We start from the raw sequence: 57,677 nt of genomic DNA on the forward strand, positions 1-57,677 counted from the left end.
CCCACTCGGTTGGGGCCTGCAAAGCCGATCAGACCTGTCATAAACAGGTCTGACAGGGTTGCACCACCTCAGCCAGGTCTGGCCTTGCTAACCAACCAAGCAGGATTCGACTGATCTGCTGGCCAACGACCACTGTCAAACTATGACAGGCCAGCCGAGCACACCTCGCCTGGGCTGCCATTGAGCCCAGTAACATCAAATAAAAAGAAAACAACATAGCATGCCAATAGGAATCTGCAGAAAAGTTTTTAAACATGAACATAAAAATTCTTTTTTCTTTTAAATATGCTTAGATTGAATCAAGCTACAATCATCCCCATAAAGATTGGTACGAGAGTATGCATATCCAGCTTGCACAGGTATATGCTTATTCACGAAATTAATAACCCACATATACAGATTTTTTTTTCAGTAACACATGCTACTATATGCCCTTTTTATATTCTCATGAGCATAAACCTTCAAATACATGTAACATGCATATGCAATAACAAATGTCAAAACATGAACATGCTATCAACACCAAAAATATTCAGATTTACCAAAATTTATAAGATAATCAATGATGGAAATCGATGACATCATAACACCAACACATAATAGGCCATTTTAGCATAAAATAAATTTTGTTTTACCCTAAACCAAACATACACAGAAATTTCTTCTTGAAAAGTGAATACCATAAACAAACAAATCCATGGAATATACATTCATATCATGATCGAAATCAAGTATGCAGATTTACGATCAAATTTACATGAACATTGCAGAATCATGTTTAAGAATGCATGCACATCACGGGTTCTATTGCATGCTTTCATGCATCTAGTATGAAAAACAATTTTCATCAAAAGTAAGCTTTAAAAGACCACTTGTACAATAATAAAAAAATTGTTTTAACATAAAACAAATATATACAATTTTTTTTAAAATAATGAAAAGAATAAAAAATACGTCCATGGAGGAAGATCCATGGATCACCCTCCATGTATTTTTGAGAAAACATCCACATAAACACTTTTTTCATAGATTCTCATTGAATTATTGCATGGAAATCTAGTCTATATCAATTTCTCAATTGATTCAAGAAAGAAAACTCATATCGTGATAAAAAAATAAAGAAAAACAATGGTGAAAGTTGAAAAACATGGGTAAATGGTTGGAGATGGCCCAAACTCCTTCTCTTCTTCCTCCTTTTTCCTCTCTTTTCCTCACTTTCTCTCTCCTCCTTTTTTTTCTTCTCTTTCTCTTTTCTCTCTCTTTTTGTAGTCTTTTTATAGGTCACATAGGGGAGGTCGCCTCTCCTTCTCCCGCCCCTTCTAGATGGGCTTGCGAGGGGCCTCTACTTCATTTGAGACTCTTCTCTCCCTTGGTTTTCCGAAAATCTTGGACTCTATAGTTGACTTTTCAAAAGAAAAAATTCTAGAGGACTCTAAGTCTCTCAAACCTTCTTAGAGTCTTCATAATTTCAATAAAGACTCTATCTAGGAGTCCTAAACAAAAATAAAAATTAAAATTAAATTTTAAAATTAATTAATTATTAATTAATTATTAATTAATTATTAATTAATTAATAATTAATTAATTATTTTTGAAATTCCAAAAATAGATTAATCACTTTAGTAGTCTTCTTAACTCTAGCTAACTTTAATTTAAAACTTTAAACTGAATTTAAATCTAGACTTTCATTGGACATGGATTTGGATCTAAATCCAAAATCCAAATCCATATCTAATATGAAATTGGATTATGATCTAGATCAAATCTAGATTAATATGGGTCTTGGATAAGGTCTAAATCCATATTAATTTGAATCATAAGCATTGGATCCAATTCAATCCAACTTTGGATCCAGTTTGACAAATTGCTCTTTTTTTTTAAATATGATTTCTAGACCAACCGAAACTCGAATGCAGAAAAGTAAAATATTTTTGCACTCAGAATTTCAAAACGCATCCAACGATATATAACTTGAATACAAATTTCAATTTTTGCCTAAAAATAACTCAAATTTTGCTTGAATTTAAAAGTCAAAAATTAAACTTTTTCTCACATTTTAAGTGGCTCGTTTAGACCTAGTTGATGAGACTTGGCCAAGCCCAGACTCAAAAGCATCAGTCTAATATTGAGGTTTAAACAATTTTTCTCCCAGACTTGGCCAAATTTTTGAAAAAAAATGAAAATGACTAAGTATGAAAATACATGATATTACAGTATCTGTGTTTATTATTTACCTCATTTGTCAGTTGAGTTAGATGGGGAAAATCTACTTGCTAATCTGGTTGTGCTTGATATGAGGACATTTGATGTTATTCTGGGTATGGATTGGCTCTACGAGCACTATACTGTTATCCATTATCGTGAAGGCGCAATGGTTTTATCATAACCTGATTGTCCCAAGATTGCTTATCGTGTGTTTAGACCTTCTTTGGGACGTCGTGTTGTTTCATCTCTGAAGGCTCAAAGGTATGTGAGCAGAGGAGATATTGCTTTTCTTGTGTGTTTGACTTCTGAGGAGCCTAAGGTCATATCTTTAGAGGAGTTGGAGGTAGTGTGTGACTATTCTGATGTTTTTTTTTAATGAATTATCAAGACTTCCTCCACTTTGTGATGTTGAGTTTGGTATTGACCTTTTGTTGGGGACTGTTGTAGTCTCCAAGACTTCGTATCATATGGCGCCAGCTGAGTTAGAGAAGCTGAAGAAGCAACTCTAAGGGCTTTTAGAGTGCGGATTTATTCAATCGAGTGTGTCACCTTGGGGAGCATTTGTTCTCTTCGTAAAGAAGAAGGATAGATCTATGAAGTTATGCATCGATTATCGAATGCTTAACTAGGTCACTATTAAGAACGAATATTCATTGCCCTGTGTCGAAGACCTCTTCGATCAGTTGCAAAAGGCAAAGGTAAAGATTACTTTATAACTGTGTTTATGATTATAGTGTTGTTTGTTTGTGTGATTGTGGTGGTAATATATGTGTTGCTTGTGCTTTTGTGTAGGTCTTCTCAAAGATTGATTTGATATCTAGGTATCATCAGTTGTGAATTAAGGCAGAGGATATATCTAAGACTGTGTTTCGCACTCATTGCGGACATTATGAGTTCGTGGTGATGCCATTTGGACTCACAAATGCTCCAGCCGCGTTTATGGATATGATGGATCATATTTTTCAACCATTCCTGGATTATTTTTTATCATGTTTATTGATGACATCTTGATCTATTCAGAGAATGAGATCCAGCATCAAAAGCATCTACATGTTTTTTGGAGATTGTTAGGGAGTATCAACTCTATGCTAAGTTCTCCAAATGCGAGTTTTGGCTCAGACAATTCTCCTTCCTTGGCCATGTGATTTTCGCATATGGCATGGCCATGGACCCCGCCAAAATTGAGGGAATGTTAGATTGACAACAACCGCAAAATATTTAAGATATTAGGAGTTTTCTTGGTCTAGCGGGTTATTATCGATGCTTTATTAAGGATTTCTCTTGTATTGCTTTGTTGATGATGAAACTTCTAAGGAAGGGAGTCAAGTTCGAGTGATCAGATAAGTGTAAAGAGAGCTTCTAGATGCTTAAGCAAAAACTCACTTCAGCTTTAGTTTTGTCTTTGCCATCAGGTAGTGGTTAGTTTTGTCTTGATTATCTAAGTTAAGATACAAATAAGAATTAAAATAATAATTTCATTTCTATTCCTCAGAAAATGCATCAAAAAATCTTGGGTGTTACAAAGATCAGCTTAATCCGATGAGCAGTTTGAGAGAAATATCCTCTGGAAGATAGATTATATGATTGTTCCTGTCTGTAAATCATGTTTCTATTTCGATTTTGAAACTAAAAAATGGCAACCCTAGAGGGGTTTTCGGTTTTGATTCAAAAAACGAAAGTTATAAGCATATGTCTCAACTTTCTGACTATAAAAATGTTGTTTTTTTATATTGTGTCAGAGAGATACATATATGATAATAGAGATTATTCTACAAAAAATATGTGAATATGTGAATTTTCTCCTAAATATGCAAATTTTGTCTATAATATATGCAATTTTCTTTTAAATATGTGAATTTTCTCTTAAATGTGAATTTTTTTTCTTACATATATGTGAATTTTCTTCTAAACATGTAAATTTATTTCTAAATATGCAATTTTCTCTAGAACTGAAAACCCCTCTAGGGTTTTCATTTTTTTGTTTCAAAACCAAAATAGAAACATACTCTGCAAACTAGAATAAACGAATTGTCTATCTTCCAAAGGATATTTCTCTCCAGCCACTCATCAGATCAAGGTGATCTTGGTGGCTTTGGAAAGCTAACACCATAATTTGTCTCTGTCATTTTTATTATTGTTTTGAATTTTAGTGCAGGTGGCCAAAACTAGCATAGAATAATCAGGGTTAGTGCAACCATGCATGTTTATCTCTTGTTTTAGGAACATTGTCATGGTTGTATTTTAGCCCTCATTCATCATTTTCTCAACAAAGCAAGTGTCCTTGAAATGGTCTTTATGTCTACTTTGTTTGTTTTTTTTGTGTTTTTTCAAAATCCTTCATTTTCTGAGTTGAAAATCAATGACAAAGTTTGTCACAAATCTTGGATCCAATATTTAGGCACATATTTGAGATAAAATTCAATATGCAAAGGTTTAAATGATCATTTTAATGTTGGACATTTGTGGTTTTGGACATCAGGAGAATTTTAAAAAATTATAGGGTTTTCGAAAAACACATCATTTTTGTTATACAGTATAATCATTTTCCGAATTTGAAAATGAAACCAAATCTCTAGGAATAACGATGAAATCCCAAACTATCACATTTGATGGTTTAATTAGGTCAACATTGACCTTGACAAAATGTCAAAGTCTTACCAAAATATTAATAATAAATTAATTAAAACCTAGCATAGGTTCCACATAGCTGAGACTCGGTTTAAAAATAAAGTTTGACACTAGTTGTTATAAGATCACTTAATCAATTTAAAGAGTTTACTCATGAAAAAATGCTCAAAACCCAATGGTTACCTCTCTTACCACCATTCGAATTTGACGAGTAAAGCAAATTCTCATCTTATCCAAATTTCATCAATATATATAGGAAACCCCGTATGTTCAAGGGTTTTCCTTCGCGACGTAACGCCATGCATTTTTTTTTTTTTTGAAAAAACGAGAAGTAACAGCAGTTTTGAACTGCTTCTAATTCTCTGTCTTCTGCCCAGAGATTTAGGTGGTCAAGACTGCTGCTAAAAATCATGAGCGCACAAAAAAATGACAAAGTGTTGCCGTTTGATCTTGCGCAATGAACGGCAACGCTTATGTGTTTGATGATACGGGTTAATATATATAGGAAATGAGCCTGGAGTGGAGTTCACCTTTTTAACTGAATAACCGCCCATCTACCATACATGCTTCACCAATGGCGGCCCTCCGTCTCTTAAGGGTCGACTAATAAAAGAACAAGTACTTGATAAATTTGAGGAAGAGTTTGCAAGTTAAATGGAACGAGGGCACCTTAATTATTGAAAAAGAAAAAGAAATCATTTTTTACTGTCAAGTGTTTAATCGATGAAAGGCATCTACGACTTAGTTTAAAGTTCAGCAAGATCTCTTTTATGCTCTTAGTGACTGCATCAGTGCTCCCTTGTCCTCGAGGATTAGTTTTTTAGGTGTAGAGATCTATTGGTAAGCCGCTTTCCTAGCCTATGACTTTTTATGCTAGTTTTAAGATGACGAGCGTTTGTGTTAGAACCATGGTCAGCAATACGTCAAACGGCAAAATTCGTTGAATAGCAGATACATGATATGAAAAGTTAAGCACTAAAAAATATGGATGAAAAAAAATGAACAACAAAATCATATACATCGTAATTAAATTTTATTTTATTAAACACGCTCAGAGAAAAGGGCATTCATGAGATTTCCCCTTGAATATTAATTTAGGTATAGGAATTACACGATCCAAACATAAAATTCATTGTGATCCAAACCGAGATCCGATCTGAATCCATAATTGAACTTTTTATTTCTAATCTTTTTTTAAAATAAACTTTTTCAAGTTCTAAATGTTTCTTTTAAGAACCCAAGTTTTTTTGCCTTTTTTTGTTTTGAAAAACAATTCCAATTGCGTTTTTCATTTTCAAAATTTTACTAAAAGAAGTGTTTTAAACAGAGATTTGCTAAGGTTAGAATCACTGGGCTACTGCAAGAATTTGCCCACGGTGAAAAAATAATTTGGACTCTCCGGAAGTCTCTTTACGTTTAGTTCATTGGGAGTTTTTTCTGTTATTTTCTTTCTTGTCCTGCCCTGTCCAGAAGGTAGGCAATGCCGCGGTGAAGTGCATGGACAGCTTTTCTTTCTTCTTTTTTTGAGGACAAGGCTTTTTATCTTCTCTCATGTCTTGTCGTTACGTCTGATTGTGACGCAAATGCCTGTCCCTTGGAAAACTTGGGTCATGTCCCCAAAAACTACCAACAGCCGCAGCATATCTGCGTAAGCTTCCGCAAAAAATTGTACATGTACGGTCCCTTGCCATGCCAAAAGGAAACGGCAGCTCACAAGTGCAGGTTCAGGTGCTGTGGCACCAAATAATGGAGGCATGAACATGCACAGGGACCATACCAAGCAAATTGTATTTACACAGAAACGTTTTGTAACGAAAAGTCATTCACGTACAGATAAAACAATTGATATTGATCTTCAAATCTCAAGTGACCATTGCAGGAGAGACTCAAATTTCTCGTTCCTGAGGGCTACTTTGGGGCTCAGTATTCAAAGAACCCAGTCTGAATTTCTGAATCAACCCGAGTAAACAGCTCCATGGCAACGCCAATGGAATCAAGGGAGAACACCTCTGAACCTTTCGGGAACTTTACGATGGAAAGGCCTCATTGGCTCCCCCCAGTGCTGCCAAAATGGCTCTTTTTAACTGTTCTGCCTTGAACCAAACTTACGCCTTCTGCCTAACCCAGCAAGATTGAGGCAAAAATTTCTCCCATGGTTTTCTCAGACATTTCATTTTCAGCATACAGCTCCATTCCAGATTCAAGCACTGCTGCATCCATGATCAATTTACGTTTGGCAATCCCGAAGATGTTCTCGTCAACCGTGCCTTTGGTCACAAGCCTGCAAAACTTATCAAAACTCATTAGAAACAGCCACCTTGCATTATTACGGACTGGGTTGTTCCAGTCACTTTCCTGTGCCAGAATTTTTTACAGTATCTACTTGTTTTTTTATCTCCTCAAGATTCTTAGGTACCTGTACACAGTCACAGGCTTTATCTGGCCAATGCGATGGCAGCGATCCTCAGCTTGCCGATCCATTTGTGGGTTGAAATCCATGTCATGTATAATTACAGTGTCTGCTCCTGTCAAGTTCAGTCCCTGCCCTCCTGCTCTTGTTGATAGTAAACACGCAAAAATGGAAGTATCATTGTTGAATGTGTCCACTATAGTCTGCCTTTCTGTCACCTGAGTACTGTCATCAAAGGCACAAGAGTGAACTGACAAGCAGCATCAAAGGCGTCCACCAAACATAATGCTTGCAAAACCATGAGAGAGAGAGAGAGATGATATTATAAAAATATGTTTATGAACCATGATCATACAACCTGCCATCAAGACGGCTATAGGTCACTCCTATGACATCCAAGGCCCACTCCAAAATATCAAGCATTGTAGTCCATTGGCTGAATATTAGGACGCGATGACCAGATTTCTTAAGTGAAGGTAAAAGTTCTGCCAATGCCTGCAATCAGAAGGGCGAGGTAAAAACAAGTTTATCGAAACCCAAAAGGATCAAGCAAATAGCATCAGAATCAAATGGAATAACTACAAACCAGAGTTTTAAAGCCTCAAAACTCTTAGTTGATACAGCATTGTAACAGAACCAGTATTAGTTGAATACGATCATGTATGAATTCAAGCAACCCAAACAAGTAATAGCACTGAAATCATAAGGATTCGGAACTCTAAGTCCAAGACTTCAAGTTTAGTAGACTACTTCAATTAATCTAATACTTTACCCACTTAACTTTAAATAATTCAACTAAAAGCTTGGGTCATTAAAAAATTGTTGGCCACGATGAAATCTTTAGATGGGCAAAGTAGACAAACCTGACATTTAGCAGAACCCAAAACGTGTTTCTCTTTAAGGGTGCCACTGGCATCATTGCCTCCATAAGAAACTAAAAGCTGCAATAAGATAAACACAACCAGGATATGAACAGGGAAAGGCACAATACAAATAATCCAGTAAAAGCATCCCTTGGAAGAATCATTTAAATTGACTCTGTCCATTGAAGGCCAGGAAAAGCCACCAGAAGCATATGATAGTTTGCACAAAAAATAGATATTTTCAATATTTACAGAAAATATTGATATTAAAATTGTTTACATGTATTTGATGGCACCCTTATACTGGGATTTCAGCATCGTGCTTATGTCATGAACACTTGACTAAGTATCCACACACACACACACACACACACACACATATATATATATATATATATATATATATATATAAGCTGTTAGTTCTAAGTTCTAACTAATGATTTTGTTTCAGTCATCATGAACATGATTCTTCTTAGTCGGCGTGTCATTGGATCGGGTTCACTTTTATTAAAGTTGTTTTAGTTTAAATCTAAAAGTCTGAAGCAGCGTTTTTATTTTTGGTTGAGGTTTTAAAAAAAAACCTTAACTGGTTATGATTTTTAAACATAACTTAGCAAGAAATTTACATGTGTGGGAGTTAACTAATGCTGTCCAGATTTATTTCAATGTGTTGTATTAATTAAACCTGTGATTTTTCTGCTTGATCTGCGTGTTCAGGCATCAAGGTTTGATCCTTGGAAGTATGTGTGCTGTGTGCACACAGGCAAAAAAAAAAATATACATAGAAACAGGTTCGTGGTGTGTGCTGTGCACACCCATGTGAACCAGGTTTGTGGTGTGTGCTGCACACACCCACGTGAACCAGTGCAGTGAAAGCTGTGTTTGGTAAGTGTTTAACGGTGTGTATTTTTTAATCTGATTGTATATATTAATCATAGCATGAACCTGTTTTGCAATCTGCAGAAATAGAAATGAGCATTAAACCGTGTTAGTTGCAAACAGTTTCAATGCAGAGCTGAACCTAAAACAGGTTCAGATCACTCTTGGAATGAAAAAGTATTTTCAGTTAGTTCTTTACTGTTTCTTTTTACTGTGTAAAATTTTTAATGAGCATGTAAAACTGTTTGCTACTGCATATGCCTAGAACCCATCAGGTTCAAGTTCTTGAATTCTCTTGAATCTTCAGATCTGGATGGGATCTCTGAATCCGAAATATATATACATATATATCAGTCGACATATATGTATATACATACATATGCCAACCAGAATATATATATATATATATATATATATATATGCACGATTTCGAACAAGGCATATACATAAATCTGTTTGCACTTGGGCAGGGCACGCACCTAGATCTGGTTTTCAGATGTGCATATTGACACCTAGATCTGATTTTCAGATGTGCACATTGACGCACCTAGATCTGATTTTCAGATATGCACACTTACGTACATAGATCTGAATTTCAGAGGTATACAGTCACTCACTTATGAATTGATTTTCAGTTTGTACACACACACTTAAAACTGGGTTTTTTTAGAGCATTGAACAAGAACAAAACTGATTATGTTATTCGTGTTGTTCCGAATGTTCAATTCTTTTTTGGAACCACAAAATCAGTTGGCCATAGATAATTAGATATATCTGAATTCTGAACCGAATGATTGTTGTCACTTGGTTTGTGAGGATGCTTAACTAAACCTGATTCTAAATGAAAGTTGGGCATATTTTAAAAATTGGATTTCCCTGGCATGTCATAAAATTCTAATTTTCATGCATGTAAAAGGAATCTGGTTGGCATTCAAGTTGGAATCTGAATATTTTTAGTTGCTTGAAACACTGACATGCTTGGTTCAATGTGCATTCGCTATGGATACGCATTGATGTGATATTGTGAACTCCAACTTAAATATATTTGTGTGAACCGTGTTTACTGAAATTTGCCTAGTCAGTCAAAGCGTAAGTAAAACACCTAGGCTTTGCAATTCCTATCTGGGCACCTTAAAAGGTACCAATTTTGCTGATTAGGCACTGACTAAGACGTCTAGTCGGCAAATAAGCTTCCCCCTAGGTACGAGGGCATTTTAGTCATTTATTATTCTTATATAATCTGTTATTTTATTGTATATATATAATTATAAATGTGCATGTTTTTGTGATTTGTTCTGTGAAATGATGAAAACATGCTTAGTTATATATATATATATATATATATGAGAACTCAACATATTAGGCCCTCTTTTCTTGTTCTGCCCTGTTACGCCCCATAGTTTGAAGTGTTTTATGGTATATATGAACTGTTAGATGTGTTTAGCATGCTTGATTTAGTGGGAATTGACTCTTGGATCATGTTTTTTTGATGAAAAACATATTTTTTATGAGCCAGGAAAAATTGATGCCTTCATAGCCATTGATTTTTTATCACCGGAAAAAACTATATACAGGTCAGATTCCGGTGATCCAAAAGCCAATTCCCACTAAACAAAACCTATAGATCACATATGCGGTCTTATATGTGAGAAAAATAGTGCAAACTATGATTTTTGAAGGGGCCTAACAGGGCAGAACGAGCGTATTATATATATATATATATATATATATATATGATCACACATAATTTCATACACTTTCATGCATAATTATGTGCGATAAACACTTAAAAATGCTTGTCTTCTAAGGATTTTATTGATTTTTATCAAATCGTAATTTGAGCAAATTTGAGTCCGCTTTTAGCTTTTTTGTAGAATTGAATAGATTGTTAGAAAATTAAGTCTTTTGAAATATTTGCAAAATCCTTGGACTTTTTCTGAAATTTTTCTGACAAAACCTAATTAACCTTAACTTCTAACTATAAATAGCTATTTTAGAGAAGAGGGGGATGTTTTTTCCCTCTTGAAATCTGTGCCTCTACTTCTTCTTCTTCTTCTTCTTCTTCCTCTTCTTTCACTTGTTTTCTTCTCAACCAGTTGCCTACCATATTCTTCCTTCTTCTTATTCACTCTTTCCTCTAAACCTCATCATCACCGGTTTTTTTCTTGCCCCCATCGTCAGAGAGAGAGAGAGTGGAGTGCGTGCGATTACAATGAAGAAGCCATCTTCTTTTTCTCAACCCCTCCGTCAGAGACGGACCATAAGGTATGTTTCTTCTCCCCTATCTTTGTAGTTTTAGTTTTAGTTTTTGCATGGCATATATCATATCATTGGTTGTAGTTTCGCTTGATCATTGCATATTCATCGCATCTAGATTAGTTTATTTTTATTCCACCATCTGAAAATATAAATAGAAAAATATATATAATAGTGTAGTTTAATCAGTTATCTCGATTTGTGTGCTAGTAGGTAAGCATATTCTTTTATTAGTTCTTTAGTTTGATTCATGTTAGTTGTTGTTTTTCTTAGATGTAATTAGTTTACTTTCATAAATTAGTTCAACTAGATTTAGTTTAGATTCAATAATATTAACCAATTAGGATTTTGCTTTGTTTTTTGTTAATTTATGATTTGCGATAATTAGATTTAATCATTCCTGAATGTTTTCATTTATAAGTTTTTTTATTTATATATTTAACCATGTCTTTCAATGCTTTCAGCATGTTAGATTAGTTAGTTTAGCTTTAATTAATTTGAATTAGTTATTTCATTATAGTAGAAATTGGTAGATAGAAATAGTTAATTAGTTTATTTATATTTTTTTATTTATTCAGCCAAGTAGTTAGAATTATTTATTGTTTTCAACAATCAGTTAAGTATATTTCCAATTCCAGAATTTTTATTTTGTGTACTTAGATTACACTTTTATTGTTAATTAATTAAGTATCATTTTTAGGTAGAAATCATTTTAGCCAATTTAGGTACTGGTAATTTTCTTTTAATTAGTTAATTTTAGTTTAACGTTAATTTTTTTGTTAGTAATTAAATTAGTATAGGTTCAGTTTGATGTTATTAGAACCGTTAGAAATTAATTAGTTAATGTAATTTAGGTAAGTCACATTAGCCGATTGTTATTATTTGCGTTTATGTCAATTATCGACTTTTGTTAGATAGAAGTAGTTTGTCATTTGCTTTATTATTCAGTTAATTAAAATTCCTGTGTAAATTTGGTTAGTATAGTTTTTTATGTTAGTTGATTTCATTCTTGTTAGTTAGTTGACTTCTTTTATCATTTAGTGTTTTAAGTTGTAATTTAGTTCATGAATTAGTTCTTGTTTGTTAATAGTTAGTTTTACTATTTTGTCTTTTAGTGTAGTGGTTAGTTACATGTTATGAGTATTTCATGTTAGTTTATTTCATGTTTTTATGATTTTTGGCTGAAACTATCATTAAATTTCTGTGAGTTTTTGTACTTTGTTTTGTATTTTGTCTTTTTATTCTTACAGAAAAGCGTTCAAACGTGAGGTGAGCCCTTAAAAGTATCCCTGAAAAGCCCTCTGAGATCCCCTCAAAAGCCCTTCAGAGAGCCCCTCAAGAAGCCCTTCTACAAAAAGACTAAAAACCAATGATGAAGAAACAAAAAAGGGAAGCAGTGAAGATAAAAATGGACTACAAGCTCGAGCACTGAAGACATTTTCTTTTATTTTTAGATTAAGATTTATTTTATTCTATTTATTGAATTCATTGGGTCTGTAATAAAACTGTCGCGACTTGAATAAGGAGCACCCGAGCTGAGGCAGACGAGACGAGACGAGAGGAGAGGAGAGGAGAGGAGAGGAGAGAGAGAGAGATCGGCTAAGAGAACTCGTTAATCTGATTAGGGGTAATCTCTATGTTTAAATAGAGAGAGGCCAATGTAAAATTTTACACACAAGTCCCTCATTAAACACTAAATATCAAATAACCTCTAGTTTAAGAAAACTTAAACTTAAAACCTCTTAATCTCAACACTCTCCCTCAAGCTGGAGCATAGATATCAATCATGCTCAGCTTGTCACAACATTTTGAGAAATTTGGTCTAGCAAGAGGCTTTGTAAACATATCTGCAACTTGGTCCTCCGACTTTAAATATTTGGTAGTGATATGACCAGCTTGAACCATATCTCTTACATAGTGGCAATCAACCTCAATGTGATTTGTTCTCTCATGAAAGACAGGATTGTTCGCTATATATGTGGCAGCCTTGTTATCACACATCATGGTCATAGGAGAGGAAACCTTCACCTGAAGATCATGAAGAACAGTACAAACCCACATTAATTCAATAGTTTTTTGGGCCATAGCCCTATATTCTGATTCTGCACTCGACCTAGAAACCACATTTTGCTTCTTACTTCTCCATGAAATTAAGTTGTCTCCCAAAAACACACAGAATCCTGTGGTAGATTTTATATCCACTACAGATCCTGCATAGTCAGCATCAGAGTAGGCCACTATCTCCAGAGTTCCACCTTTCCTGAATAATAACCCTTTTCCAGGAGAAGAATTTAAATACCTGAGAATCATTATAGCTGCATTCCAGTGCACCTCAGTTGGTTTGTCCATAAATTGGCTATCTTTGTTTACTGCTAAAGCAATATCCGGCCTGGTCACAGTTACATAAATTAGCTTCCCTACTAGTGAGCGATAGCTTTTGCTATCAATCAGTTTTGACCCTTCTTCAAACAACTGAACTTTATGATCCATGAGAATATTTGTTGGTTTAGCTCCCAACATTCCAGTTTCCTTTAATAAGTCAAGAACATACTTCCGTTGAGACAAAATCATCCCTTCACGGCTCCTGGCAACTTCTATACCCAGAAAATATCTAAGTGAACCAAGGTCTTTTGTAACAAAGTGTTTTTTAAGATGAGCCTTTGTGGCTTCAATATCTTTCACATCATCTCCTGTAAGAATGATGTCATCCACATATACCACCATAACAACTATTCCTGAGTTAGTTTTCTTGATAAATAGTGTATGATCTGTCGCTGACCTATTAAAGCCAAAGTGTGACATCACTTCAAACAACTTTTGAAACCATGCACGCGGACTTTGTTTCAAGCCATAAATCACCTTTCTCAATCTACACACCTTCTGACACTCTTCCTCAACCTCAAATCCTGGAGGTTGTTGCATGTAAACTGTCTCAGATAGATCCCCATATAGAAATGCATTTTTCACATCTAATTGACACAAGCTCCAACCATAATGAACAGCTACTGAGAGAACAAGACGAATGATGCCCATCCGTGCAACAGGAGAAAAGGTTTCAAAGAAATCAATACCATAAGTCTGAGTATACCCTTTTGCTACTAATCTGGCCTTATACCTTTCAATAGAACCATTTGATTTGTACTTTATTGTATATACCCATTTGGGTCCAACAATGTCAACATCCACTGGGGAATCAACTAGATCCCATGTATGCTGAGACAATAAAGCATCCATTTCTTCTTGCATAGCCAGCTTCCACCGGTTATCTAGCTCTGTCTATTGATAGTTCGGAGGAATAGTTTCAGCAGATAAGGCTGAAATAAAAGTTTTCATCTGATTTCCAATTCTGACATCGAAGACAAAATGAGATATGGGATATAAGGTACATTGTCGTGTCCCCTTTCGTAGAGCGATATGCCTCTTATCATCATCATAAAGATCACTATTGTCAGTAGTACTTACCTCAGGAGAAGAAGAGGATGAAGGCACTTGCGGAGGTGGAGCTCTATGCACATATACCAATGGAGGATTATTAAATCGTGAAGAGGATGAAGTTTGGTCCGGTAATAAGGGAACAGATTCCAAAGGAAAAGGAGGTATAGGTAATGGAAAAGACTCAGCCGGACCAACCTGCAGCGGGGAACCGGTACTAGAGTAATATGGAATGGATTCCAAGAAAGATACATCCGCACTGACATACTCTCGGCGAGAAATAGGATCATAACATCGATATCCCTTTTGATTTTTTGGATAACCTATAAATATGCATTTTGTAGCTTGAGCAGCTAATTTATCACGGTCAGGGCCAAGTTTATGTACAAAACAAACACATCCAAATATTTTTGGTGAGAAAGAGAAGAATGGGGCATTAGGTTTTAGGATATTTAATGGAATTTGATCACACACAGAAGATGAAAGCATGCGGTTGATCAGATAACAAGCAGTGATAATCGCATCACCCCAATATAACGCAGGAACATTGGATTGAATCATAAGGGTCCGGGCAACATCAAGCAGGTGCCGGTGTTTTCGCTCAGCCACCCCATTTTGTTGAGATGAATAGGCACAGGTAGTTTGGGGTTGAATGCCATGATCTTGGTAAAATTGTAACAGAACTTTTGATTTAAACTCAAGAGCATTATCAGTGCGAAGAATCTTGACAATAGATTCAAACTGAGTTTTTATTTCAAGAATTAAGGATTTGATAATACTTGGAACTTCAAATCGTTCTTTTTACCCATAACAACTTAGAAAAATCATCAACAGTAACAAGATAATATCAGCACTAAGTCCTAGTAGGAATCTTACTAGGACCACATACATCTACATGAAGAAATTCAAAAACTTTATGACTAGACTGACTCTGACTCGAAGGGAACGAACTTCGATGATGCTTGCCCAACTGACATGCTTCACACTGAAATGATGTAGTAGAAGGAATTTGAGGAAAGACATAACAAAGTTTTGACAATGAAGGATGACCAAGACGACGATGCCACCGAACAGGACTGGATGAGTGTTCCACTGCAGCATAAACATTACCCATTGGATGATGTAAGTAGTAGAACTCCATTTTCTTCATAGCCTCCACCAATCTTCTTCCCCGTCAGCAAATCCTGAAAATGACAACCCATCGGATCAAATATCACTCTAAAGTTTAGTTCTTTTATAAGGCAACTAACAGAGAGTAAACTTTGAGAAAAATTGGGAGCATGAAGAACATTTTTCAACTGTAAGGTGGAGGATATAGAAATATTTCTCTGACCATCAACTGGTGAGGAACTCCCATCGGCTAATGAGACTCCTCGATGAACAATAATATCCTTTAGATCTGAAAAGACAAGCGAATTTCCACACAAATGTTTGGATGCACCTGAGTCAATAATCCACTTACTATCATTCAGATGAAGATTATTCCCTGTTGAGTAGGCCCGGCTACAGGAGAGGTGGAACTCGAAGGGCAAAGAGCTATCAGCTCATCATATTCTGCTCGACTGAGGGTGATACTGTCACTTGCAGAGGTATTATCATGTACATTTGTTGCCTCTAGTGTAGTAACATTTGCTTTTGGAGCATATGACTTTGATGAAGAAGAGGTTGGCCAACCATGCTTATCCCAGCAACGATCTTCTAAATGTTCAGATTTTCCACAGAATGTACATTGAAGTTTTCCTCTGCCTCTCATACCTCTCCCACGACCTCATCCTCTGATATTCTAAATACTTGCACGCCCATAACCAGATGAGACAGCTAGAGCAGATAACTGAGACACAGGATGAGATTGTGGAAGAGAGATCGCAAGTCTAATCAAACGATTGTATGCATCAGCAAGAGTAGGTACATCTGATCCTGTCAACATTTGGACTTTTGCAACAGAGAATTCTGAAGATAAACCTGTAAGAAACCGAGCAACCATAGTCTATTCTTGATGATCCTTTTGCTTCGAACAACAAAGAGGCATGTGAGCATTGAGTCTTTCAAACGCAGCTTTGACGGAGGCATAGTACTGGACCAAGGTCTGATCTCCCTACTGCAAATTATATATCTCCTGTTCGACTTGCAGGATACGACTCACATTAGTCTCTTGTGAGTACGTATCTCGAAGATTGTCCCACATCTGTTTGGTTGTATTATAGTAAATTAAACCATCTGCAATATGGGGTTCAACACTATTCATGATCCATGACATAACGATGTCATTATCTTCGTCCCAAGTAACGTATTTTCCCACCTTTTCATTGGGTTCATCTTCCAACAAAATATGTTTTCTACGATGTCCAGATACCGACATCATAAAAGTTCTGGACCACCTGGCATAGTTAGTTTCATTCAACCTTACAGAAGAACAATACGAGAAGGGATTTGCAAAAGCCTTATACTCCCCAATATGTTCAATTTTGGAATCACATTTCTAAGTTTCACCCATACTGAATATTTGATGCTATTGCAGCTGCCACAAAAAATCAGATTCACTCACTTGAACAGCGTGTTTTATAATCACACATCAGTCAAGTCCACGACTACACAAAGTTTGCCACACCAGAAATAAAATTCACGACATGCTACAATTGACACAGAAAGTAGCGTGTTTCACAATCATGCATCAGCCAATACCACGTCTGCACCTGACTATTCAGCCCACGTCAGATACAATTGGTAAAACAAGTCAGAAATATAGATCTGAGAAAGCCAGAACAGCGTCCAACATGACGACTTGTTCATGGTCAGATTTTAGCACCTGTACTCAACACATAAATCCCACGACAGTAGATAAAAGCTTCCCACAAAAAAAAAACTTTCCACAAAGCAGGGAATCACGCCTGCTGCTTCCACGACACAAAAAAAATAATATTAACATGTTGCTTCCACGGCACACATGTTACGGCTGCTAAAAAAAATTCACAAAAAACAGGAATCACGACTGTTGCTTCCACGACACAGAAATGACAAAAAAAACTAATTAACAGGTTGCTACTATTGCACATAAATCACGCCTGGGCCTGAGAAGAAAAAAACCTTCCACGACACATAAAAGCATGCCTGCTCTTCCGTAACTCCCAACCGCAATCGATCTGTAGATCTGATTACAGATTTGTGTCATGACGTGAGTCAGACATCAGATCTGTGATCAGATCTATGCAATTAGAAAAAAAAAACCCACACCTGTTTACGATTTGGTGTAGAACAATCACGTTTTCAGGATCCCGAGATTCATGGCTTTGATACCATGTCGCAACTTGAATAAGGAGCACCCAAGCCGAGGCAGACAAGACGAGAGGAGAGGAGAGAGAGAGAGAGAGAGATCGGCTGAGAGAACTCGTTAATCTGATTAGGGCTAATCTCTATGTTTAAATAGAGAGAGGCCAATGTAAAATTTTACACACAAGTCCCTCATTAAACACTAAATATCAAATAACCTCTAGTTTAAGAAAACTTAAACTTAAAACCTCTTAATCTCAACAAAAACCATTTATTATTTTTTTGTAAGCCCTCCGTAGAGGGAGGCACTCATTCTTTTATTTAGTTAATTAATTTTTATTTTCAAGGCAACAAAAGTAGTTCTGTGTGGGGTACAAAAGTACTTATCCCGTTCCTTGAGTTTGACTCAGACTTCACCACTAGTGTGAACCGGTTTTTTATGATTTGATGCACGGTTTGCATAAACGTTTTTACTGAAAATATATCTCAAAAATACTCTATTGAAAAAGATGCATCATCAATATATATGTGTGTGTGTGTGTTTTACTTTGCTTTTGGGATTTTTTCTGCAAAACATTGAAAGCATGCACAGTTAATATTAATTGATTATGTTTTTTTATATATGTGTGTTACTTTGTTTCATATGTATATATATGGTATTTATATATGTTATGTGTTATTGTGCTTTTGTGAAAGGCTGAAAGCATATTTTGTTGATTATATTGAATATGTTATAAATAATTGTATATATATATATATTGGTTATGTTTATTAATATATTTTGTGAAAGCATGTGTAATTTTGTACTTGTGTAATGAAATTGAAAACATCTTATTAGTAAAAGAATTAAACATATTTTTATGTATATTTTGTATACTTTTTTATATTTTAATTGGAGTACTGACTAGTCCGACTAATCCCGCCTAGTCATCGATTAATCTTTTTAGGGGTCGACCGACTAGGCACCGCCTAGGGCTTTTGACTACATAGTTCTCTTCCAATGAAAAGCTAACTTTAAGAACAATCATGTGCTTTAAGTATGCTTAGTCAGAGTTCAACCTACTAATTAATACAATGGTCTAGTTTTCACATATTGTAAATCAAGCAAAAATATTTGGTGAATTTGATGGTTTAAAAGCAGACAGCAGCATGGTCTAGTATACAAAATATAACCAAAGCATGAAGAGAAGTAGCATACAAGAGCGCACAAATTGAAAGCAAACAGCATCATGATCTTATATATAAGATATCGCTAGAATCATGCATGCAATCAGTCATGGGAGAAAAATATATTTTCACAAATCAAAAGACCATGCTTTGAGAGAAAATGGTAATATGTTCTACTAGTTGATATACCCAAAAGAATGCAACAAGCATGAATGTTTGTATATGTATGTGTGCTGACACACCAGACAACAATTGAGGGATAAAACAAAATTCAAACAAGTAAATCACCTTGTGAATGGCAAAATCATTGTAATTTTTGAGCTCTGAAATTACTCTCTCTAATGTGCATTCAAATCCAAATGCACCCCTTGGATGAAAGATTCGAGCTAAACTAACAACATCATTCTCACTAAAGATCCGCCTTACCAACAATGGGTGGTTTGCAATCTGTGAAAAAAATGAAGTGCTTAGAGCCATATCTCCATAGAATTTTAACAAAATGCTCTGATCACAAACGCAGCTTTCCATGAGATTTTAATAAATTGTTGCAAACACTAGCAGCACCTTCCTGAACTGTGTAAAATAGTTGGAAACTTGACGGCGTGGTAGAAAACTAATGACTTTTTGTTCTGCAGCAGCAGAATTCTTTGTAGCACGAGCTTCACAAGCTGCACGATATTCATTAATTGATTCCCTATAAGCAGTATCCTGTTCTGGTTCCATGGTTACATATTCGACCTGCAAAAAGATTTCTGGCATCATAAAAAAAAAGAATAAGCAAGAACAAAACCAAGATAGACAATTCATTGTCCCCGAATGGCATTCACTTAGCAAAAATATGGTTTAAGGTAGTCATATATACCCTCTGTATTTTGGGGACAAGTTGCTGCATGACATCTGATTTCAATCGTCTCAAGACAAAGGGTGCCAACATGGATTTTATGCGCACAATCATATCTTTATCTTCTGCATTCAATAACTTTTTCAAATCTGCATCTCCAGTCTCAAAAATGTCAGGCATCATGAACTCTAGCAAGGACCACAATTCCTGCAGTAAAATATTAAAAAAATCATTAATACAAAACAATTATGAACTGATGTGCCACAAAGAAGAAGCATGAGGGCCTATGATGGCATGTCTATAGTTATGGTGCCTAGAAATCCATATAAAAATCAGTACTTAGGAAGCTTAATTAGAAATATATGCTATCTAGAATAGTATAGGAGTTTTGATGTCAGAAAATGTGAACGTGTTTCTGCATGAATGTGTACAAATATGTGCTTGATTTGTTTATTTATTTTCTTGTTCGAGAAAATCATGTCACATGGCCAAGAGATTGAAACAAAAGCTTCATATGTAGCCTTTTTCCCTGTCCCAGTTGTTCACACAATGTGCAAAGCTTGGTTTAACTCTGACTTAAAAGTGTTGTCCAAAACTTGTGAAGTTGCAAGAGAATTCAACAATGATAATGAAAGTTCATCAACTCCTTAAAGACTTTAATTTCTCAGAGACAAGTTGGCTAAGAAAGTTTGATGACAAACCGGACTGGGTTGAAGAAGAATCCATGATTACGAGATACGTGAATATGAAGTAGAAAATACTCTAAGAAAGGAGCAATTGAATGGCTAATCAAACGTCGAAATAAGGTGATTGTTTAGATTCAGTCCAAAAGTGAATTGGTTACAACTGAATTCGGATCTGCAATTGCAATAAATCTGCTGTCCCTTTTTTTTTTTTGAACAGAGATCAGATCAGGTGAATATTCAAATTATCACTTCAATATTCATGAGTCAAGCCACCTGAACATGCCGTGTTCGATTAGCATTAATAGGCTTTAAAAAAAAATCGTTATACCACGATCACGATAAAATCGTGTTTTCAGATTGATTGATCAAAGATCAGTTTTCAGATGAGAGAATAAGAAAACAGATTCTAAGATGAAAGATCACGAGTTTTTCTTGGAATATAGTAGTGATTCAAGAAGGCGGGTTCTAGGAAACATGTGTTTCAAGAAAGTGTTTCAAGATGAGAACACGACAAATCTTCTAAGCCTGTGAGCAGCCTTTTTTTTTAAAGAAAAAGACGTGTTTCAGATGAAAACACGAAAGCACTTTCAAGAAAAGATGGAGACGAGAAGAAGAAATCTTATTTTGGGAGATAATACGATAACACAGATTTCAAAAGAGAAGAAAAACCAAGAAATAGTGAGGGAAGGATATTTCCTTACTGAAATCAGATATTCTCTATGGTCATACCTTTTGGAAGCAATACCGAGCCCTAGATCCAACCTTGCTCTTATACCATGTTAGATCTTGAGTTTTCACCTGACCTGATCTGCAATAGGAGAAAAAGGTGAGAAGAAAAAGGTAGAAGAAGAAGAAGACACTGAGGTAGAGGAAGAAGACGTTGAGACGTTTTGGGCTGCACAGGTTCGCGTTTTTCATAACGTACGTGACCTGATTCTTCATATTTATATATTAGGTTACAAAGCAATTTGATTATGGACATAACTGTCCTACAACAAACATAATATTACAAGAGTGTCCCAGTAAACACGTCAATCACTCAAATCCCAGTTTGGGTCTGGATCAAACCCAAACTAGTCCAGCCCATTTCACGACACTTAATAAAAATGACCATAAAGTCGTTGGGGCTCCAATGGTCATAAATATGACCGATGGAGGGCTCTCAACGACTCTATTGGGAGCCCCTCCTCTCCTTTGTACTCTGTAAATAAGGACCCTTGTCCCCATTTGTTTCTATGCTTTTCTCCAAGCATTCTTATTAATAAAAGGATATATTTTTTATGTTTTTGTGTTCCTATTTGACTCTTTATAGCCATTATATCCCCTTTGTGCTTGTGTAGTGCCTTAGTGCTCTTGTATTGTCCCTTAGTAGGACTTGTGTATGTGCTTGTGCACTTTGTTTTTATACTTCCACATACTTCATTACATATTTCTACTAAATCTACCTAATTCTAGTTATCGTACTAGCATTTTATAATATATCTAGTGCTTGCATTCAATGCTTCTTGGATTCTTGAGCTCTTTTTTTTCTTCCATGGAAAAAGGCAATGTGTAAAGAGCTAACCAACTTGGGTTGATGTTCAGCAGATTTAATTAGGCTCAAGCAAATTCTGAGATGGGCTCCCAATAGGGTCAGGTGAAAACTCAAGATCTAACATGGTATAAGAGCAAGGTTGGATCTAGGGCTCGGTATTGCTTCCAAAAGGTATGACCATAGAGAATATCTGATTTCAGTAAGGAAATATCCTTCCCTCACTATTTCTTGGTTTTTCTTCTCTTTTGAAATCTGTGTTATCGTATTATCTCCCAAAATACGATTTCTTCTTCTCGTCTCCATCTTTTCTTGAAAGTGCTTTCGTGTTTTCATCTGAAACACGTCTTTTTCTTTAAAAAAAAAGGCTGCTCACAGGCTTAGAAGATTTGTCGTGTTCTCATCTTGAAACACTTTCTTGAAACACATGTTTCCTAGAACCCGCCTTCTTGAATCACTACTATATTCCAAGAAAAACTCGTGATCTTTCATCTTAGAATCTGTTTTCTTATTCTCTCATCTGAAAACTGATCTTTGATCAATCAATCTGAAAACACGATTTTATCGTGATCGTGGTATAACGATTTTTTTTAAAGCCTATTAATGCTAATCGAACACGGCATGTTCAGGTGGCTTGACTCATGAATATTGAAGTGATAATTTGAATATTCACCTGATCTGATCTCTGTTCAAAAAAAAAAAGGGACAGCAGATTTATTGCAATTGCAGATCCGAATTCAGTTGTAACCAATTCACTTTTGGACTGAATCTAAACAATCACCTTATTTCGACGTTTTATTAGCCATTCAATTGCTCCTTTCTTAGAGTATTTTCTACTTCATATTCACGTATCTCGTAATCATGGATTCTTCTTCAACCCAGTCCGGTTTGTCATCAAACTTCCTTAGCCAACTTGTCTCTGAGAAATTAAATAATTCAAATTTCCTGACTTAGAAGAGACAGATGGTTCCTTTTATCAGGAGCCAAAGATCTCTTTGGTCATATGGCTGGATCAATTTCAGCCCCACCAAAGTTCATTGCAAAGGAAGAAACAGACGCACAAGGGGATGCATCTACTAAGCTTGTTCGAAACTTGGATTATGTCTCTTGGATGAAAAAAGATCAGGCATTAATTGCCTACATCACATCTACCTTGTCTCAGGAAGTACTAGTTGTTATTCCCGACGACTGCACAGCGATGGAATTGTGGGACAGGTTGAAATAGACATACTCTCAGATATCCGAAGCCAAAGTTTTGTTTCTCAAGCGTGAATTCCAGCTTCTCAAGAAAGGCAGCATGTCTATCATGGAATATTTGAATAAGGTGAAGACTAATACAGATCAACTTGCCATTATTGGATGTGAAATGTCGAACAAAGATAAAGTACAACAAACATTGAATGGTTTGGGCCCAAATTATCATGTATTGGTGACATCATTGTTGTGCTTGCCCATGCTTCCTACATTTGAGGACCTCAGGGCAAAATTTCTACAATACGGAATGTAGTTGAAAGGCATTGCTGAAGATTCTGGTGCTCAATCTGATTTCCAAGATGTTTTAGCTACTGGGTTCTCCTATGGTCGTCGTCGTGGAGGAAATAGCTTCGAAGGAGGAAGAGGTCGTGGTAGATTTGCAGGTTCAGGTTTGCTTCTCACACCCAATATGCCGTTCAACTCCAATGCAAAGAACCAAAATCAAAGAGTTGTCCCAACATGTTACCTGTGCAATAAAAAGGGACATATTAAGGCAAATTGTTGGTTTAATCCTCAAAATAAAGGAAAGTTGCAAAACACTAAGAGCAAGAAGGAAGATAATGTTACCAAAACTGATGGGGAGGTGAAACAACTTTTGCTGATAGCATTGTCTGGGTTGCACTTGAAGCAGAATGATCAAGGGTTATGGTATGTTGATTCAGGAGCAGCGACCCATGTTACGGGGGATGTTGATAAGCTCTCAAGCTCGGTTCCTTACATTGGTAAAAATAGTATTGTTACTGGAGATAGATCTCACCATCATATTTCTCACATTTGTGATGCAATCATTCATTTGTCAAAATCATCTCTCAGTTTGTCAAATGTCATTCATGCTCCTAACATAAAAAAGAACATTATTTTTTTGTCCAAACTTGTTGATGATACACATTCTTATGTTGAATTCACTCCCTCTTCTTTGTGTGTCAAGGATCTTCAAACGAGGGAGACATTCGCTGAAAGAGAACGAAAAGGAAATATGTATATCTTCAAGGAAGATCCATTTGCGCATACAAGTTCCGTCTTGAAGCCCTTATTGAAGTCTAAGTCCTTTCAGTCTGAGTTATCTTTGTCCAGTCCTGAGTCAGTTTTTAGCCTTTCTAAATGTAATAAGCCAAGTCTTTGGCATGACCGTCTTAGTCACTGTAGTTATTCCTTTCCTGAGAAACTTGTATCAAGTAAATTAATTCCTAAATCAAGTTTAACTCTTGAGGAAAATAATAAAAAGTGTTCCAGTTGTCAAATGCGTAAGAGTCATGTTCTTCCTTTTAATTCTATAAATAAAAGAGCTCCAAGACCTTTTGAAATTGTTTATTCAGATGTTTAGGGTCTTGCACCCGTCTGTTCTTATTCTAGCAGCAGATATCATCTCATCTTTATTGACAGTTATTCTCGTTATACTTGAAAATTCTTTATGAAGCATAAGTCTGAAACTTTTCATATATTTCGCAACTTTCATGCCTTTGTTCAAAACCATTTCTCTACCAATATTCTACATTTTCACTGTGATGGAGGTGGTGAGTATATATCGAAGGATTTTATTGATTTTCTCCAAAGTAATGGAATAAAGTGTATAGTGTTTTGTCCACATACGCCACAACAAAATGAGATTGCTGAAAAAAAGCATAGGCATATTGTTGAAACGGCCATGAGCATGATGCATGATAGCAATCTTCCCATTAGTTTGTGGACAGAAGCATTCCATTAGGCAGTCTATATTATAAATCGCCTGCCCATGACAGTTTTACAAAATAGTTCACCATATTTTTCTCTTTTCGGCATTCAGCCTGATTATGATGTTCTGCGTGTGTTTGGATGCACTTGCTATGTTCATATTGATGATTCTCTTAGGAATAAATTCCAACCAAAGGCTTCCAAGTGTAGGTTCGTGGGATATGCAGATGATTACAAAGGGTATTGGTGCTATGATCTTATGCCTAAGCGTGTTAAAATTTTCAGGAATGTTGTGTTTGATGAGAATAATTTTGGAAATGTATTGTTTAATACATGTCAAAGAATTCCCAGAGAAGAAGTTTATCATATATGGATGAATGGAGAATTATTTGCAAGTGTTTATGGTGATTGCTCATCTCAGTATACTCAGGAAACACAGTCGGATGACCAAGATGACATCGACTCAGGCCAAGCGGGATTACCACAATCCGATGATCAGGTCGGTGGAGCTTCATATGCTGAAGAAGAGGCAGACCCACAATCTCATCCTATTGATAAATTTAAAGGGTATGTGTATGTGCGAAGAGAAAAAGGCACTCCCCATGTTCCTCACATTAAACCAGATACTTATGTGCCTGTTGGAAACTTGAGGAGTTCAAATAGAATCCGACATCCTATTGACAGGTGGGTCAGCTACAACAATTTTTCTATAGATCAACTCTTTTTATCTCAGGTTGATAAGCATGATGAACCTGTGGGTTTCATCAAGCCGTGAAATCAAACAAATGGATCGATGCCAAGAATAAAGAAGTGGAAATGTTTCATGAATGTCAGACATGGAAAATTGTTTCCAGACCTCCTAACAAAAATGTTGTTGATTCTAAGTGGGTTTATAAAATTAAGTACAAACCCGATGGCTGTAAAATTGTGTATTTTAGTATTTAGTCATTTTATAATTTTATCAAAAATTTGGCTAAGTCTGGGAGAAAAATCGTTCGAGACTCGATTTTTAGACTGAAATCTTTGAGTCTGGGCTTGACCCAGGTCTTATCGACAAGGTCGAGGCAAGCCAAACAAAACGTGAGAAAAAGTTTTAGTTTTGACCTTTAAATTCAAGCAAAATTTGAGAAATTCGGGTTATTTTCAGGCAAAAATCGTAATTTGGTGTTCGTGTAATATATCGTTGGATGCGTCTCGAAATTCTGAGCGCAATGATATTTTAGTTTTCTGAATTTGAGTCCCGGTTTGCCCAAAAATCGCATTTTTCTAAAAATTGAGCAGTTTGTCAAAATGGATCCGAAGTTGGATCGAATTGGATCCAAGGCCTAAGATCCGAATTTTTATAGATTTTGGTCTGTGGTCATTGCAAATAAATTTTCTTTTATTCTTTTTTAGGGGAATAAAGAGAAAAACTCTAGCAAGGTCTCACTTGACCTTTTGAAAAAGATATTTTGAAATTACTCGACTCCATTTTGAAATTTGCGAGAAAATGGGGAAACGGGATTCGCTCGTCGGTACGAGATTCAACCATTCCTGGCGCCTTTACCAGGGGTAATCGAACCAAAGATCAAATTTATGCCTTTGCTTTGCCTAAATTTGTCTAACAAATTATTCTAAGTCCTAAAATGCAGATTGAATCATGCTTGTGCTATGATTTTGAATTTTGAAAATGTGTATACCTTTTGGAAATGTTTCAGAAATTTGAATTTTTTAAGTGATTCTGAAATGGATTTGAAAATATCTTTTTAGAAATGACTTTGAAACTCGAAAATCGATTTTGAATTGAGAAATTGGACTTTGAAATGAACTTGAATTGAAAAGCTTTTGAAATTGAAAAACTTTGAAATTGAATTCAAAGTTAAGTTTTGAAATTTGAATTGATTTGAAATAGAAGATCGAAATTTGAATTTTAAGTTTGGTTTTTGAATTGCGAATTGAATTCAGAAATCGAACTTGGAATTATTTGAAGTTTGAAAATCAGAATGAAATTGAACTTGAGGTTTGATTTGAAATTGAATTTGGAATTTAAAATGGAAATTAAAAATCAGAATTTGGAATTGAAATTGGAAATTAAGATTGAACTTTGAATTAAAATTGAAGATTGAAAATTGAAAATGTTATTGAGTTTGAAAATTAATTTGAAAATTAGAAATTGAAATTTTGGAAATGAAATTGGAATTTAAAATTGGAAATTCAAAGTGAAATTTGAATTTTAGTTTGAAATAAAAATCAAGAATTGAAATGAAATTAAGAATTGAAATTTTGAGAAATAGAAAATTAAAGATTGATATTTGAAAATGAAATTCAAATTTTAGAATTTGGAATTTGAATAAAATAGGAAATTGAAATTGATATTTGAATTTAAAATGAAACTCAAAATTGAAAATTTTAAATTCGAAAATGGAAAACTTAGAATTAATATTTGAATTTCAAATGAAAATAAAATTCAAATTTTGGAATTTTAAAGAAATAGAAAAATTGAATTTGATACTTTGAAAAATTAAAATGAAATTCAAAATTGAAATTTGGAATTTGAGAAATAGAAAGTTAGAAATAAAAATCGAAAATTGCAAATTGAAAATGACTATTTGAGATTGGATTCAAAAAATAGAAAAATGAGAATTAAAAAAAAAGAACAATTTTGAATTTGTAAATGAAAATCAAAATTGACTTTAAAAGATGAAAATTGTTTTTGAAAATCATTTCAAAAATCACTTGGAAATTTTAAAAATAACTTGAAATAATAAAAAAATTAATGATGCAATTATATCTTAAATGATAAATGCATTAAAAGGATTTGTTTGAAATTGACTTTAAAAAGGAAATTTCATTCTTTAATAGAATTAAAACAAGATTAAAATTTTAATATATTCATGACTATGGCCACAAACATATTCCAATTTAATCTTTATTTAAATTTTAATAAAGAATGAAATTAATTTTGTGCCTTTATATAATTGAAACAAGATTAAATTTTCGTATATTTATGACTATGGCCACGAATATACTTTGATTTAATCTTTATTTTAGATTCTAATAAAGGAAGAAAATGTATTTGAAATATGATGATTTTCTAAAATGAACTGTATTTTAACAAAGAATAACAATTTTAAGCATAATTCATATTTCGACTATGGTCGTGAATACGAACTTTACTTAACATTATTTATCCTTTATTAAAATTGTGAACGTGTCATTCGTGTTTTTCCATAGTGAATTAAAAATAAAAGAAAAATAAATGCAACCAATTAATTATGAGAAATTAAAATTATTTTATATGCTCATTCATTCTAAACTAAGCATAAAGTAAATTTCTCATTAATTGAATTATTACAACACTTGAACAAATTTACATCAATTAAAAATAAAGAAAAGGAAAATTCTGCAAAATTACTAAACATGTTAGAAATAAATGCAGGCTTTTATGGATTTCCTTCCATTATTGAAAAAATTGAAGAAAATTCAAGTTTTAGCCTTTTTATGCCCCAAAAATGAAAGAAAAATTCATAAACATATTAAAAATTGATGAAATTTGATTTGAAGGTTTCTAATAACCTTAAAAGCATCCTAGAATCAAAAAATGCAGAAAAGATTTGGAGGAAAACCCAAATTTGGGTTTTTTTATCCAAGTAAAACAAGATATTTCAAAATTTGAGATATGCAAATCGACCCTGTCAAAGTATTTCGAATGAATGAAAGCCTAAAACAACTTTGATTGAGTTGAAAATTGATTTCATGGATTCCTAACTCTTCAAGGAAGTATCTCCCTTTTATAAATCTCAAAAAGCATTTTTAAAACTCGAGATATGATTAAAACATTGAGAAATAAATTTTGAAATCAGGAAATTAATCTTTGAGAGACAAGTTTCTGTAATTTTCGAGTTTCAGAGGTTAAACTGATTCAATTTTTTCCAAATTTGTGGGAAATGTTTCTTAGTTCAACCATGAAACATTTCCAATTTACAGATCTAAAAAATTATCTCCCATTAAGAAGATCCCATCTGATCAAGTTGATCAAAAATCTATAAAATCCTGTGAAAGAAAATTTCACAGGTTTCTAATTTTTTATCCGAATGACAGATGAAAACTTAATGAAAATTTTTGAAAATTAACATGCATAAACTAGATATTCTAACGAGAAAACTCCTTTTTACAAATCTAAAAAATAATCTTCCATTAGGGATGAAAAATGATCTCCCATTAGGGAGATATCATTGAAACAAAATGGGCAAAAATTAAACCATAAAAGTGACACAGTAAAACATAGTTGCGGTTTTTGGCCAAAATAAAATATCAAAACACCATAGAAAATGATAAAAATTTACATGAAGAAACTAGACTCAATGATGGAGATTTCTCTTTTTACAGATTTGAAATATCATCTCTGGTTAGGGAGGAATCACTCAAACAAGTTAGTCTAATTTCAGGGAAAATCCGGATGAAGCTAAACAGCAGGGTCCGAATCTTGATTTTTTTGAGGGATCAAAACATATCAGAATGATCTAATTTTTTGTGTGGACCCCGAAAACATATTAATAAAGATGTGGTAAAAAAATCAGATCAAAATAAAACCTAATTATATGCGAAATGATGAAGGAAAAAATGGACCAGAATTGAAAATATCATCTCAACACCATTGAATGAAATAGAATCTCAAAATGGATTGATTCAATGATCAAAACGTGAGATCTATCATTCTAGATCATTGATGATAATAAAAATAATATAAAAACATAAAGGAAAGCCTATAAAATGAAATCAAGAGCATTGGGGCATAAATTGAAATTGATTTGGCCAGATTGTAGAATTTGATCTATTGAAGATCAAATCTTAATTCTAAATGGCTAAAATGAAAATGCACAAAGTAAATAGCAAATTAAATTGATCAAAACATAGAAATAGAAATTTACATGGAATTAAACTAGATCTACAATCCTATTACACGAAATTGAAAGAAAATGCAAGAAAGAAGGGAAAAAAGGTAGGGGTAATTTTTGAGAAATTGAAAAAAAAATAAAAAGAAAAAAAATCAAAAGAAAGGGAGAGAGAGAGATCCTACCATGAACTTCTTCTTTGCTCCAGCCACCAAGAGAGCCAAGAGAGGAGGAAGGAAAGATAGAGCAGAAGAGAAGAGAAAGAGAGAATTTCTTTGATTCTTTCAATTTCTCAAACTTCCACTTGTTGAGAAGAGAGACCCCCAAGGGTTCTATTTATAGTTTGAGAATGGGGTTGGTTTTTGCAAAACGTTAGATATGGGACTAAAAAATCTCCAGCAAGAGTGGTGCCAAGCCCATGTGGGTATTTCACTTTTTTCAAATGGGCAAAAATGCCACTTTATAAAAAATTTGACACATGGTACCCCTTTTGCAAGTGGCTGTCCATGTGGGCCCTTTTCATCTTTTATAAATGGGTAGAATGGGTACTTAGCTGAAATTTTGACACATGGCATAACCTTGGGGGGTGATGTTCATGTGGGTTTTGAAAAGTTAAGGGGGTTTTTAAAGCTTTATTAAAAGCCGATTTTGGTTTTAAATCTTGGAAATGCCAAGTGGTGCCCCTCTTTGAAAAATAATATTTTTAACTTTAAGGTAAAAAGGGAAATAAAACATGAGAAAAAAATAATTTGGAAATAATTGGATTTCAAAAATCCAAATTTGATTTACGAAATTCAAATTGGGCAAAAACCGGATCCAGATTGAATTTTGTGAGATTTTGCAGAAATACTGATTTTGATTTCTGAAATTTCAAAGATTATTTTGAAATTGGGGATAAAAATTGGATTTTGATTTTGAATTTGAAATCCCCAAATTGATTTTGAATAAAAATTGGATCTGGATCCATTTTGACATTTCAAAGTCCAAACTGAGTTTTGAACTGGATCCAGGGTATTTTTCAAAGATTTTTGCAAAATAGTGGATTTGAATTTGAAAATCCAAAGATTGATTTTGAAATTAGAATAAAAATTGAGTTTTGAAAAAGATCTGGATCCAAAGTTTTGAAAAAGATTGGATCTGGATCTCGATCTGAAGAAAATTTGGTTTGAAAAGGGAATCGAACCCTGAATATGGATTTCTGAAGAATTGAAAATGAAAAAGGCCCTGAATTCATAATAAATTTGGCATTTTGGATCTGGATCCAGTTTAGATAATGAAATTGGATCTAGATTTGAATCAGAATCCTAGAAGTGAAATTGGATCTCAGTTGTTAGATTAATCTGAGTTCAGAACTTGATTGAACTGAACTTCTAAATGGATCAAAAGGTGGATCCAAACTGATACAGATCTGAAATGGTTTAATTGGATCCTGGATATCTGATGAGATATTCTAGGTTCAAAGAACGAATTGGACTCTGGATATGAATTTCTGAATGAATCAGATGAAAAATCCATGTTCAAGAAGAAATTAGGCACCAGATCCAGCATTGGATCCAATATCCGAATTGAAATGGAGCGGATCTTGGATATTGATAAAATATTAGATGAAAGAATTGATACGAGTCTGAATTTGGGGTCTATCCCAGTTCAAAAATTATTGGAAATAGTGTCCCGAATATTTATTTTTTTTTTTGGGGGGGGGGGGGGGGTCTTCGCCCTGCAAGAGCAGAAATACGATACTAGATTGGTCTGAACTAATTTGAACTGGATTGCATTGGAATGAACTGAATTTGAAGTACGTTATACTCAGATGAACTAAACTCAGAACTAAAACACTAGCTCAACCAACTGGAGTCAGCTCGGTCTGGGCTGTATTGAGGTCAAATGAGCTATAAAAAGTGACTTTGAACTGGAACTGGAACTGGACCGTTCAAACTCTTGATGCACTCATGTTAGACTCAAATGATTAGGGTTCGCTCCTAAGATGAGCTAAGAAGAGCTAGAAATGATAGACATTTTAACTTCTCTGAACTTGAGATGAGTTTGGTTGGACCTAGCTGACGAAAGGTCTAAGGGTGACCTAGGGGTAAAATGAAAATTTTATTGGCTGAATGAGGTAAAACCGACTTCTAGACTAGGGTAGACCTAGGGGGGACTCTATATCGCCCTACAAGGGACTGGCATCTGTGAAATGAGGATGTCGGGAATGGACTTAGAAAATTTGGGGTGTTTACAGGGTCCTATTTAGGTCCTACCTAAATCTGGATTTGATCCAGGTCGTGTTCTAATTTTTGTTTTGGGTATGGGTTTGGATCTTGGATTTGGATTTGGATCCAAAACCAAGTCCCACATTTTTTCAGCTTTAAATTGAATATCAAGCTTTATTTTGGGGTTAAATAAGGTTAGGGAGACTCTTGGGTTAGTTTGGTAATTTTTGGGTACCTTTAGATAATTTTTAATTAATTAATTAATGTTAATTTCGGATTTTTATTTTAAGGGCTGAGTGGGACTCCTTAAAAGAGCCCTTACACTTACTTAAAGAGAGTTTCAAAAGGGTTGGGAGAGTTAAAAAATTAGCAAATGTGGAAAAGTCAACATTTGGTGGTATTTCGAAAAATTAGGAAACTAAGAGAGAAACTCTCTTAGAGAGAGAGCTGGAGAAAAAGGGGGGTGTCACCCCCTCTCCAATTTAATATACACACAAAAAAAAAGAGGGAGAGAGAGAGAGAATGAAAAAGAGAAAGAGGAGAGACCGAGAGAGAAAGAAGATCTTCTCCAGCCATCAACCATTTCCACCATTGTTTTTTTTTATTCTCTCTGGTTCAAGCACAAGGTACAGGTCTCCTCTTTTGAATATAGGTGAGAAATCGAATACTGGTTCGATTTCATGTAATATCTTAGAGGAAATCCATGGGAAAAACGCTTTTACGGTGGATTACTCAAAGGTGCATGGCGGATGACCCATGGATCGTTTCCTTATAGCTGATTTCCGGTTATTATCGCATTCTTTTACATGAAAAAAAAATTTGTACACGTGTTTTCTTGATAAAACTGAATTTCTTGGGTGATACAAACAGTTTGCTAAGAAATCAGGTTTTTGATGATGGGTCGACTAATACTAATTTGGGCCTTGACGTTTCGGATGCATTGTTGAGCATGAAGCTACTGTGTATGCCTATTTAAGTTTGTTCCCAGCATGTACAAGTTTTCATTCAAGTACATGTTTTGGTATTATGTTGATGTACTCAAAAAGAAAAGAAAAAAAAGAAGGGATATATATATAAGTAATAAGTATATTGCTATTATAAGGTCGGTCAGCTGAGCCCTTTTGAGCAGTCATTCCCGACCGACCCACTCGGCTGGGCTGCGTGACTGGCCTAGCCGAAGGGGTCAGCTGGGTGGTTTGGCTGCAGGCTAGACCCAGCCGACTGGGTCGGTTGGGTCCGGTTACAAAAAAAAAAGGAAGGGGTTATCAAATAAAAATTTTATTGTGGTTGTTCAGCCCTGACAGCATACACACGCCCGGATTTGGGGCTGTGCATGGGCTGTCAGGCCCAGCCGATAGGTTCGGCTGGGCTGACTCAGCCAACCCGGCTGGGCAGGGGCCTGTCTGGCCCAGTCCGGCCCTTGGGCAGCACTGGGACAGGTCTGGTAGGGTTGGACGGACCCGACCCAGCTGACCTGAGTCAGCTGGGCTTGTTGGTAACCCCAGCCGACTGGGTCGGCTGGGTGGGAACCCTTAATATATATATATATATATATATATATATATATATATATATATATATATATATATATATATTAAGGGTGATGAGTTCTTGTTTTGTTTACAAAAAAAAATGTATTATGTGCATGTCAGAAAGTAATCTTCACGTGCTTAGGATTAACCAAGTTTGTGTGATTAACATTCCAATGCAATGTTAATGACATGGGTGTTTTGTGAACATGTGTAAAATCTGAAATTTTAGATCATGTTGCATATGTATGATTGCGCAAGTAGTCACATGCATAAAGAGATTCATGAATGAAAGCTTGTATGAATTAAAACATGCATTTGCCATGAGTCAATGCATTGAATGAAGTCATGTAATTGACAAGAATGTGAATCAAATGGAAGCATACGATGAAAATATGCAATTAACATATTTTTGCACATTGAATGAAAGCATGCCATTGAATTAAGTATGTGCATTACATGAAAACTTACACGTGTAACTATCATGTGAACTAAATATAAACATGCTTTAATTATTCTTGGTTCATGAGCATGGATGAAATTTTCCTACATGAACGTGCATATAGAAGATATGTTTTTTTGCTTAGGGTGCATCGATGATCGTAATGAATCAACGTGGGCTTGGTAGACCCTGAGCTTTGGCTTGCCCTTTCTTTAAGCATCGCAAATGCATCGCAAAAATCACATCTACTTTTATTGCATTGTTCTACGTATTTTCACGAGCGGGAGTACCGAGATGGTTCTCGCAGAGGTAGATGCGAGTTTTTGCCTTTGCTTTTGCATGCTGAATTGCAAAACTCAATAATTGGCTTTTAATGAAAAGATAATGAATAAGAACAGTGTAATATACGTTCTAGGATCTCCCATCGAAAGAATGAGAATTTTAGAGTTTCGATTTTGGGGGACCACGAGAATAAAAAAACTTTGTGTGCTTTATTTATTACTCATGAATCCGATATTGAGATTATTTCTCTTGGTCACGGTTTTAGAGAGTCCGTCACTTGACCTGGGGTGATGTGTAGACACAATTGTTGTTTTGGTATACCAAGAAAGTGGCACTTGTAGGCGTGGAGGATCCATGGTGTCCCGACATTAGATGTGGAGGTCTAATGTTCTGAAGGTGATTCGGTCGAGGGTTAAGTTTAGAACACAATAATAAAATATAAATTGTGTACTAAGTTACCCTGGGAACCCTACTTAACCTCGAGAAATTTTACCCGTTTGGTGTATCCGCAGGCAACGATAATTAAAAAGAGGAAATTAAATTGCATGCATTTAATAGGGACATGCATATGGAAAAAAAATATTTTAATGAAAGATAATAAAGTGTTTATGCATTGCACATAAATCATGCATAACCTTGCTATGCATTAGAACATGAATATTTTATCTGTTTTCTTAATTGTTACACGTTGGTGGATGCATGATGTTTAATGAATGTTAAATGTCTTGCTTACTTAAATTGTGATTCATGTTATTGATTAATGTTCTTTCATGGTTAATAAATGCCTCATGTTGCATGAATGCTTAATTGAGTTATGAAATTGTCATAATTGCATTTTTCTAAATTATTGCATGAAATCTTATTTGTATCCTTTATGCTCATTTATTTCATTAGAGGGATTCGTACGTAGAATTTCTCGGATTTCTGACACCCTCTTTTTGTGGTTTATCGCAGCCGTAGGAGATCAGTGAAGCAACTAGTTTCTGGAAGAGCTACGGGTGTCATGTTTTTGCTAGACAGTTCACATAGGGACAGTGTGGCTCAGCCTTCTTTATTTTCCTTTTACATTTAGTGGTTACTGCACTCTGAATTTTTCCTATGCAGTTGTCTCGTGACTATCATTAATTATTCAATAAAAGTTTGGTTTTGTATAGATGATAAGTGTAAGTTCTATTGTGGTTGGTTGTTTTATCCAATTGGGAGTGGAACTGTAAAGGCCCCGGGTCTCTAGAAAAAAAATCGCAATGGTTTAAAAAAAATCCGCTCTTTTAAGGGGTATCAGTTGGGGTCGTTACAGGTTTGGTATCAGAGCCACCACAAGATCTTATACTTTTATCATCCTTTAGAATTAAAAATTTTTATTTTTGTCAGTGAGCCCTATCCTGAAGTGTCAGCAAGTCGTGCCTCGTACTTTAGAGCAGTCTCCTTCACTAGTAAGGTTATTTAATATTTTTATTTAAGTATTGAATTTCTTATGCTTATATGCATTCATGGTTAATTCTCTTTCTGTGTGCATTAAGAATCTTGATGTAATTCTATGAAAGAATTTGTTCGGGATCAACCCCAATGGGGGTAGGATCGGTCAGGGTCTAATTTTTTGCGAAAAATATGTGCATTGTAGATGTCGTATTCACGCAGAAGTGCTTCGTCTTTCACTGGTGCTCCCGCGAACTGGCAGGAGCAGAGAAATTTCATGATGAAAGTCATCCACACACTGACCGAAACCATGACGACACAGGCAACGCAGACAGCACAGGCGATGCAGGCGGCACAGACTGCACAGGCAACTGCACGTGATCCTCATGTTGAGGTTGTTCCGAACGCAGGTGGTGTTTCTTTCGAGAGGTTCCTAAAATTGGGTCTGCCGACTTTTGCGGGCAAGGCCGACCCAGAGGCAACAGAGAGCTAGGTCGAGAAGATTGAGCAAGCGTTCGACGTTCTACCTGTCCCTGAGGACAGGAAGGCATCATTTGGCACGTACCGTCTGAAGGGTGATGCCAAGAAGTGGTGAGACACCCAGCGAAGGGTGAAGTTCGCCGACATGGATCCTTGGGAGGTGTTCAGAAAGGAGTTTCTGAACACATACTTTCCCTCTTACGTCGAGGAGCAAATGCAACAGAGGTTCCTCGATTTGACTCAAGGGAACATGAGTCTGGTGGACTACACCACTAAATTTCGGAGTCTCGAAAGGTGTTGTCCGAACCTCTTCAAGAATAAGAAGGCAAAGGTGGTGAAGTATGTACGTGGGCTGAAGGACGGACCGCGGACTCGTGTGCTGATGAGCCGACCTACTACCCTAGCCGATGCGATAGAGTCTGCCACAGTCTGGGAGAGGTCCAGGACTACATTTAAGAAGGGAGGTGGCAATAGAGGAGGTTCTTTGGGCGGGACGAGGAAGAACCCACCTGCATGAGGAAAGGTGCAAGGCGGCAAAAAGCAGCGGACCCGTGATGGGCGACAGTAGAGTACACAGCAAGGTCGACCTCAGCAGCAGAGGCAGCAGGGAAAGGCCCCGCCAGTATGTCGCAAGTGCGGCAAGAGCCATCCACTGGGCTTTTGCCCGATGTTTAAGGGGGTCTGCTATCAGTGCCAGCAATCAAGGCACATCGCTCCATTCTGTCTGAACAAGCCAGCGGCTTAGGGAGGACAGCAGCAGCAGCCACCGCAGCAACAACAGCAGAGGCCTCAGTAGCAACAAGGTCAGCGCAGAACCAATGAGCGAGTCTACGCGGCTACAGCAGCTACTCAGGGCGATCAGACTGACCTGATCGAAGGTATCTCCTTAGTTCCTGATCACTTTGCTCGTGTGATGTTTGATTCGAGTGCGACCCATAGCTTTATTTATGCTTCATTTGCAAAATTGATCGAATTGATTCCTTTCAATCTTGAAAAGGCTCTTGATGTGATGTCAGCTATGGGTGCATCATCTTCGTGCAGGAGGTATTTTTCGGTAGTTTGCATTGTGATCGAGGGGCATGAACTGTCTGTCGACTTGGTCATACTAGATATGATGTTTTATGATGTCATTCTGGGTATGGACTGGTTGTCCAGACATAATGCTACCCTCCAGTGTCGGGGCAAGAAAGTTATCTTGGAGCATCCCGATTTGTCTGTGTTGTCATTCCATTCGACTATACCCGCAAGCGAGGTGAAGATTGTTTCTGCATTAAAGATCTCCAAGTACCACAAGCAAGGTTGTATGGTGTTCTTGGCTAGTGTGTCCGCACAAGACAGTCAGGCGACACCCTTGGAGCAGTTAGACGTTGTCCGCGAGTTCCCGAATGTCTTTCCTGAGCACTTGCCAGGTTTGCCATTGCATCGAGAGATTGAGTTCTCTATCAAGCTAGTGTCTGGTACGGCACCAGTTTCTCAAGCTTCGTATCGTATGGCACCTGCAGAGCTAGTAGAACTGAAGAAGCAATTGCAGGAGCTTCTTGACAAAGGTTTTATTAGGCCGAGTGTATCTCTCTGGGGTGCACCGGTCCTCTTTGTCAAGAAGGACGGTTCAATGCGACTTTGTATCGACTACCGTATGTTAAACCAAGTGACGGTGAAGAACAAGTACCCATTGCCTAGGATCGATGATTTGTTCGATCAACTGAGTAAGGCAAAGGTGTTCTCGAAGATCGGCCTTCATTTTTGTTACCATCAATTAAGAATCAAGACGGAGGATATACCGAAAACAGCGTTTAGGTTCATATATGGGCATTATGAGTTCCTGGTGATGTCATTTGGACTCACCAATGCCCCTGCAGCGTTTATGAACCTGATGAAACGGGTTTTTACTTTATGGCTGGATTCGTTTGTCATTGTGTTTATCGATGACATTTTTATCTACCCGGAGAGTGTGGAAGAGCACCGAGAGCATCTAAGGATCATACTGCAAACACTGAGAGAATATCAGCTTTATGCCAAGTTCTCAAAGTGCGAGTTCTGGATTGATAGGGTGATGTTTCTCGGTCATGTCATATCTGAAAGGGGCGTGGAGGTTGATCCAGCCAAGGTGGAGGTCGTGTTGTCTTGGGAGCAGCCGAAGACAGTGACTGACATCAAGAGTTTCTTGGGATTGGTGGGCTACTACCGTCGATTCATTCAAGACTTCTTGCATATAGTTGTTCTGATGACCCGACTGTTGCAGAAAGGAGTAAAGTTTGAGTGGTCACCTCGATGCGAGGATAGCTTTCAGGAGATAAAGAAGAGGTTGACCACGGCACCCGTTTTGACTTTACCTTCTCGGACGGGTGGTTTTATTGTGTACAGCGATGCTTCGGAGACCAGACTGGGTTGTGTTCTTATGCAGCACAGAAAGGTCATAGTGTATGCTTCTGGGCAGCTGAAGGTGCACGAGAAGAATAACCCCACGCATGACTTGGAGTTAGCGGCAGTGGTCTTCGTATTGAAGATCTGGCGTCACTACCTTTATGGGGAACAATTTGAGGTTATGTTCGATCACAAGAGTCTCAAGTACATATTCACACAGCGTGATCTGAATTTGAGGCAGCGTAGGTGGTTAGAGTTCGTAAAGGACTACAATTTCTCCATCACTTATCATCCTGGTAAGGCCAATGTAGTGACGGATGCGCTTAGTAGAAAGGCGTCGGTCACAACAGATAGCATGATTGAACGCAATTGGGATCTGATCGAGGAGTTCGTCAGATGGCAACCTTTTGCTAACGACTCCGGACGCATACTTTGTGTTGGGATGCAGGCACGACCATAGATCATAGATCGGATCAAGGAGCTTCAGTCAGTCAATCCAGATTTTGAGAGGTTATGCGGGAGTGCTCAAAAGCCAGAGGCACAGTTTAGTCGAGAGGAGGACGGAACCATTAAGTTCGGAGACAGATGGTGGGTTCAAAAGGCGTTGCGGGAGGAGCTGATGAGTGAAGCTCACAGGTCCAGATATTTCGTTCACCCTGGTTCCACCAAGATGTTTAAAGATCTTCAAAGGACTTACTGGTAGAATGGGATGAAACAGGACATCGCAGAGTTCGTGTCCCGGTGTATCACATGTCAACAGGTGAAGATCGAGCACCAGAGACCTGGTGGACTTCTGCAGCCATTTGAGATCCCAGAGTGAAAATGGGATGACATCTCGATGGATTTTATCGTAGGGTTGTCGAAGACCCGACGACAGCGAGATGCCATTTGGGTGATAGTGGATTGCTTGACAAAGAGTGCCCACTTTCTCCCAAACAGAATCAGTCAGAGTTTGGAGAGCTTGGCAGATCTCTATGTAGATGAGATAGGTAGACTTCACGGGGTGCCGCGTTCGATAGTGTCAGATCGGGATCAGCGTTTCACGTATCGATTTTGACGCCAGTTGCAGAAGACTTTAGGCACTACGTTGAAGTTCAGCACTGCGTTCCACCCACAAACGGATGGTGTAAGATCGCGTATTTTTTGGTCCTTAGTCAATTCATGAGATTTTCGAAATTCGTCTAACTCCGGTAGAAAAATCGTTTGAGGCTCGATTTTTAGACCAATGTCTTAGAGTTTGGGTTTGACCCAAGTCTCATCGACAAGGTCGAGGCGAGCCAATCGAAACATAGTAAAGAGTTTTAATTTTGACTTTTAAATTCAAGCAAAATTCGAGCGAAATTCAGGTTATTTTTAAGTAAAATTTAGAATTTGGTATCGTGTAATATATCGTTGGATACGCCTCAAAATTATGAGCGCGACGATATTTTACTTTTCTGAATTCAAGTCCTGATTGGCTCGAAAATCGCAATTTTTTTTTTAAAAAGGGAGTGGTTTGTCAAAACAGATCCGGGATTGGATCGGACTGGATCCAAGGCCTATGATCCGAATTTTTATGGTTTGGGGTCCTATTTGAGTCCTACTTAAATCTGGTTTGGGTCCAAATCTGGATCCATTTTCGTTATGGGTATGGGTTTGGATCTTGGATCCAAATCCATGCCCAATGTCTTTCCTAGCTTTAAATTCAATTTAAAGTTTTATTTTGGGGTTAATTATGTTTATAAAGCCTCTAGGGTTAATTTGGTTATTTTTGGAAAGTTATAAATAATTTTTATTAATTAAAATTTTTAATTAAATAATTCTTTAATTAATATCAATTCCGAAATTTAATTTATGGGTTGAGTGGGATATGCTTACCAAAAAGAGTTTAAGAAAGTTAGAATTGTTTAAAAAAAAGTCAAATTAAGGAGTTCCAAAATTTTTGGAAACTAAGAGAGAGAGAGAGAGAGGGAGAGAGTTTCCACTTTTTTGGAAACTCGCTCTCAAGAGAGAGGGTTGGAGAAGGGGGAACGTAAACCCCTCTCCCACCCATTACTTAAAGAAAAAAAAAACAAGGAAAGAAGAGAAAAGAAAGGGAGAGAGAAAGAGAGAGAGAAGGAAGGAGGAAGAAGAGGCTTTGGAGGCCTTGTGCTCGGCCAAAGCTCCCCTTCCGCAGTTCTTTTCGTAAAGGTACAAGTACTTTTTCTTGAAACAGATGAGAAATCGAGTGGAGGTAAAGATGCATGGAAATCCATAGAGGAGCAGTGGATCCACGATTTCCACCATTACCTATCTCTATTTTTTGTATTTTTATTGTTTTTCAACAAAAAAAATTGTTTTGGGCCATCAAGATTTCGTGGGTGACAGCTGATGGACCGACCGAACTCGGTTCAGTTGGCCGATCAGGCCATACCCATGATAGTAGGCCCAGTCGAGCGATCGGCTGGGCATGTAAAAAGAAAAGAAAAAAAATGTTTGTTTCGGTGTTGTTGACCGCCAGCATGCTGGTAGTAGGCAACAGGCCCAGCCGACCCAGTCAGCTGGGTGTTGTGCTTGTTTTGGCAGAGCCCCAGCCGACTGTGCTGTGTTGGGCGAGCCTGGTAGGGCCGAGGCAGGCCCAGCCGACCCAGTTGGCTGGGTGCTGGCCCGTGGACTCGGGTAACATGCATATGCTTTCATTCGGCTAAGCATATGCATATGCTTTCATTGTAATGTTTTACGAAATAAGCAAAGTTCGAGTTGTTTCAATAATATGCATATGCTTTCATTCGGCTAATCCATTTTGTTGAGGAGTTTTTGGACAAGATTTTTTATGGAGAATACCATAACTTTCAAGATAACTCTTGAATTCGTTTGATAGGTATTCTCCTTAAGAGTCAGATATAAGGATTTTTAAGTTCCCATTGAATTGATTTAAGATCATCATATGAAAAGTTTTGAAAGTCGAAAAAACTTAATACTTATGTTTGAGAAAGTATATTCAATAATACCTAGTGTAATCATCAAAATCATATAATATGAGAATCCTCCTTTAGATATCACAGGAGCTGGACCCCATACATCGGAATAAACGATTCAAAAGGTTTTGTTGTAAACATGGATCTTTGATAAAAGGGTAAACTTTTCATTTTCCCAAGAATATATTCATTACATGTAAAATCTCCTTTACAAAGATGTTTAACAAAAGGTAAATATGAAATTTTAACAATATTGGGATGTCCAAGTCTCTTATGCCACACATGAATATCTTTATTTTGGACAACATTACAAAATTGATTCTTGGGAACTTGGAAAAAATCGACATAGTAGAGATCTCCTTTCCTAGAGCTTTCCCCAATCAACCTCTCGGACCGGCGATCTTGTATCTAACATTTATTAGAAGAGAATTTTATATCGCAACCATGGTCCGAGAGTTGTGAAACCGAAAGAAAGTTCAAATTTAGTTTTTGTATGAATCTAATCTTTAGAATAAAAAATCTTGTTTTTCAAAATTTCTTATTCCTTTAATTTCAAGAGATGTTCCATCTGTCGTTGATACAAAAGATGAAAAAGAATTTTTAGATTATTCGGAAAGAGAACAATCACTTGGGGTCATATGAAATGATGCACCGGAATCTAAGAGCCAAGATGTCTTACCGGGAGGAGAAGAGGTTGACATAGCGGCTCCAGAAATTCCTCCCTTGAGAAGAGGTTGAAGAGCTTCCATAATTTATTGTAGAGAGAGAGACCCAGATGAAGAAGATGGTCGTTCTTCCGGTTGAGTGGTGATGGCCATTATAAGTAATTTCTTCCATTTGGGGAAAATGGGTTTGATATGCCCCGGTTCTTTACAAAAATGACAATTTAATTTGCTATAGTCTCTCTTTCCATTTTGCCAATTATCCCCTTGATTTTGATTCTTAAAATGAGGCGGTTTGTAAGTCCTTACATTGTTACCCGGTCTTGAAACGGCATTCACCCCTTCACTTTCTTCTTGAATAGAGGAGGTAGCAAGGATGCTAGGATTGCTTTTACTAATGCCCATTCGGGTTTCTTCCCCACTCAATTTAGTAATAACATGTTCAATGATGGGAGATGTGAAAGAAGAAAGAAGATATGACCGAATTTGTTCAAATCCAGGTCTAAGACCATTTAAGAAGTTAAAAAAGTGATTTTTCTCTAATTGTTTGTGTCTAAGCTCATAGCTTCACCACTCCATTTAGGTTCAAGCATAGCAAGCTCGTCCCAAATGAAAGACAATTCAGCAAAGTATTCTCGAATAGTCATCTCATTTTGTTGTAAGGTAAAAGTCTTTTGAAGGTAGTATTTGTGTGACAAATCTCTTGAAGTATACATTTTTTTAAGATATAGCCAAGCTTTGGAAGCTTTCTTGAATTTAATGATATTGGCACCAAGATAAAATCTTGAAGTTTTTCATTTCTCATTCGTCATGATTCTTTGAATAATCTTCAAAAGCTCTTTCCTTTTCTTCTCCTTCAAGAATCTGTATATCTCCTTTTCGATAATGGTAATTTTTTGTTCGGGTTCCGGTATCGAACCTTGAACATACCTCCAAAGGCCCTTCCCTTTAATATGGGCTTTCATATTACCGGACATGATAGTTTGAACCATTGAGTTTAAACCCGAGGGAGAAGCGGGAGTCTTTTTCGCCCATTAGCGATGATAGAAATAAAAAAAGAATATGTACCTCAATAGATTTTTAAGTCTTTCTTGACAAAGAAGACTTCTAAAATATTGGCCGAAGAAAATGATCCACTCCAATCTCCAATAGCTTGAAGGCACGTTTTTAGAGGCACCCAAGAATATAGAGAAACGCACGATCTTCCTTCCTCAAACCAAGTTATGATGCCATGTGAAAGTATCTTCAACAAAATACAATGATCAAGACCTTAATATTCTTGATGAGAAACTCGTGCACACATGCACAATAAGCACTCTTGGAACACTTGTGCACAATAAGCACTCTTGAAACACTTGTGCACAAAAGCACAACTCACTAAATCTCACAAATGCACAAAGGCATAAAAGAATAAAAAACTTTATTGAAAAACACTTGGGCTTTGACCCAAAGCCATGAGATTACAAAGAGGGATATGCCCTTATTTATACACAATAAGGAGGACCTTGGAGGGGTCCAACTTATAGACGTTGGAACCCGTCCAACAGTCACAATTGTGACCGTTGGAGGGGCCCAAAGTCTATAAGAGTGGGGCCCCCAAGGTGAGTTGACTTAGTCAAAAGAAAAAAAAAGAAAAGAAAAATAAAAAAGCAAAATTACAAGCATATTCTTAAAATGAATATGCGCAAGAATGGTGAAATGACTAAACTACCCCTACGGCTAATAATAAAGAAATATATATTTTATATATATAATTAGGTAGATACATATACATATATATATAGTATATGTATATGTATCACCTTTTATATATATATATATAAAATATATATAAGATTACAATATTTGATATATAATTTAACAAAGTAATCACATCATATGCTTGATCACAATCAACCAATTCAGTCTGAGCCAAAAATCGGCAGAGCAAATATATATATATATATATATATATATATATTCAGCATAAAAAGAGGATTAGATGCAAAAATCGACATGTATGTAAATAAAAGAATACTTGATGTTAAATCCATGTTTAAACATAAAAATCATTGGTATGGTTACATCAACCAGGGATATACAAAATCGTGAATCAAAACATAGGTTTAAACATGTTTTTAGAAATCATATTGTATTTTTTCCTTGAAAATTTTACATGAATTAGATTTAAACATGTTTATCCCTATTTGAATCTAGAGAGGAAGTTGTACCTTAGATTGGATGTGGAAAAAGACCGAAAATGACGAATGATTGGCGAGGGAGATGGATTTCCTCCTTCCACTTCTTCTTCTTCTCTCTCTCTCTCTCTCTCTCTCTCTCTCTCTCTCTCTCTCTCTCTCTCTCTCTCTCTCTCTCTCTCTAGAAAATGAGATCTAAAGAGAGGGACAAGTTAGACCCCTTATATAAAAAAAATTTAGGCCTTCTAGAGAGGGGGTGTCCCCTCTAGAGGCCTCTCATATGATTAGAGTTCTACCATATGTAGAACTCTACATTTACCTTTCTTATTCATCTAGATGTTATCTCTTTTATTTTATTTAAATTAATATTCTTAAAGAATATTTCAAAGGGTTTCTAAAAGAACATATGGAGAAGAGTTCTACCTCATCCTTATTCTATTTAAAAGTTGTTTTTAAATTTTAAATTCAAAGTAGTTTTAAAATTGTCATGGATGAATTTCAGATTCAGATTTAGATCCAAATCCATATGGATCCAACCTAGACCAGATTAGTCAATATGGATCCTGGACTGGGCCCAAATCCATATCAACTTCGATCAAATAGATCGGATTCAGTCTGATCCAATCCAATCCAGAAAAAGGTAAAAATAAAGACAGGTCATTTTTAAAAAACGCAATTTTTGGGCCAACCGTAAACCGATTTTAGAAAAACAAAGCACCAACGTTCTCAGAATTACGAGACACATCTACTGTATACTTACCTATTTTTTGCCTCCGAATTTTGCCTAAATTTTGCTCAATTTTTGCTTGAATTTAAAGGTTAAAAACAAAAAAATTCTCAACTAATAATTGGCTCAACTAGGTCTTATCAGTGGGCTCTCGGCCACGCCCAGACCCAGCTAACATCACCTATTTTTAAGGATATTTTCTATGATTTTTATCATATTCATTAAAATACTTAGTCAAAAATTTATGTTTGAATTTAAAAACCATGGAAAAACATAATTTATTACATTTAGGGCTGATCGAGATAAGACGTAGAAAATCACAAATCGGAGAGCAAATCAATACACGATTTAATAGTGAAAGCAAATATTATTCCCACTTGTTCTTCTAGGAATTAGATTATCGCCATATCTAGGTTAACGTGATGAGATCTAGTCTAACGTCAGATCAAATTTAACATGATAATAAAACAGGAATAAGGTAACGATCTATCTATTTTTTTAGATCAGATCAAAAAAAGAAAACAAAAGAACAAGATCTAATGCAACGAGATCTGGTGTAACGTCAGATCAGATATGACGTGATAATGAAATAGGAATAAGGCAACAATCTATCTATATATTTCTTTTTTGTAGATCATATCAGAAGAGGAAAAGAAAAGAAACAGATCTAACACAAGATAGAAAAGAATATTTGACGCAGGGAAGAGAAAAAAAAAGGGAGAAAAAAAAATAGATTTAAGATTTTGCTGCCAAAGATCAATGGAGCTTACCTTTTCTAGGCTCTAATACCATGTGAAATGCACCTTGGAAGACATGCCATGCACAATGTCCAGACAAGAAAGAAGAGGAGAGAATAAACCAGGGATACAGGAAAATTGTCTTACCTAGGTCTAAGGTGACGTCCCATCATATATATCATAATAACAAGCATGATAAATTACATGAGTACCCTTTGGTACAAGAAGAAAATTCAAAATGTATGCATACATGTTGGATCAAGATCTAGATCTAACCCATAACGTGTTAGTCTTAACACTCTCCTCCTATGAACTTGCCCAATTTGTTGTTAACATTTGTATCGATATATATATATATATATATATATATATATATATATATATATATATATATATATATATATATATTCCTTCTTATACACCATAATACTTAATAGGGGTATCATGGTCTTTTCACATAATACCTGATAGGGGTATATATTTTCATCTTTCTTTTTTTCTGTATTTCGTTTTCTTTCTTTCTTTTTTAATTCCTTTATTTTAAGCCACATAGGAGGGCCCACCATAGAATCGTTGGGGGCTCCCAACGACTCTATTGGGAGCCCCGTTGTGGTCCCTTGTGTGTATAAAAAGGGGGACTCCCCCTTGTGTTTGTATTGCACTTGAGAGTTCCTCCTTTAATAAAAAGAGTGTATCTTTTTATGTGTAGCCTTCTTGTAAGGCCTCTTTGTATTGTCCCTTAGTGGATTACCTCTTTGTGTGCCTTTGTGCCAAGTCCATTGTTTGACATTGTGAATGCATTTGCATTCTTGATTCTTCTGCATACTTCATTACATCTGCTTCCAAGACCGGAGATCCTGCACGGAGCATCCCTTAGATGAGAAGAAAAATTTACATCCATGGTTAGAAATTTTACATCTATGTGTGATTGAGGTTCCAAATTTGAGAGCTTTTGCCATTTGCATTCTTAGTCAAACATGTAGTGCAAGTGAATGCAAAAGAAACTGGAGCCTCTTTGAAGAAATTCATACAAAAAAAAGGAATACATTGGAGCACAAAAGGCTCAATAACCTTGTCTTTGTGTGTTATAACTTACGGCTATATAAAATTCTAAAGTTTATTTGTCATTTTCATGAATTTATTTAATGTTTTTTTACATCATACAACACCCAACTAATTTTAATTTTTTCATGTCATCTTTTTAGGAAAATTGAAAAGTTATCATCACGAAGGCATAAGAAACAATTTGATTTCATCAGTCTATAATGTTTTGATGTGTTTGATGAATGGGTTCAAGAAGAACCAAGTGTTTTAATTGAAGAGGACATTTGGTGGATCAACGTAGAAGCACAAGAGGTAGAATACGTACATTGGGGAGGATGTGAATATGGATGACGAACAAGGAGGAGGAGGAGAAGAAGAAGAAAAATGATGATGATGTCATCATTGAATTCATATACATTTGCTTTTGTTTATATTTTGGAAAAGCTTGGTTATGTAAAACTTAAGCCGGTGTTCACCATATCTGACACATGTTTGGCTGTGTCAATGAAGTATCCTATGTTGTGCCCGTTGTTATGTAGTATCAGCACTCAACACAGGACACATGCTAAGTGTTTGTGAAATATTGCTTTCAATATAATATTTTGTTTTTCGTGGATTAAACGAACTATAGCAGACGAAAATACAGGTATTGTTTAGCCAAGAAACAGATAATAAGAGCAAATATCAGTGTGGTCTTAGGTAACAGAAATGTGCAAACATACATGAAGATCATTTTGAAGCGGGGTTCCTGTCAACATTAGGCGCTGATTTGCATTCTTTGCGACAGACAAGAGGTTCTTCCTACGGTAGCTATTTCTATCCTTCAAGACATGAGCTTCATCCATTAGCACACAACTCCATTTCCAACGTTTTAGTATCTTGCGGTCGTCCTTCTGCTGCACACTGCAAGATGATTTCACAATAGACTCCACAGTCAATTGACTTAAAGGAAAGTAACCATGAAAATTGAATCAGAACAAACTTTACAAACCTATGTCGTTCAAAAAGTGAATAGCACACTAAGAGCACATTAAATGGTGGTGGCTGACCAGCCTTGGAAAGAGAATGCAATTCATTGGAATATACAGCTCTAGTAGCTCCATGGTATTGGATGACTGAAAATGATGGACACCATCTTTGGAGCTCTCTTTCCCAGTTCTCTAAGACTGATGCTGGACAAACAATCAAATGGGGACCAGGATCATTGTCCAAGTGTTTCAACAAAGTCAAATATGTGATCGCCTGTCAAAGACAAGTGGTGCTTTAACAGAAAAATATAACACCGATAGCTACAGTCAATCTCTGCGAGGACAGAAAGTGAGTATACCTGAATTGTTTTTCCAAGCCCCATCTCATCGGCCAATATAGCTACAAGAGAATTTTTATATCAGAACCAATTCAAAACCAGAGACAAGAACCAAGAGAAGGTCTAGTAACTAAATGAATCTCATCCAATTAACTACATCATGTAAAAGTCAAATGGAGCTGCCAACAGTGGAGTCAATCCTAATCTGGCCGGCCAACTACTGTTTGATCCTTGAGATCAAGTTAGGTTGCTTGAGTTGTAAACCTAGCTTCATGTAACCACAATGTAAGTGTCGGTTTTCTGTGGCTTTTCATGCCTTTCTTCTGTTCAAAGTTTTAGAGGGCTCTCAATGTGTGTGAGGTCATTTTTTCATGATTTGATTTTTCAGGGACTGTACTTATAAGCATACTTTTTCTGTTTTAACTTGTTTTATATTGTGACTCTTCATCACTTTTCTTTATCTATATACAAAAAAGGAAAAACTTCTGTTTCATTCAAAAACCAAGTTTAAAAATGAAGAAATAGTGAATCCTTATTGCCTAATACAGAGAAAGAGATTTTTTCAAATAATATATTGATTAGCCAAGCAAATAGACAAAGGTTGAAATATCAACTCTTGGGGAACCTTTTATCCCAAAACAAAAGGAAAAAACCAATTTTACTATTGAACCACATTAGTTGACAGTTGAAAGTTGAAACAAATAGTGCAATGCACAACAAACCGTGAATATTCTACAATCAACATAAGGATATTAAACATACTAATAAGAAGAGGTAAATAGTAATTAGTATTTGAGAAAGTTCAGCTTAGTGCTATTGGAGATTGCATGACAAGACTAGGCAATATAATTTCAACATAAAACTGGTGGTCAAAACTTTAGCTGATCTTCATGAAGTTTTTTTCTTTTTTTCTTTTTCCTTTTTTTCTTTCAAAGGAAACATAGTGCTGTGGTTTCAGGAAAGGAATCATAAATTTGCTTTGTCATTTAGATTGCAGTTATTTGAAAAATGATATTATATGATCATAAAAGTACCAAAAGAAAATGATGGGAAAGAAACTAGAGTTTACCTCCTCCAATATTCTTTCTATACAACAAAAGGAGAAAGTTCACCCCAACAAGCTGATATGGTTTTAGAATTGGTTGAAAATTTGAGTCTTCATCAGCACAAGCAGCGTTGATATCTGCCTGCATAGCATACAGAATCACCCATTGCATTCTATCATATATTTACAAAATAAGCATGTCTATGCATATCTACTTATGTTCATATGCATGAAGACTGTTCAATATCTTTCCCTTTTCACCTACTAACAGCCACAACAATGCCAGAAAATGCCATGGTGGTTTTTTCCAACCAAGACAGAATCACTTGACTTATTCTCTAGCAATTAAATGGTTGGAAAACAAGCAAGAAATCACTAATCAACTAAAATCGCTGACCATTTGAAAAGTGGTTTTTTGGCTCATAATTCAATATGGGCAGTGTGCCCCCTTTTCCCTTCATTCTATGGACACAATGTCAGAAAACGCACAGAACAGTTGGCCTATTTTCCAGTTACAAAAAACTGTTGGAAAACAAGAAAAAATAAACCCTCAAGAAAGAGACAAGGAAAACAAAGTGCACCTCAAGGACTTGATTTCCATCTCATTCCGAGCTTTGACACAGCCAGAAAATGACAGAGAAAAGGTGTCATTTTGTCCATCGCATGTATTTCCAACCCATCAAAAACACTCACATGCGTAGGTATGTACGTATGTAGATAGCAGCAAGCTAAACTCCACACTCTACATGATGAATTCTATATATTTCATTAGACAGATGATCACATACTTGAGTTACAATCTTTGTGGCACAGTCTTCAGCTTCAGAATAACCCTCACAAGATGTTGAAGGAACCGAACCACTCCCATAAAGTTCCCGACGCAGGGTAGCTGATATTTTGTCACACTTCTGCAGAGCATTACCAACCACGTCATCTGCATTGGCATCTTCACTGTCATCTGAAACTGCACCAATTTCAACTACTTCCAACTGTGGAACATTGTTATCATCTTCACCTCTACCACTAAAATCATCATCACTATCATCTACAACAACCAGTCTTCTGGATCTATTTACATTCACTCTGCTTTTACCAAGCTCAAAATCATCATCCTCTGAACTTTGGGGCTTGGGAGGAGAAGTGGGCACAGGTTTATGTCTATGCCTATTAATTCTACTCCTGCCAATTTCAAAATCATCATCCTCTGAGGTCTGGATCTCAACCAAAGATACAGGTACAGATTCACTAATATTTGGCTGAAATGCAAAAGATTCAATTGGAGGAAGAGTTTTTCCATTCATAACCTGCTCATGTGGATGATCCTTGACTTGGGGCTGACTTTTCAAAACTCTAGACAGCTTAAATGAGTGGTTCTCCCACTCATCATCTGACAATTCTTCAAAAACCCGCTTCATCCTCTCACTTTACTATCCAACCCCTCTCAATTTTGGAATTTTCTGTCATTCACTTTCTCCTGAATATTTTGAGTGTGGAAACCAACATTTGCCCATCTACAAGTAGTTACCGATGCATTGTCCTCTGGGCAAAGAAAAAAATACAACAAGAAGTTAAGCAATAAGACCTTATTTAGATTATAAATCTGAACAGTCTACACTCTACATTCAATCATCAGGCTCACTGCAAATAACATTTACAAATGCTGGAAAGAAAGCTAGCATCTGAAATTCCAAAGACATGATGAGTAGTTCTCTCTAACCAATGACCGTGTATACACTTTTTAGCTATGAGAACAGAAGTTTACCAAAACTTCATCAAAATAGTCAATTTACAAAGAAAAAAAATAAACATGAATACAGTGTTTCATTGTTTTGAGCAATAAAAACCAAAATTTCAATTAGAAACTCTGCAAAGCTTGCTTACACAACAAGATGTAAGAATTGAAAAGGTAAATACAGCAAAAAAAATAAAAACCAGGATTTCACTGTGATACTACGAAAAGTTTAACTGCAGTGGAGATAAAGAAAGGTAAACCAATACGAAGTTCAAGTTTAATGGAGAGAGGGAATGGTAAAGTAGCAGCTACTCTTCCAGTATTAATTACTTAAGCTTAACGGGAGCCCATCAAGAAGCAAAATTTCAAACTTGGTAAAAAAATTGACTAACTAATAACCTCAAAGGAGGAATGTAGAATTGCTAGTATCTGCAGTTCTCGCTAAGACAATCATGAAAAAAACCAAAATCGCCACAAAACAAACAATCTTTCCACAAGTACGCCATGGCAATTCAACTAACAAGATCGAAAACAGTAGCATTACTCGATTTTCAAAAACAAAAGCATCTCATTAGCGACACATAGTTAACTATAATCACGACGAACAAAGAAAAAATCTTTCTACAATTACGTTATACAAAATTTAAACGAAAGACAAGATCAAAAACGGTAGCAGGACTTAATTTCAGAAAACGAGAACGCCACAAAGAAAACCACAGAAGACGCGAAAGGAATAGCATAAAACTGGAGCGACATTGAGCAGATACATTGCAGAAAATCTAGCAAATTGACAAGCACAGAAAACACTAGAATAACGGAATTTCCCAAATCCGCACCGAGAAAACCGCGAAAATAAAGTCGAAGAAAGGGAAAACGAGCTCACAACTGCATAAGCGACAATCCAACACACCAATGACAGCATAAATCCCAACGAAGTCACTCTATCTCCAAGAACTTGAAACCCTAACAAATCCCATACATACAGAAGCGGTAACGAATATTTTTCCACGAATCCACGAAACAGCAAGATTGTGAACCTAAACAAACACCAGAAATCCCACAAAGAGAAGGAAATTATGCACCTGTTCACGTGGATTTGAAGTGATCCGTGAAGAAACCGAAGGGGATCAAACAAGGAGAAGTAGAAACTCTAGAAAGATGGAAGAATCGGAAAGTGCGACGCGGAATCCTCAATGCGATAAACAGGGTAAAGAGGCTGATGGCTCAATTGATATTAACGAACGTGTTTGGGGTTCTTATTTAGCGGGAAGAGATGGCGGGACGCTTTTAATAACCGTGAGATTTATTTTTTTTTGTCCAAATTTTCCTCGTTCCGATTGGTTGCATTTTTTTGTTTTCTTTGTTTCCTTTTTTTTTTCTGCTTTTGTTATGGACTTGGTCGGAGCCGAGCTTGGCCACTTCAAGCTCGGCTCTCTTTTTTTGACATAGAAAGCTTAGGTTAAGGCGGACCCCTACCTGTTTATTGAAATGATAACAGTAATAAAATATTTACAATGAAAGATTATAGCCATGATAGAAAGAGATTTTGCTTCTTTATTACTCTCCTTAGGAACAAACGTAAGGAACGATCCCGCGGGATAAGCTACACATATTGGCAGTTACCCATATATGGTAACTTTTTCCTTATAATGTCAACATAAGGAAATAAGAAAGGGAACGGTTACGCTAACTGTTTTCCTTGCTACAACTACAAAAAGTTATTCATGAGCGATCCTTTCTTGAGCGAGCGAGCATGTAAGGAAAAAATACAGAAGAAGAGTTAAGGCATAAATACCTTTTCTGAGCATTTTTCATAAAGAGAGAAAAGAGGGATCCTACTCACCGACTGCTGAAGGAGTCTAAGCTCATTGGAGGGTTGCAGTTCGGCTGAGGAGTGAAGCTTACCCTATTCCGGCCACCAGCGCCACTGTCATCGATCTGGTTCTCTGATGGTCGCATCAGGTATGCTTTCCCTTTCTCTGTTCAGTTGTGTGCAGGTCCCTGAAGGTATCCCAACATTGGGTTATGGGCCCACACCCCGCATCCGTTGTGGGCTCGATGGCTTTTTTCAACGACTGTCGCCATGAGGCGATAGAGCTTTTCCACCAAAACAACATCGCCATGGGGTGACGTTGAGGTAATGGCAGGCAACAACAGGTTGCCTATGTCATCAGTAATCAGCGACTGTCGTCGTGGGGCGACAGGGTAAAAAAAAACATTGGGTTTTTACTTGTGGTCGTTGTGCTGCAGGCGCTTCAACCGGCGCTGGAGGTTGCCATGGATCATCACCAAAAATGGGGGGGGGGGGGGGTTGTTTTTGCCAGATCACCGGCATATGTCTGGCGACAAGCCGCATAAGGGTTTTTAAAAAACCCCTTCTCCCAGTTTTCGTCTGGCGTTGGGCATAAGGGGTTTTCTTCTCGTCGTCGTCCGCAGGATGCCGTGGATGTGTCGGTGGGAAGAGGCGGCCTTCGTCAAACGCTTCACCATCGTCGGTCGTCCGGCGTCACGCAACATCCAGGGCAGCGAAACACCTTTTTTGTCTTCCCTTTTACCGTCAAACGAAGTGAGAGCATACGTCGTCTGAGGCTGTCGGGGTCGGTGCCTTTTCTCTGACGTGAGTCGGTCAGCGATGTGGGTCGCTGGTAGGCGACGTGGGTCGTCGGCAGACGACGTGGGTCGTCGGCAGACGACATTGGTCGTCGGCAAGCTGAAAGGGTGAAACCCTCTTTTCGGTTTCATCAATTTCTGTAAACAGAAACCCTCGGGTTTCCGTTTTTTATTTTTTATCGACGGAATCAAATCGAGTCCGAGTATGGGTCCATTCAGGTTCGTACCGGATCAAACCCGGATAAGGTTCTTACTGGGTCTGACCCAGACCCGGTTAATACCGGGACTGACCTAGATCCAGTTAACATCGGGTCTGACCCACATCCGGTTAGTGTTGGGTTAGACCCGGATTCGTTTTGTTCCAGGTCAAAACCAGATCCAGCATTTAATTGGATTAGACCTGGAACCAGTAAGGGTCGAGACACTATTTGGCCTCAACCATATCAGGGACTGATTTGGCCCTTTTTTGGGACCGGTTTAGAATCATTTTTTACTGGTTCCTTTCAGTTTCGAGATGCTAAGACCATGTTTTCATAAATATAAGAAAATACAAGGATTTTAGCATACGATTACAGGGTTTTGTGAACTTTATTTCATACTTGACACCGGTTTATAAGGTTCAAAACCGATTCAGATCATTAGATGACTGGTTCGGGTCTGTTTGAGACCGGTTCAAAGTGCTTTCAAACTGGTTTCTGCTTGTGGACCCAGGGTTTTACCCATTTAAGGTTGGCTTTTTTTATTGTTCATGCATTTATTTATAATTATGCATGCATAAATGTGTATATAGTATTGGCATCAAGGATAGCTATATGACTTAGTAAATTCATGTCACTAAAGTGACTGAATACACGTATGTTGTCAACATTTTGTACTATCATATGAATTTAGTCAATATTACAATTATACTTATATTCATGAAATGATAAACGATCTAAAGGTAGTTTTATCATGTTTATAATTTAGGTAGAGTAAAATGAGGCAAATGTGTTGAGATATATTGCACATGTGTATCCAAAGGTACAATGTGTTGATGATCTAGCTTCATATAAGCCTCAGTTTTACTAACTGTGGTTGGTAGGGAGTCATTACACATGTCAGAGCTCTTACCAAAGTAGGACTTTGATGACCCCCTACACTCGCCTGAAAATAAGTATATTTAGGACCTTTTATTTATTGTTTTTTCCATAAAGCTTGTCTTGTATATGCTTTTTTTCGATACGTGTCTTTTGTCATGCAGTTTCTAGTTTTATGATTTTATATGGCTCAAGTTTTATACATTTTCTTGGTGGATCTAACTTTAGTGATTGAAAATAAACTATTCTTTTTACATTAGGTTTTATGAATTTAGATTTTGCTTTAAGAATAGATGAACCCGTTGCCCTCACTGATCAGAGCACTGTTGATCAAAAGATTCCTTTTGAGTAGTAGAAGCGCTCGAATAGGCTTAACCTATTGCTTTTGCAATCTAAAATGACTAAGAATATTCACAGTGTTATCCCACAATGCAGGACAGTGAGAAGTTTTTTTGTGTTATTGAAGCACAATTTGTGAGTTCAAATAAGGACAGAGCCAATACCCTAATCTCAAAACTTATAACTATGAAATATTCTGGAGGGGGTAATATTCGTCAACATAGTTTGGAAACGAGGAACATAGCGTCTCAGCTGAATGACACGAAGCTGACCATTTATGATTCTTTTCTAGTGCATTTGATTCTGACGTCCTTACCCTTGGAATATGGAGCTTTCAAAATCTCTTACAACACACATAATGATGAATGAACATTCAATGAACTTATGTTCAAGCGTGTTAAAGAAAAAAAATAATTGAAATGAGAGAAGGTGCAAAGTACACATATGACTTATCATGACTCCAAGGTAAGACCAGAGAAGAATTCATCCAAGAAAAATGCTAGAAAGAAGTCAGCAAAGGATATGACATCCCAAGGCAAGCAATATGACTCTGTTCCCATAAAGTGATTCTTTTGCAATAAGAAGGGACACGGGAAGGCAGATTGCTACTTCCCTTAACCAACTGAATAACAACTTTACACTTCTACTTATCATGGTAAAGATGTCTCATACCATCCTGCCAATATATTGCTTGTGTGTTTGGTCAACAATACTTCAACTACGCAAATTTGCGTAACCAAGATAACCTATTACTGCCCTCTTCAGTGTCACACTCCATGAACAATAAGGTCACCATGAATCTTCCTGCTCTGATGCCAATTTATCACAATTTTACTTTTTTAATAAGTCAGTGTGACGCAACAGTCCTTTTTTACTACTGCAAGGCTTCCTATCACTCTATTACACACATATAATCTTTCACAAACCCATGATGGCGTCAAACTGCCCAGTCTCGCCAACCTAACAACCAAATGTCGCAGATCAATACTTTTTTATGTGTTAAATCATTTTCATTGGCCCTGCACACTACCTCATGTGCAACTGCCTAGTAGGAGTTGATCAAGCGCATTTTCAAATGCTAAATTCATCTAGTCGGTGTCACTTAATGCATACCCATCTCATACCAACTATCACTTTCGAAAGGGGCACAAAATTTCCTTAGCCTTGCATGCCATGGAGCATATTGCGACTCCATGCGCATGCTACAACAATACCTCACCACCGAAAGAACAAGACCTTGCGCCCCCCGGTCCAAAGACCAGTTGATGATTGGACACCATAACAAAGAGCACTACTTAGACTCATTCGTTGCCGCCTAGGCATTCACTCGCCTAGCCTCGAGTCACTATACTTAGTTGAAATCACCTAATGTGATCCCTGAGGAATTAGCCCTAACCCACATGTACCTCTGTGCATCCAATCGCTACGCGTGAAAAAACTCTTGCAAGCAGAATGTCCTTAACCAAATCTCCAAAGGCAACATCCTCCAATCCGCTGACACTGCTTAACCAAACAACGCTTTACGTCTATGCTGCCATATAACAATATACTAACGATGATATCGTTGCCTATCGCGTACCATGTTACCACCGCACGACACCGATCAAGGTAACACACACCACATGTTCTTACACTCGATGCATTTTCCACTCAGTAGAGCTCCACACTGCAACTTGTCATATTCTAAAAGTTCAGCCTGAGACAAAAACCATCCTATGTCAAAGGACTGGATCCGTACTATTAAGGCTTGTTTGATGGCGCATCGTGTGGGATAAAAAGCCGCTTAGAAAAGTTTTATTAACAAACATTGAACACGACGAACATACGAAATGCCGTTTGCCATGTCTATTTTTGGGGCTAAACACTATTCGACCCTCTTTTACGAAAAGAATAAGGGTGGAACAAAAAAGAGAAAAAAATAAAAAAGTTTCACTTTAGACACTCTCTCGCTCTCTTTTCAACATTATCCTCCAGCGATGGGTCCCCACAGGTCGTTACTTTAAAGATTTAAGGGGTCTGCATGCTAATATCAAAATATTCATTCATACAACATGAATATAATAAGAAATGACTAAAATCTAAACATAATTTCATCACAATGCATGATATTAATAACCACATAGACATGCGTTCACGAATCTAATCTTTTTCTAACATGCATGACAACGAGATAGTGGACCTATCGAGAGTGACCAAAATCGTGTTGGCGTCATTGATGGCAAGGCGATAGTCACTGTCAGTGTCGACATCGACCTTCAAGAGTACCTTGAGCTCGACTGCAACCTCAGTTGTGGGTCAGCTTGTCTACTAGAGACCTCGTTGCCCTGCACTTGGCTTCCATGGGTTGGGATCAGAGGGTGGCAGTGGCTGGGCTCACCATAAGAGGGATAGAAGAAGAACATCACCCTTTGCCCACCTCGATCAATGGCTCTGTCCATTAGGGTTTCCCAAGGCTTGGGGTGTTGGAGGATTAGATATAGAATAGACAGAACATGCATTCTGCATGTTATGTTTGTTCATTCCTTCTAAGCTTGAACGAGTCACCATCAAACAAGCCCTTATGGTGCATTTTGACGCTGGAGAAGACAATACATCATGTCCT

At 36.6% G+C, this 57,677-nt stretch overlaps 1 protein-coding gene across 3 annotated transcripts; it reads right to left on the reverse strand.

Annotated features, from left to right (window-relative positions):
- Positions 1-6,661: 6,661 nt before the first annotated feature.
- LOC149835735 (protein CHROMATIN REMODELING 19-like) lies at positions 6,662-52,269 on the reverse strand. 3 transcript variants are annotated; one of them, XM_090008719.1, is made up of 13 exons: positions 52,133-52,269; positions 50,107-50,857; positions 49,343-49,460; positions 48,295-48,335; positions 47,959-48,209; positions 47,690-47,870; positions 19,970-20,155; positions 19,672-19,845; positions 19,396-19,554; positions 8,107-8,184; positions 7,602-7,738; positions 7,250-7,468; positions 6,662-7,114 (listed from the first exon to the last, which is right to left on the reverse strand). In XM_090008719.1, the coding sequence occupies exons 2-13, from the start codon at positions 50,731-50,733 to the stop codon at positions 6,952-6,954; spliced, it is 2,334 nt and encodes a 777-aa protein (XP_089864845.1). In that variant the 5' UTR covers positions 50,734-50,857; positions 52,133-52,269; the 3' UTR covers positions 6,662-6,951. The 3 variants fall into 3 exon arrangements, with proteins under 3 accessions (XP_089864845.1, XP_089864846.1, XP_089864847.1); XM_090008720.1 differs by lacking the exon at positions 52,133-52,269 and having other exon boundaries at positions 50,107-51,339; XM_090008721.1 differs by lacking the exon at positions 6,662-7,114 and having other exon boundaries at positions 7,348-7,738.
- Positions 52,270-57,677: the final 5,408 nt, after the last annotated feature.

Source organism: Nuphar pumila, chromosome 6, assembly GCF_984573655.1.
Source record: "Nuphar pumila chromosome 6, dmNupPumi1.hap1.1, whole genome shotgun sequence".
In the NCBI taxonomy this organism is placed as follows: domain Eukaryota; kingdom Viridiplantae; phylum Streptophyta; class Magnoliopsida; order Nymphaeales; family Nymphaeaceae; genus Nuphar; species Nuphar pumila.

Excerpts from the sequence above, each read along its gene's own strand:
- LOC149835735 (XM_090008719.1), bottom strand. The coding sequence starts at position 50,733 with ATGAAGCGGGTTTTTGAAGAATTGTCAGATGATGAGTGGGAGAACCAC. Across the intron at positions 48,210-48,294 it reads GGCTTGGAAAAACAATTCAG|GCGATCACATATTTGACTTT; the intron begins GTATACTCACTT and ends TGTCTTTGACAG. Across the intron at positions 19,555-19,671 it reads ATTTTACACAGTTCAGGAAG|ATTGCAAACCACCCATTGTT; the intron begins GTGCTGCTAGTG and ends TTTTTTTCACAG.